The following is a 72,089-nucleotide window of genomic DNA, read 5'->3' as shown; positions in this document are numbered from 1 at the left end:
TGGGGTAGTCGAACAGCAAAGTCTTTCATCTTCTGTTTGCTTCAGAAGTATCTGATTTCATCCTCACATACAAATGAGAGCTTTGCTGGGGCAGTTATTCGTGGCTGACAGTTTTTGTTTCTTTGTTTTGTTTTAGGCCCTGAAATATGTGACTCCATTCTAGTATGACTTGAAGGTTGCCTTCTGAGAAGTCAGCAGTGAGTGTGATCGGTGTTCCCCTACATGTGATCGGTGTTCTGATCCTTCTTGTTTGCCTGTTTTGGTGTCTTTGTGTTCTACTGAAGATACTTTGATAATGATTTGCCCAGATGAGGATCGTTTTTATCAAATCTGTTTGGGATTTTCTTTCCTTCACATATTTGGCTTTCCCTTATATCCCCAAAGAGGAAATTTTTCTTTTATCATTTCATTGAATACATCCTGCAATCCTGCTTCTCTTTCTTCACCTTCAGGAACTCTAATCACAATTATATTTGATCTTTTGATGGTGTCATTCAGTTCTTATATAGGTTGTTTTAACTTTATTCACTTTCTCTTCCACATTTCTGATTATTTATATGTCCTCAAATCTATGGATTACACTAATAATAGTAATTTTAAAGCAACAAAAGTGAACCTACATTTCAATACACAACTTATTTTTAAAAGGGCAATTCAAATTAACTCAAGGAGAAAGGGTAGTCTCTTCAATAAATGGTATTAGGATAACTGAATATTTGATTTCAGAAGTAAGAAACAAGAATTCCAGTTTTCACTTCATATAATAATGAGCTCCAAATGGATTGAGGTCCTAGATTTACACAAACAGCATCAAATTACTAGAGAAAAACCTAGAAAACACTCTACAAGGCCTAAGCAACAATTTTTTTATTAAAAAAAAAAAACACCAAAAGCACAGGCAATTAAAGAAAATTTAAAAAAAAGGACTAAATCAGACTAAGAAGCTTCTGTATATCAAGGGAAATAGTCAATAAAGTAAGCGGACAACCAACAGGATGGGATATAATCTTTGCCATTACACAACAAAGAGGGGACAGATAGCCAAGATCTACAGAGATTCAGAAAGTCTCCAACAGAAAGATTAACAGCACTGTAAAAAAATGGGTGATGAAAATGAGCAGATTTTTTTTTAAGAATTAACTGATAGCCATATGAAGAAGCATTCAGGTTCTCTAACTAATAGGTAAATGCACTAACTTCATAAAAACACTATGCATAGAAATATTCACTAAGAACACCTGTTGTGGTGGATGTGGGGAGTAAGCTACACTACTTCACTGTAGGTAGGAGTGTCCACTAGTACCACCATTGTGGAAGACAACATGGAGATTATTCTGATCTACTGTAAGATTTAGCAGTGATCTGTAAGAAATAGCTATCCACCTCCTGGGAATATATCCAAAGAAAATAAAATCTATGTATGAGAAAGTGATGTGCAACTCTGTATTTATAGAATGAAAATTCATAATAGCAAAGATATGTAAAAATCCATGTGTCCAACAATAGATGAATGGATAAAGAAATGATGGTACAGATACTCTTTAGAATATTACTCAGCCATATAAAAAACATGAAATCCTACTGTTTGAAACATACTGCTCCCAAGTGGAGACTCCTATCCTTAGTGAACTGCGCCAATCGTAAAAGTACATATATCATATGTTTTCTCTGATATAAGAAAGCCTCTATACAAAGCACAAACTACTAGAAACATAGGTAATCAAGTATTAAATATGCTCTCATAGATGAACTGTATATTTAGCATCCTTGGAAGTAAAACTGCACTACAGTATGCATCTCTACTCCTGAAGGGTAAACATACCTATAAAGTGTGTCACTAGATCTTCTTCCAATCCTTATGCCCACCAATATCATGATGCATTTAATTAGCTGAAGGTTAACTTTGTAACTGTTACTAAGAGACAACACTACTATGCTTATTTTTGGGGAAAGAAAGGGAGGGAAAGATGTGGAGGTTGGGGTGGGAGGGGAAACAAAGAACCCCAATGCCTACAAACTTTTATCATGATAAATAATAAATATATTTGAATTAAGAAACTTGTTTTAAAATCCTGATTTGTTGCTAATGTGCAATGTTGTTTGAATCAGATGGTTTCTCTGAGCCTTGATTTCATTAAAAATAAAATGGGATTTATAAACCCTTAGCTCCAACATATATAAAAAGGAGATAATAGAAACATTTTAACTCCTACACGTCATATGTGTTGAAAAGATTTTTTCTATATACTCTTCAGTGTTGGCGTGATTTTTACATACTATACAGAATTATTGATTATTCCATTTTTAACTTACTGATAGGCATAATATTAAAAATGTCGCCACAGTGGCTAAGCAGTGAAATCAATTTCTGTCTTCCTGCTTCAGAAAATAAATGAGATTCCTATGAGAAGAGAGAAGTCAAATGAATGCTGGGGAAAGACTTGAAAACTCACAGATTGGAGTAACCAAAGGAGAATGTATAATGCTATATCTTGAGTTGGATCCTTGAACAAAAACTGAAAATAATGTGAGTTCTTTAGTTGTTCTTTGAGAGTACATTTGGGGAAAAATAATGATATCCAAATATATTTTATATCTAATTAATAGTTTGAACATATAATAGTTTAATGCATTTGATATATACGCTCTAATAACACATGTAAATGTCAGTAGAAGAAGCATACAGTCTGTGAATGAAAATGTCTTTTCTTTTTTTTTTTCAGTTTTTGTCCTAAGCCCAAGGGTAATTCAATATAAGATATTCTAAAGTACATATAAGAAACAAGAACGAACCTTGGAAAGCAATTCATTTTAAAATTTAAACCATGTGTTCTAGACATTGGTTTGAGTCTGAGACATTTTCAGTCTACATTTTGAAATGTTTTACGAATAGATTCAATAATGTGTGAAAAGATAACTAGTATGTGATGTATAATTAACTGAATAATACAGGAATACACAATTTAAGGGGATATTAATGCCTAAGCTTAGTGTTCATACCTATTATGTGATATAATTTATAAATAAATACCAGTATTTCTGAAAATCAACATACCCTATGAAAAATTATGGGTGAGGTAGAAATTTTTATACTGGAAGCCATTAAGATTTCTGTTTTAATATGTGCAGTATTGTATCTTACTAAATCCATTTAGACACCAATGTGAATGAGATATTTTAGATTTCACTCTAAGTAGAATTGCTACTTTCAATGTCTTAGTACCTGTTTTCAAATTATCTTTATGTTTGCATGGCTGCTGGCCTCTCTTTGTGTGTATCTCTGTGTGCAGTTACCTTAGGAACGGGAGTGAGAAAATACTGCAGCGACTGTTTGGGCTGTGTCTCCCCCCAGAGGTTCAGAGGCAGGAATCTGTGTGAACATTTTCAATGATTTAAAGAAGTACACTTAACATAGTGTGTATATGCTTGGATAGACTTATAATATTAAAAGCAGTTGAGATGGGGTGCATTAAACTCTTTTGACATGAAGACAAGTGATAGAACAAGACAACAAAAACAATGTTAGCTTTGAATATCACATATAACTTTCTCTAAATTTCAGAATATATTCATCCATTAGTTTTTGATGTTGTATTTTTGTTGTTGTTGTTGTTATTGTTCTGTTTTTCTGTTAACTTTAAACCAAGGGTTACCATAAAACCTAAAATAAGCCATGTGGAACCTGTTCCTAAATATTTTGAGATAAAGTATTCTGCGAGCAAACATGTCTGGGATCCTGGTATTCTGTCTCAAATGTTTTAAGTAAGCCACCCTTTACATAATTCCAGATCATCTAATAGATGCATCCAAGAAAGTAATTATTCTCAACTAAGTCATCCCACCAATCACTAACATTATCTAATGGCTATTTGAACAGACATTTGTCAAATTTTACCTGTGGTCATAATACATCTTTGCATTTAACAACGATGGTACGAGGATATTAGTCCAAGAGTCCTTATTACATTTAATCTTGATTCAGTACTAGAAAGAATATAGCCTGGCTTTTCTTTTTATAAGTTCTATTATCACTGCTCCCTTAAACCTTCTGAACAAAGAACCTGCCCTTAAGATCTGCCACTTTAGAAACTTTAGGCATTTTTGAAAGCAGCACTGGGAAAACAGCAAATCAGGTAATACTTTCAATTTTGCACCAAGCAAATTACTTTTTAGAAGGGGACCAGATAGCTCCTGGGATAGGTAATTGGATGCAGAGCCTCTAACCTCCAGGTCAACCTCTGCACCTAGTCAGGGTTGGTGGTGACAGAAAGCCATTAGCCTTTGATTGTTGCTCGATGACCTGTGTGAAATGAGTTGATGACTCCCATTCAGTTTCTAGTGGACAAGTGCATGGATCACATTTGGCATCCTTGTTGGTAGCTCCAGAAAAATAGAGATGGATTGAATAGGCTGTAAGGTTAAAGTACTCACCCTCCAGATTAGCACTGACTTTCCCTGGAGAGGAACTTTGCTCTTTCCTGGCCCACTCTCCCTATCTACTTGGTAGACAGACTAACAAAGCACTTAAGGTACTAAGATTTTCACCCTGCCACTTCTAATCTGGTCTCACTTTTCTTAAGAGCATGAGGTGAAAACTTTATCTTATTTTTGAGAGCCACTGCTTGTGTTGAATGTTTTTGGAGTCAGCCAAGATGTTACACCAATTTCCCAGTAATTTAATGCTCAATGGATTCTTAATAAAATGAGAAAGGTAAACTTTATTGGTTACATTATTATTAAGCCAATAATCGTTATATTTTCACACACTATAATCTGGACTGTCCTGGTAAATCAGAAAAAACAGTTCTGATTTATTTCCGTGTGATGTGGTGGATATTGTTTCTACCCCTAAGGTTTCACAGTATTGCAAGATGGTGGGACGTTTGAGAGCAAGATCCTTGTGGGAAAAAAATTGGGTTAGATCTCGCATTACTGAATTCGTTCATTCAAAAGTGAGCTGTTACATGAGCAAGATCACATAATGCAGGCTTGGGTTCTGCTGCAAGAAACTGGTTCCCTTTAATCTCCACCAACTGGTGATATAACCTCCCAAAGATACCAGTGCCCTGCTGTTGGGACCTTCCAGTCATAGAATCATGAGTCAAATAAACATCTTAACTTTAAAAACTGTCTAGCCTCAGTCATTTTGCTATAACAGACTATGAAACACAAAAGAGACTAAAACACTTTTGTACCTGTTTGCTTCATTATCAAATACTCATTAACTCTTACGACTCTAATCTCTATGGTATACTGATTCCTAAATAATTAAAATTTAGTTTTCCCACAATTGGTTTTCATTCAGTATCTGACTCACATAAATAAGTGTTCCATTACATTTTCTTTGATATTATTTTCTCATTCACTATTTTATAATTTATTGGCTAACTGCTGTCAAAGATCACAACAATATTACAGATGCAGATTTTTTTTAAATTTGCTATATATATAAGAAGTTAAAATTCAAATAAAATTCATAGAAATAAACAGTAGTCATGTGCCATTACAATGGAGCATTTATTTTGTTTTCAAATTTAGAGAACTATACTAAGCTTTGTAAGTATTAACAAGAAAACACAAAATGGGAGATGATACTTCTGTGATTTTGTTACATATAAATGTAATCCATGGTGGCAAGTTGGTAGTTTCCCTGGATGCCAAACAAAAGCACAGCTCACATACTAGTTACTTATGAGAAAAGTAAATAAGACAATGTATACAAAGTAACTTCAGTTACATAAATGTCAGGATTTCACCAAGTAGCACATAAGAACATATATTTTTTATGAACTCTAGACTCTATTTACCTCAGAAAGTGTTCATTGTTTGAATCAGGGGTTACAATGTAAGTATGGACAAGTTTATACAGGAGTCATGCTAACTCCTGGTCCTTAAAGGAAGAGGGCATTTGGACATGGACACTCCCAGGAATGTTGCCATTTGAAGGGACTGAGATAATGCTTCTACAAGCCAATGGACAACAATTATTTCCTGTAATAAACCTTGAATCTACATAAAAAGCATGGCAGATGGCCCGACACAATAGCCTAGTGGCTAAATCCTCACCTTGCATGCTCCAGAATTCCATATGGGCTCTGGTTCATATCCTGGTTGCTTCACTTTCAGTCAAGTTGCCTGACTGTGGCCTGGAAAATCAGTAGAGAATGGTTCAAAGCGTTGGAACCCTGCCCTCATTTGGGAGATCTGGGATAAGCTCCTGGCTTTGGATTAGTTCAGCTCCCCCAAATTTTGCCACATGAGGAGTGAACCAGCAGATGGAAGAGCTGTCTCTCTGTTTCTCCTTCTCTGTAAATTTGACTTTTCAGTAAAAATAAATAAATTCAAAAACAAGGCATACGTTTTACCTTATTCACATGAAAAGTAATCCACACCTAGATTTTGGAATTTTGAATTTCTAGTCTCCAGAGCTACATAATAATATATTTCATTGTTTAGGCCACCCTGTTTATGCCTTTTGCTTCAAGGCCAAAGTCAGGCCACAGGTGGTGAACTTCGCGTCATCCATCTGATACCAGTGGCCATTGCCAGCTTTGACATAGCACAAGTAATGTCCTCTGTGGACGACTCAAGCCCACGTTGCACGAGGACAGCATAGAGGCTGTACTCCAGTGACCTGGCTTTACCTGTGCAAGGATCTTATACGAGAGCTGATTCGTTTCGGGGTTGCCACCTACCTCCCTGCTTGTGGCCAGAGAGAGCAGCAGAGGATGGGCAAAAGCCCTGGGTCCCTGCACTCACATGAGAGACCTGCAGGAAGCACCTGGTTCCAAGGTTCACATCAGTTCAGTTCTAGGTGTTATGGTCACTTGCCAAGTGAACCAGTGGACGGAAGATCCTTCTCTCTGACTCTTCTAATTTGTAAAGCTGATTTTCAAATATATAAATAAATAGATAAATATTATTTTTAAAAAGAAATGCAAATAGCAGTTAATATTTATAGAACATAGTATTTCTAAGTACTATACATATTCTAAATCGCTAAATATTGATAATTGTACTTGATGGCAGGAGGCGTTACAGTTAACTATGTTTGCAGCAAGGGAAACTCAAGTCCATTAACTGCCTGTTTGATAGAATTCATCAAGTAAATGTAGAAATCTGAACTTGAATCTAAACAATTGATAATAACTATTGTAGGGAGTCCTTTCACCTTCAATTTGATAAAATAAATAACTTTCCTACTAATAATCAGTTTTCAGGAATTAATCATCAATATTAATCCATGGTGGAAAATATAATGAAAAGCAATTCACATCCTTAATAACAAATTAAACTTCAGAGATTCTACAAATACACCTAGAAAAGCAAAGAAATAGAAGAAAAAGAAAGCAAGTGATATTAAGTATTTCATGAAGCAAATATGTAATTATATATGATTGTGATAAGAAAAAATCAATATTGTATTGATATAATTTTTTCTTTTTTTTTTAAAGATTTATTTTTATTTTTATTACAAAGTCAGATATACAGAGAGGAGGAGAGACAGAGAGGAAGATCTTCCGTCCAATGTTTCACTCCCCAAGTGAGCCGCAACGGCCAGTGCGCGCCGATCCGAAGCCGGGAACTAGGAACCTCCTCCGGGTCTCCCACGTGGGGGTCCCAATGCATTGGGCCGTCCTTGACTGCTTTCCTAGGCCACAAGCAGGGAGCTGGATGGGAAGTGGAGCTGCCAGGATTAGAACTGGCGCCCATATGGGATCCCGGGGCTTTCAAGTGGAGGACTTTAGCCGCTAGGCCATGCCGCCGGGCCCAATAGAACTTTTTTCAAATCACTTATTATTTCGGGTTGATCACATGAATTGACATTTTTTTGTGAGTCTTATGGAGGAGATTAGTGAGTTAACACTGTTCAGTATAAATTACATATTTTTAATACTAAAATCTATTTTAAATTGAATGAACATTATTCTTTTTATTCAGCACAAGAGAAACTATACATAAAGGAATAAAAGAATAGAGAACAATTCAATAAAATTAATCAACATTTAACTAGCAAATGTGTGAGACACAAAGTTATAGAATGAGAACTCTTGTGTATTAGGTATAAAAACAGTTCATTGCTAGAAAAATTTAAAAATTTGGAAAAAAGCTATTTACATAGACGATTCTGCAAGCAGATGTTATATTGTTTACATTTTACATTGAAATTGGCTAGTAAAAGTTATATTTTTATGAATGCAAAGAGAAATTGGCTACAAAATGTTTTCAATAAGAAACATAATGAATCTGGCCCGGCGCCGTGGCCTAGCGGCTAAAGTCCTCGCCTTGAACGTCCTGGGATCCCATATGAACGCTGGTTCTAATCCCGGCAGCCCTGCTTCCCATCCAGCTCCCTGCTTGTGGCCTGGGAATGCAGTCGAGGAAGACCCAATGCATTGGGACCCTGCACCAGTGTGGGAGACCTGGAAGAGGATCTGGGCTCCTGGCTTAGGATCAGCGCAGCACCTGCCGCCATAGTCACTTGGGAGTCAATCATCAGAAGGACGATATTTCTGTCTCTCCATCCCTGTACATAAATCTGACTTTGTAAATAAATAAATAAATACCTAATTGACATGAGTACGGATTTGATACAAATGTGCAGTTCCAAAGCAGAATTGGATGGCTTCTCAAGCTGTTTCTGGCTCCTGACTTTGAATCGGCACAGCACCGACCTTTAATACAGTCACTTGGGGAGTGAATCATCGGACACAAGATATTTCTCTCTGTCTCTCTTCCTGTCTGTATATATCTGACTTTGCAAGAAAAAATAAATAAATCTTAAAAAAATACAATGAATCCTAGTAGCAACAATGATGTAAATTTAAAAATCAGTCCTGCAAAGAAAATACAAAACAATGTCTATTATTAGAACGATGACTTCAGCAAATCGCACAACTCAGTTTGTAATGGAACAGATTATTGGAGTGCATGGATTAATATATAATTATATTATGTATTAATATATACTTATATATGTATTATACATATATGTATATTATAATATGCATTATATGTATATATAACAAAAATAAGCACTTGTTCGGAAGAAAACATTCACAAGATTGTCATAGATATGATGATCTGCTTATAATTTTTTTTCTTCCATAGTTCATAACGATCATTTTCATGACTTTGTGCTTAGATGAGAAACTAATGCATATGCTTTCGAAACAGAGAAATTAAACATTTTTACTAAGTCACGATTATTCCTTTGAATTTATACCAGAAATTAAAAAAAAAAACCTCACAAAGCTGATACCTTCTTGATGGAATCATGAGAAGGATCTTAAAAATTGATTCATAGGAGAAGAAATGCCACACACTTAGATAGAACATAATTTGGAAGTTTAATTCTGTTTCTTCTAAACTTCTGCTTTTTGTAAATTTGAAAAGATAAGCAGTTATCTTTGTAAATTCAAAAATCGGTTTCTTGTTTCAGGCCCTATTAAAGATGACATACATAAACTGAAACAAAAAAAGTAGAATTTAAAAAAAAACAAAACAAAAAAAGTAGAATTAAAAGTTTAGTACTGCAAATTTGCAAACCTAAGTAAGCTCAAATGAAATTAAATGTTCAGATAGCGTGTTGCAAATTTGTGGCATTTATACTTCGAGAGCTGTCACTGAGATTTGTGGAATCCCTTGTCATTCCCGTGAAAGCACCTGCTTCTTAAAGTGGTTCTTTATGGGGCTGCACTTCCTCTGTTTGGATGACCCTTCTCTCCTCATATCTGGTAAAGGAAGATTATCAAGAGCAGTGTTCACACACATGTGGTCAACATAAGAAATCGGACCCCGAACAATAGCTGGTGACACAGGATGGTTGTGGAATCCCGCAGGTTCATGGGGCCAGAAGTGTCCTCTTTCTAGTCCTGCTGTTTAAGTGGGAACTTAACAGGAATTGGAGGACCTCTTGAGGCTTCAGAGGGTAGGGAGTAGACCATGTCAAGGGATTGGTCACAGTACCATTTATATTGGAAATACTGGGGGGGGGGGGGGAAACAAATGTTCTCAATTACATGAAATCTGTTTGTATAATCACAGGAATCCTACTGTAAAAAAAAAAGTGTTTCTGGGCCAGAAATATTTTCTCTAAACACAGAAACACTTAGCTACAGGTTCCGTCATTTTTAAAGGACAGATAGATGTAAATGATGAATAATGAGCTATAAAACATTGCAATTTACCACCTTAAAAATGGTTTATGGAGTTCAGAGCTTAGAGATTCAAGTATCGATTGCAATTTTATTTTGAAAACAATGCTACAACTTCCATGGTTTTTCTTTCTTGTGTTTATATTAAAAGAAAAGCTAATAAACTCTATTTTAAATTGATTTATAATACTTACTTGGCAGGGAAGATGCTATGGTTGTAACAATTGATTTAGAGACTAACGATGAACACCGTAATGACAAGACAAATTTGTTGAAATCCAGGTAATTCACAACATATACTCAGTGAAAACCGATTGAAGGTTACCATGTAACAATATAATCAAGGGCTTATTTATTTATAAAGAATCAAAACAACTAAAACTCCCCCATTACTGCATATGCATGGTATTCATAAACCATATAAATAAACAAAAACTGCTAGAAATTAATAAGAAAAATGAATCAATCCTGGCAAAACACAAGAAAAATGATAATTTCCCTTTCTAAATATGTGCTCAAATAACTTATGTTTATCAAGTTTCATAAAAACTAGATTATGCAAATTGTAGAAATTGCATATCATAAAAATGTGGGAATATTCAATTATATGAGTTTATGAGCCAATTACCTCATGCAAGTAAACCATCAAATACACATATCATTTAACCTAGAAATCTACCGCTACAGACCTGTTGTTCAGAAATATATGCATATGACTCACATATGATGCATATACATGCATATATGATGGTAAAGCAACCATGGAACATTTCAAAGTTCCTGGAAAATGAAGTGGATAATCCCTGTTGTCCTACCATTAACAGCATCTGAACATGATTGTGTCCTCCAGACACATGATTAGATGCCACATCCCAAATCTCATCAAGTCAACGGCAATAGAGTCACTTAGTGGAACAAAATGTTATTAACAGTATGCTCCCATTTCTAAAATGAAATCTGAGAGCCAATGTTCACCTCCCCAGGCTAAACTCGTCCTCTTACATGATGGTCTAAGACAATGCAGACAGCTGTTTGCTGTGAGAAACACGACAGCTGCTTTAGACACAGCAGCTTTTCCCAAGGCTGTAGCCACTGAGCTTACTTTGAACAATGGTGCAGCTTGAGCAATAGCTTTCTGGAAGTTACTACTGCCCTATTCTAGAAAAAATATCTATGCATTGAACACCTTTAGCTTGCTAATGCTTCTCTGTATTCTATGACAGGTTAGAAAAGCTTTTCCTGTTATTTCAATTGAGTTTGTGAGTATGTCATTTGCTCAAATTAGAAAACTGTCAATTCAGGTCCCTATACCACCAAAAACTAAAGTATTCTTTCTTGGAATTAGATATAAACAAAGTTGTACTGGAACTAGAAAATCACTAAGATTATCATAAGCATTTTATTTTACTGCTAGAATAATTTTTTTGGTTGAGACTCATTCCTGTATATAAACTGTTTCCATTCTTACCAGTTTGTCAATCACTTCCTTATGACTCTGAAACACAATGTTTATAGGAGATACCTCATTCCCTACGTAAATAAGTTTTAACTGTCTATTCACTAGATAACTACAAAAATTACTAACAAGTCAAAACACATGTATTTATATTGAGTTACATGCATGCAACTGCTCCTGAGGTTCTCTAGGTCTTTGTTATCATCAGTGTGTTCAGTTTCACTAAATGTATATCCTATTTCCTGCTTCTAGGTTTTTTCCATTTTTTAATCATTCATGGAGTAAAACCCAGCAAGAATAATCAATCTGTGGTTTTGAATTTCACTTTCTACTGTAACTCAAACTAAAATCCTGGCTTTGCCTAAATCACATCCTAATTGCATGATTTCATGATTCAATACATATACTAATTTAATCTAAGTACGAATTGATTGCTTTGTGTGTCATTTTCTTACATGGCCTCCAGTCTCCATTTTCAGATATATCTTTCTCTGTGAAAACACTGAAGAGACCCCAGGTGGATTATATCGCTTCACTTTGTAGTTCATTATATCCAACAATGTGATTTTGTTATCTGTTTGAAAGTTTATGTTTATAAATAAATACATCTGACTATTTACTTGACATGAACCAAACTTCTTTTTATTATTTGCTGTCTCCTATTTTACTGAGTAGGTGCCCTAATTATATAATACAATTCTATTTAAATAGTGTCAAAGATTACTAATTGAGATTATATTGTTTTCTGCTGCTCACTTCCAGGATATGCTATTGACAAAACAAACAGAAAAAAAAAACAGATTTTGCTATCATGTACTGTCCTGCACAATGCTTTATCTTTAAAAATGATGTTTCCTCTCCATCCTGTATCTGAGCTTTCATGTACATTCTTCTCCGCCTAACATAGAAAACATTCTCCTTGGAAGTAGGATAAACATAGGCGGGGATTGGTTAAGAAAAGTAATAAAACTCATTGTTTCTTCTTCATGAATTTTCCTCTTTCACAAATATTTCTCTCCCTCTGTCACCCTGTGTTTCTAACACAGAAATAAATCTTGAAATGAAAACAAAAAGCAAAGGATGTGTTCAGTAACAGGCGGAAGCAAAGCAGCTGACATACAGGATGTGAATGAGCTTTTGCTGTTCTGAGGAAGGAAAGGTGAGAAGCCCATCCTCCAGAGCAGGATCTGTTCCTTCACTTTGTTTGCATCCAGTTCCCTCCACAGCATATGAACAACTCTTTTTGTATCACTTTTACTGCTTGTTTTAAATACTTACAGGCTTTGATATAAATCAAATTTCATTCTGTACTTCTACGTTAAATATAAAGTTGACATCAAAAGCAAAATATAATGAGAAGACGCAGAGATCATTTTTTGTGATTAGTTAATTGGGAAAATCCCTGGAGATATTCATCAACAGACATCACCACAGTTTGACTGCATTAATAAATATTCTCTTATGTTCAGTTTACTTATCCACAATGGTTTATATTTCTAAGGGACACAGAGAAAAGTAAGGATGTTAGAGAATATTTTGAGTTGGGATTTAAGCTCTGATACAGGGAAGTTTGAGTAAATTTGTGAATGTAATATTATCTTAAGGAAAGTATAGATTCTTGTTTCTCTGCTTTGCTCGTGTGTGTGTGTGTGTGTGTGTATTTTCTTCAAAATCACGCCTTTAACTGTGTCCAGCTTCAACATTCTGCTTCCCAACCAGGTTTCACTTTTACAAGCAATAGTATGAAAGGCTTCCAGAGCAGCCGGATGGTGCCCTCTATTGATGTTTTCAATTGTTCAGACCGTTTCAGCCAAAGAAAACAGCAAGGTTTTTAATGTTTCTAAAAGAATTTTCTTCAAAGGACGTGGCAATAATTTTTCCTGTTTTCATTATGCACATTTTCATGCTTTAAGAAGTCAGCACGTGCAAATGCATTATTATCAACCCCATGTTCTTTTCATCAGCTGTCGTTGTTCTTGGCTGGATGCACTTTTAAAAAAGACACAGGAAGTTAACGTGATTGAAAAATGCAAACGCATTATGAAATTTCATAGATTAGTGCACAAACAATAGATTGTCTGAATAAATAGGGAAGAAAATTCTAGTCAGAGCTTGCAGGCTGCAGTGCAATTAAACAGTAAATCTTTTACACAGATGCTTCGAAATTACTTTCTCATATGCGAAATAAAGTTATGCCTTCTATACTTTATTCTTGCATCACACTGATCATTTTTCATTCTTGGATTTTTTTTTTCCCCTCTAAGGTTGCATCTTTGAAAACTTGTGTTTGAAATGTTTGTTGCAATTATTCAAGGTTGTTTCATGGATTCTTTTAAATATTTATGCCTCACTAAAAAAATCAAAACACACAATTTTAAAATAATTTTTAAAGATTTATTTACATTTATTTTTATTAGAAAGGCAAATATACAGTGAGAAGAAGACACAAGAAAACGGTCTTCTGTCTGTTCATCACTCCCTGAGCTAGACGGAAGCAGAGCAGCAGGAGATGAACCAGCGCCCATATGGGATCCCAATGCATGCAAGGTGAGATTTTTAGTCACTAAGCTATTGTGCCAAGCCCAAAATAAAAGTTTGTTAATGATAAACTTTCCAGACTGTAACTAGATTTTCATAAAATGAAGTAACACAGACTGCACAAAATCGCTTGCTTGATTCACTCCCGCTTCCACGCCTGTCTTGTTATTAGTTTCTCTCCTGCTTTATTGTAGTTGGAAGCTCTTGACCTTGTTCTCAATGGCTGAGAGTGAAGACAATTTAGTTTTAGTGTGAAACACACGTTCTTTCTCATAATAAGAAACAGGAATTTGAGATGTTGAACAGGTGTGCAGAGAAGAGAGAGTATGTATTTAATGCATACCAAGTCTTACTGTTCTTAGGGTATGTCTGTTACACTAGATCAGTCAGATCATAGGAATAAGCAGTTTTGAATATAACAAAATCAAAAGCATAAACATGATACATACAAATTATTTAAATATTTTATATCGATTTGTAAGAGTGCAAAGCACTACTCTGGAAATATTTACTGGTATAATGCTCTAATATATTCACATTAATTCTTCTGGTCTATGCACTACTATGGATTCAGTCATTCATAAGTAAATTCCCACAGGTTATTCTCTGCAGTTTGTATAGAGTTCTAAACATTTATATGCTCTAAATAGTTATTTTTTAAAATCTAGTTTGTTGTTCCCGGCGGTGTGGCCTAGCGGCTAAAGTCCTCGCTTTGAACTCGCCGGGATTCCATATGGGCGCCAGTTCTAATCCCGGCAGCTCCACTTCCCATCCAGCTCCCTGCTTGTGGCCTGGGAAAGCAGTTGAAGACGGCCCAAAGCTTTGGGACCCTGCACCCGTGTGGGAGACCCGGAAGAGGTTCCTGGTTCCTGGCATCGAATTGGCGCGCACCGGCCCGTTGTAGCTCACTTGGGGAGTGAAACATCGGACGGAAGATCTTCCTCTCTGTCTCTCCTCCTCTCTGTATATCCGGCTTTCCAATAATAATAAAAATCTTTAACAAAAAATCTAGTTTGCTACCAATTTTTTTTAAAATTGTAAATACGTGACATTAGATACGCATTAGCCAAAGAACAACTTTTTGTTTCAGCAGCTCAACATTTACAATGAATATGTGTTTCTTCTGTATGTCTGAAAGACCTGTTGCTGAAAAAGAGGTATAAAATTCATAAAGTTTTATTCTCCTCCTTAAGACCTATTTTCTTTTAATATTATCAAAAATTCAATAGTATCAAGAAATGCCCCATCAGGCTTAGGTAAAGACACCAAGTTTGAAAGGAAGCATGTTTGTCTTCTTCAAGGTTTAGTCTGTTTCATCTTTGATTAGCTAATGTGATTCAAGTAATTTTTAAAATATGTCTTTTGTTTTGCTGATATTTTAAAAATGTATGTTTTTATTTTTTGCTCTGGAAAAACACGTTTCTTTTTCAATCAAATGTTGATTGAATCTTCTTTGCTTTAGTTTTCCAGTTGTTGCGACCTTTATTTTGTATGGTAATTCATTTTACATCTCTTCACAAGAAACATGTTTCTGAACTGGGAAAAGAGTTTTAAAATGTTTATTTGATTTTCTTACTTGATCTTTACTAAGGCACACTAAATTTAAATGTACCAAAAACTTTAAAAAGCAATTTTTAGATTATGAAACAAGCTTTTTGCAGGATTGGTAGACATAGCTTATATTTACTCATTAATTTCTGATGAATAAGTTCTGCTCGATTACATGAATTTCCCCTCTTTACATTTGCAAAGAAATAACAAACTATTTATGAATTAGAAAATCTGTTTCTAATACATTCTAATACATATGATATGGAAGTAGATTTTATAATATGATATATAATGACAATGTATTTTAAACGACTATAAGAAAAAGACAATGTGATGAATAAGTTATTGATGTAAAGTTATTTGATCAAAAATCCTTTCAAAAGTATTATTTTAATTTATATTGAAAAAAATCTTATTTTGAACTACTAGCATACATTTTGATAATTCTCTTAATTGATGAACAACAATATTTTAGGACATATTTGGTTATCTATCAAGGACTAGCAGCAAATATAATATGCCCTAGTGACAACTGTTATGTGAGGCACACTATTGTAGATTTCAAGGGCACGCCACAGAACATGAAAGAGAAAGAATTATAAAGAAGTGCGATATTTTCTTTGCATTAACGTGTGAGGAGCAACAGGGGAGATAAAGATTAATGGCAAATGGTCCCAGCTAAACTTGGTGAGGCAGAAGCAGTAAATTTAGATATAGTGGGGTGAATCAGACGATGTACCTCGCCAACAAAACAAAGAGGTTAAGATTGCTAAATTGTTGGCAAGATGAATTAGGTTTGACTTTGAGAATCTTTCAAAGTCATTTCAGGAAGGTGGGTTTTATTTCACAATCCAAAGAGCAACAGTGATTTTTGTTAGGTAAGAAAACAATACCTTCGCAGATGTATTTCCAAAATACTGATGAAAGGGCCGCCATTGTGGCAGAACAAGGAAATTCTTGCTGTGGTGCAGGACACGCCTATCAGAGCGACTTTCCAGTCCCAGCTCCCCACTTTTGCATCAGGAAAGACAGAAGAAAATGGACAAGACTGTTGTCCCCTTGCCACCCAAATGGTTTTTCAGTTTCACCCAGATGGATTTTCAGTTTCTTGACTGTCCTGACTCATTCGCAGCTGCTGTGGCCATTTGGAGAGCAGAAAGTAAGCAAGTAAATGATTCTGTCTCTTCCTCTTTGTGTTTGAAATAAATAAATACATCTTTCAAAACTGACTACTAAGTATGCTGTTTATGGAAGGATGAGTTTTAAAATATATTGCAATGAACTAATGACAAACAGTAATCACAGGGATGATAAAGATGAATTGTATCAATTGTCAGAAATTAGTAATATAGAGATGTGGTAATCAATAGAGAAAAAGTCAAAAGGACCAGAATTTCAAGCCTGATAACAAAGAAGAACCTAGGTCTATTGATATACACAGATATGGTGATGTTTGCGATGGGTGTATGTATGTAAAACCAGCAAAAATGCGAGAGATCAAATGGAGGTAAGCGATTTGGTTTTTTAAAGTATTAATTCTAGATATTTCAATGTAGCAAAATTGATGCAATTGATACCATTATCATTAGTGAAATTAGGCAGTCTTCAAAAGACAGTCATGTGATTTCTCTGATATGTGGTAGATAACATAAAATAAAATAAATGTAAAAGAAAAAACTGACATCTTGTTACTTGTTTATGATTCGTCCCCATTTTATGTATTCCTGCAAAAGAATAGTCTTTCTATGTTTTACTCGTTGAATGTTATGGCTAGTAGTGTATTAAGGATGTGATTATAAAATAAATTGTAAGCATGACCTTGCAAAAATAAAAGGGAAAAATAAAGAAAGAATGAAGAAGTGGGTAATTGAGTCAATAGCATGATTATCTACTTAGAATTGTAACTGAAATATGTAAAATCTATTATCAATATGTTAAATAAAGTAAAAGCAACGAACACAAAGAAGGATAAGCAGACAAACAATAATAATTTATAGAAATAACTTAGTAGAATTTAAGATGCTGGTTCATATTTCCCAAACTTACAGAAGAAGATGAGAAAATGGAATTTTTGGAAGATTTTGTGACATCAATGTGAACATTATGATGTATGTGAAACTGATATAAGAGTTGGTGGAGATAAGAAATGACAAGAATCCACAGATAAACTGAAATAACAGAAGACAACGGGCAAGCACTTTTACCTTATTACAGCCTGAGAGCTAGTTGTGGGGCCATAGACAAGCCATTTATTTTATTTCTTTCACCTTTTCTGCTGTGATAATTTCGTGCAGATTTGTTCTTTAAGATGAAGCAACAGAGTGGGCATTTGTGACAGCAGTTAAGACTTCCTTTAGAAACCAGAGTGCATATTAGAGTACCATGTTCTTGTCCCAGCTTGACTTCCATGGATCCTCCTGACTGATACACACACGGAAGCAGTGGTTGATGGCTCAAGTAGAGTATCCCTGTCACACATATGGGAGACCTATGCTGAACTTCTGACTCCTGGCTTCAGGCTGATAAAGCCCTGGCTATTTTGAGAATTTTACACTGAATCAGCAGATGAAAGATCTGTTTTCCTCTGTTTGCCAATCCTCTGTCTCTCATCTGTTGTGTGTCTTTCAAACTTTCAAATCAGATGAAAATAAATAATGAATTAAAATTTGAAAAAAGGATTTAGGTTATTACAATCTTTTTTTAACATGAAAACTTCCAAACATAATGTACTTATATCTTAACAAAATGAAATTCAAACATTTGATCAGGTTTAAAATCTCCTAGGTATTCAAGATCAATGAAATGAGAGTGTTTCTTCCTATAAAATATACAAAATGACAGACTAGCCAGTGAAGCGTTCCATAAAGCAAAATTTGAATTTCTGAAGTATCATAATATAATCCACATCTTAAATCCTTGCTGTATCCATCCCAGGGGGTCTTATAAAATGACAACGTCTTCCTACTGGAATGTAACAATGTGTCCACTTCAATGTTCCTAGCTTTGTTCAGAAACCAATCAGCTCTCCCCATACTTCCCTTTTCTTGTTTTTAATCCATGAAAGAAGATCACTACTTACTTCTACCAACATAGACTTCCCATGTATCTTGGTTTGCCTCAGATATATGGGCACAAGGAACAGCAAGTATTGGTTACCAACTCAATCATTAAGAAGTATCTGTTTTACTTGTTGGTATATTTCAATCTCTGTGAGAAAAGATGTCTAGGAAATTCCATCCCTTAAATTTGAATCCAAAAAGAGACATATGGAGCAGATATTGAGCCTGAAAAAAACCGTGGTTGAACCATGGTCTGGGACAGAAAGGCATGTACATGTAGCAAGCAGTCCATATGGAAGAGGGATTGAGACGCAGTGCAAGGACAGGATGTAGCCTAACTTCTAACACCTGTTTGCTGTCCAACAGCAAGGAAACTTGGTGCATGGAGCTAATAGTTATACACACAGTCTGCTGACTGATGGTCAATAGTCAAAGTTTATTAACAGCAAAAGACCTTTAAAGCCAGGGAGTCACATAGGCATTCATAAAGAGTGAGGGTATCAACAGGATGTGGTTTATATGTGAGTTCAGTCACCCAACCATGCACTTGTCTAGCAGGCCACTAATAATTAAACAGTACACACATTAAAAAAAAAAAAAATCTCTCTTTTATCTATTGTCAAAGTTTGAGGATCAGTGAGCTTCATGTGTTTTCACATTCCAACTGCATTAGGACCTTATATCCTAAATTCCTGGAGCATTCTCCAGGGATTACAGCTGCTAATGGTTCCACATCAGTGAGACTCCCATTGTCCTCCTGGGTTAGTTGTCTTCCCGCAAGGGAATTCCTACACTAATGTTATCCCATTCCAACTGCTTCGGGGCCTTTGCCCTGGATTCTTGCAGCTTTTTGACAAGATTAAAGTTGCTTAGAGTTTTACACTGGTCAGTTTTCCCATCTTCCTACAAGTTCCAGTTTTCCTACAAGCTCCATTAATCTTTCCTAAAGCTGCTTCCCCCTGGAATATAATTACCTAGACCTAGTTGTCCCTCAGAAAAGGAGCCACCAACTGTGCACCACCACACTAGAGGATGAGCCTCGGGTACATGAACCTTTAAAGACCATTGCAAGCCATAAACCATTCATAGCACCTATTTCATCCCCCATCAAGGTTTTGCCTCATCTCTGACTAAGCTTCTACCTAAAAATAATTTTGTATTCCACAAATCCGTTCAAGTCTATTTTCACCTTTGAGATTTTGTTGTCATTGTTGTTGTATTTTCTGGCTTTGTCTTTCTCAGATATTATCCATTGTCATCATTTGGACCCAACTCGAGTAACATGTGGTCAGAAATGGCCTCCTTGCTCACATTGCGTGTCTAAAATTGCCCTGCGTTTATATTGTCCCTTCCTTCCTAAAGCATTAAAATATTTGATTGACTGTATATATTTCTGTAAAATTAAATTCAGCCTTTATTATTATTATTATTATTTGGATTACACAGATTCAGATACATTAAAGGTTAAATTGTTTCTTGGATGCATTGGGACTGCAGGGTGAATTGGCATCCACACTTGTTTAACTCATAACGGAGTGATTCTGGGTTTTCCTCAACATTCAAAATATGAAGATGCTACACTACATTTTTCTGTGTGTTTAATGCATTGCCAAACTGACAACAAAATAAACTGTAGGAGATAACATTTACTTTGTGTTTGTTTGAGACTAAGCGCTTTCTGATAGCTTGTGAATCTCAGTTCACAGATTAAAAGTATAGCAACTTCAAATAGCTATGAGGCATATGCAAAGCATCATGACAATTCATAGTAACCTCAGCAGGAGAGACTACAGATGAGTTAAAGCTCATTGTCAAGAACATATTCTGGAATTCCTTGAACTGATAGTATCCACATAACTAGAAATTTTCTTTAAAAGCTCTTTACATCTCTTTAATATATACTCTAAAGATTATATAGTAAGTGTGTGTGTAAGGGGGTGCGAGGTTTCTGGAATACAGAAGCAGGAAGCAAGGACAGTTATTTAGCAGGCTGCTATACATGTTGTTGACTTATAATATATAACTTTGTGTATTTCAGTCTATGTTATTTCCTACCGTCATTGCTTGTGCTCACTTTTCACTTGGCCAATTTTCTGGGAGTATTACCTATAGAGCACAAGAAACTTGCCTGCTTGAATTTTTTCTGTGATGGTCTTGACAGAAAACACCTTTTGTCTTTCAAAGGAAAGTAAACAATTGCTGAGGGATTGAACCTTTTTCCAGGCTCATTAGTATGCAAATGATAGACCAAGAGAATGACCTAAGAGGTCTTTCAAATGCTCCTGTTTTAAGACAAGGTTCCTTCATTATTAATACATAAATAAATAAATAAATAAATAAATAAATATTTAAATCTTGTAAATGTTGTAAAAAATCCTTTAATGATCTGGGATTTCATTTACACCAAATAATGAAAGCCTGTGCAAGACTGCAAAATGTGTCTTGGGTGTTGCCATGCACTGCTGCACTTGATAGATAATTTATTTAGAGTCCTGGAAGAGAGCTTTTTAAAAATAACTGACATTGAGGATGCCAATAAACATTGATGCCATGCGTGTGCCAGCTGTGAAATCATTAGTAGGTGCAACACCCCGCAGTGCAAACTGCTTCAGACTGATTTGAACAGGGATGTATTTTAGCCAAAAGCATAAATGAGCTCACGAATTTGCCCTACTTACAGTTTTTTATCTCACTTGCCTTTTTAAAACGTTTTCTGCGTGCATTTCTCATATTGGTTTATTTTGATAGCTATAGCATCTGAAAAAGATAAGTGTTCTAGTCTCAATTTTCCTAAAAGATGATTGTTATTGCAATGCTGCATTGGAAGATTGTCATTCTAAATTTGCCCTTTTAGTTAGTTAGTGAGTGACGGGATGAGTTGACATTTGCTTGGAGCTTTATTATGAAAACTAGATGACTTTTATCCACTTATAAATGGATGCAGTACTAATTTTCATTATGGAAGCAGATATTTTATTTCACTAATGCTACAAATAATTAGGGGAAAGAATGTGTTTAATATGTATGCAGGAAATGGATGTAGGCTATATGGAAACAGTGAAGTAACTGATTTTGAACAAAAAAATTTAAAAAATATTTAATTTTATTTGAAAGGCAGAGAGTCAAGGATCTGCCATTCACTCATTTACCACTCATGATGCAGTAGCCTAACCTAGGCCTGACCATAGCCGTGAGGATTGAACTCAATCCAGGCAAGATTTGAGGTTTGCAGGAAAGTAAGTACTTGGACAATCACAACAGCAAACTGGAGTCTGAAGTGAATCCAAGATTGAATCCTGAGATTCAGATATGGTATGTAGGCTTCCAATCCCTGACTTAACTGCAGCACCAGATGCCCAGTTCATGCAACTTTTTAAAAGAACAATGTAGCTGACAAAGAAGAAAGTTTGTACAGTACGTTTCCTGTCCTGGAAACAAAGCCTGTATGGATGCATCTTAGCAAGGCTGTGTTGAAGGAACAGGTCTCTAAGTGCAGCAGTACTTTGCTAGACAGCTTCAGTTTTCAACATTTTGATTTGTGTTATTTTTCTGTATGGAAAAAGTATCCAGGCTGGGTAGAAAGGAAGGAGGAGGAAATATCATTATATACTTAGAATTATATATATGAACTACAAAGAATTGTTCTCTTTGCAATGAAACCATATAAAATATTAAAACAAAGTGGCAGGAAAAAAATGCAAGACACAATTCCCTGCATTGTAATTAGGAATATGTAGATTCTATTGCTTATTTAGAGGAATTTCTATATTTAAAATTATTGGTATTTCAGCAAGAAAAATAGTCACGAATTTGTGTCTTTCACATTATAATTACATACAGTACAAGACTCACTCAACATTCTCTTTGTTTTTACTTAATTATGATTACCTTCTCATTTTGCCTTTCTTTTCAAAAGTATCCAGATAAGCAAAAACAGTTTTAAAATGCATGCTTGTAGAACTGCAATATTACCAGCTAAATGCAACCAATTTCACAGTTACCAGTATACTAATTAGCATTTCATTATATTAAATGCTGTCTTAAACATTTCTTAATAGCATAAGATGTTACTTTGACTACACTAATTGGGTGTAACATGTGAAATTGTTGCATTTAATTATTTTTAATTATGAATATTCTAACTTACTATATATTTCACAGTAAGAAATACACACATATCTAATACAGATATATATATATAATATAGACATAATCAGTCTAAGGTAATTTAAAAGAAATGTTCTTATACATAAACTAACAATGACCACCGAAGTGCCGGTTCTATTCCATAGGCTCTGCTTCCCATCCAGCTCCCTGCTTATGTCCTGGGAAAGCAGTTGAGGATGGCCCAAAGCCTTGGGACCCTGCACCCGCGTGGGAGACCCAGAAGAAGCTCCTGTCTCCTGGCTTTGGGTTGGCTGATCTCTGGCCATTGTGGCCACTCAGTGAGTGAGTAAAGGGATGGGGGATTTTCCTCTCTGTCCCACCTCCTTTCTGTATATCTGACTTCTTAATAATAAATAAATAAATCTTTTAAAAAAGGAAATATCAGTGTGGACAAATTTTACGCTACCTATTTTTATTCTTCTCTGAATGTAATTTATCTTCAACAAATTTGCTTCTTGGAAGTTAATTTTAGTCACCAACAAATCTTGTTTATCCTCACAACCACCCCTTTATTACAACAACATTTTTGACAAACTTCCTATGTAGTAGACACAGATATTCTGTGGATATATCAATTATAAATGGCTTATGATATTTTTAGCAGGGATTACATGACAATAATATCACGCATGTAAATGGAAAAATTTCAAAACTTGTAAATAAAGAATGACACAAACATTGTTTAGTTATATATAGACTATTTGATTGCATTATATTACTTATAGAGTATTTATTACACATAGAATACTGTATAATTTTTGCTAATGGGTTCAAAGCTTCATTAACATTAAAAACCAAAATGTGTCTTTGATTCTTTGTGCTAAATATTCAGAAGTCAAAGACACAATGCATAATTCAAAATAAAACCCAATATTAAGTTTATATTTATTAATATTATCATCAACATTTGGTATCCAAAAATGAAAGTTTTTACCCTGTTTATTCCTTTTAATCATTCATCAGACATGTTTTATGGTCTCAAGCCTTTGTGAAGAAAGGAAAGATTACTTCTAAGGATGGAATTAGATCAAAGAAATTTGATAGTAAAATGCATATTAAAAAGGAAATACAATTGAATATAAATGAACCCTATCAGTAACAAGAAAAAGAAAACCTTCCAACTTAATTTACTTTGGCAAACAGTTGCATGTATGCAATGGGAATATAATCTAAACAGCTTATTCAAATATGTATCTCTTGTCTGCAGCTTGCTTTATCATACACATAGATACACAGTGCTTTCAGGAACAGCATGGGCTAAACTGTGCTCTGTTAGCTCTTACTAAGAAAACTAAACTTGAAATGTCAATGAAGTAGTCACAGGACAAGGTTAAGAACTTGCATTTTCTAACATATTAGTCATTCAATACCATACCAATTAACTCCATAAATTTGTAAATTGTTGTTGATGTTGTGTTGTGAGTTTTCATTGGAGGGGATGATATTCTGCCAGCTCTATATTTAGACCAAGGATGGTCTCCCAATGAAACTGTTGAACTTATCTGGAAAAGAAGATGCTGGACTCTATCCATGGTACATGCTCGCAATGAGGGAATCATGTTGGATATGAACTGTAATACTGCAACAATGTGTAGGAACCCAACATGGGGGGAGGGCATAGGGTAGGGAGGGGATAGGGGAATCCCAGAGCCTATGAAACTGTGTCACAAAATGAAATAATAAAAAAAAAGAAAACCGAAGAAACAAACTTATTTTCCAAAGTACTTTTTATAGCATTTTCTTTAAAAAACAAATAGTGATTATATTTAGAAAACCTACCTTGACACTTTATATTACAATTTTCTATTGGCATCATATGTTATCAAAGTATATGTAAGAGAAATATTAAAACCTTTAGTCAAATTCTCTTTCTTGTATCATGACACACCGAAAGCAGTTAATATGCTGTCTATAACTCATTAAATTTAAATTGAGAAATTGTTTAATTTTGGCCGCTAGTCATATTTTTAATATAATTACAATAATACAATGCCTTTAGAAAAATTTGATGACAACAATCGACATTTCTTACTCATCAGCAAAAATGCAACCTATTTAAAATGCAGGGTATTTTCTGTTATCAGCAGTTAAGAGTGCAATGCCCATTTAATGTGTGAAGTTCAAATACACAGAGATATGGATTCACTTTCCGTGATAGACAAGAGCTTGAAGCTTTTCTCACATGGTGTTGATGTGTGTTATTTTATTGTTCCTAAGCCATTCATCCTCATCCTTTTCTTGTTAAAGTGACCAGATGCCTTTTGATCTGTAGCCACTTTCACATTTCAATATAGTCACATCATCATGAATACTACTCTAAAACTGTTTTTTTTTACAAATTATATTCATTTTAATTGTTATTAAATATCCTCTTTCAGCAATTACAGTTACCTCGTTAGTGATAGGAGAGAAACAGCAGAGGTATTTTAATAGGGTATTTTGTCATGCACAAGTCACAGCTTGGAAACATTTCTGTTTTCATGTTGATTTAGAGTCAACTTTGTAAAAATTTCAATTATGCTTACTGAAAACGTAATAATAACTATAATTTTACAAATTGAATAAGTTAATCAAAATAGTTTCTCATGATGGAGGTCACAAAAATGTAGGAACTACAGCATTATCCTAGCATGGAACTATAAAAATGTAAGAGATTTGTGTTTGAAAATCAGAGAGAGAGGAGGGGTATATATAGACAGAAATTTCTACACACAGAGGGTGCTCCCGTTTCCTGGTTCATTTCCAGAATTCCCACATTGGAGGCTGCATCGGTCATGCCGGGAGACAGATACCCCAAGTCTTTGGCAAAGATGAGAACACATTCCTTTCAGCTACGGCCACTTCCTTCCAGGATCTGCGTTAGCAGGCAGGAGCTGGGGACCAACGTCAAATCCAGTCACTCCAAAATAGAACAGTGACCTAACCTCTAAGCTAAATGCCTTATCCTATGTATATGATGATGATTTATAATCTGTTTGGCTTAATAGTGGTAGTTACAGAAACACAAACATCCTATTGCTAAGATATATGTAACAGTGTCGTTAGGAGTCTGTTTTTTTGTTCAGGACTAGCGTACTGCACACTGCAAATGTTCACTTCTTGGTAAATTAGTTTCCAGTACAGAGTGCCTCTAGATGAATATGTGTATATACATGTTTACCTGGATATCTGCTGATCTTGTAATTTGCATAAAGATTGCCTTATATCAGGGAGAATATATGATGCTTTACCTTTTGAGATTGGTTTATTTCAGTGAGCATAATGGTCTATCTAAATCTGTACATACAATGCCATTATACACGTACATAGCAGAATGATGGACTTGTGACTGTTGTTGATGGACTATATTATTGTAATACAGGGAGAATAGCTGGGGGGAGGGCATAGGGAAGATCCCTGAGCCTACTGAACTGTATCATGAAAAATTAAGACAAAAAAGTTATAGTAGTTATATCAAAATACACTAGCTATATCTAGTTTTATAATATGAATATAGCTTATGTATATATACATGTGTATTTAAAATATGAATATATACAGGCATAAAGTATATGAGTATATATCTATGAGTGTATACATAAGATATATACTCATACAGTACATGAGTGTATATATATACTATATATGTATACATATGTGTGTATACACATGCCCACTCATATACTATATACATGTATATAGTATATATACACCACACAACAAATTCTTCTGGTGTTTTTAATAACCTTTACATTATTCTTTTAAATTTAAGAATTTCCATGACTGTAATGCCCAACTTATTATAAAACCCCTTCTGTCCATTTCTCTTTGCTTCTCAATAGGATAGCATTTCTTTCGTGTCCTCTAATGACACTATCCACTATCTTGGACTGCTCAATAATTCGGCCTGGTAGATTTGATTCCTCCAGAACAGAGGCAAAGAAGTTCTAGATGGCTATGCAAATGAAAGCTCAGATGGAAATAGTTTCTAGTAGCTGACACTGCAGCTCCCTCCAGAGGCCACCTTATACTGGAACCCTGTCTTGACCTGAAGTCCCTGCTTTGCCCCATGTCAGCTTGCTAATCACTGACAGAAGCTAGGCTTTCCATAAGCAGAGGGATCAAAAGTGGCAGCCTGCGACTAAGAAGCACCCAGGATAACTGCATCCCACAGCTCCTTGCCAATACATACACACTAAGCAAAACAGATTTTTTTTTCTCTGAAGATAAAAAGGTACACATTGTCTGCTCATTAACTCACAGATACGTGTACCCCTTTTTCCCTATTTTAGTGCTTGTTCAAACCCAAGAAATCTGTTCTATTCGCAACACAAAATCTGTGCAGTAAACAATTAGGGAAGTGATTTTAACATAGTTCATTGGCAAAAGTGAATATACAAAAATTCCACTCACCTGATAAGCCAGGTAGGCATCTCGGTAAAGGAATGAGAGTCGAGGTTACATTCAGACTGGAGTTGTTAGGGACATGAATATGGGTCCCCCATTTCTTCTCAATAGCAATTGTGGTGTTTAATGACTGAACCTAAATTGGAGGTCTTCAGGAATTTGGAGTGATAAGATTTGTAGGTATTTCTCACCAGAGGGCTGGTTATAAAAGCTGGAGAAAGTTCTCACTTAAACTGACCCTTGACAATGGCTTCAGCAATGACAGAAAAGCTCCAGCATTTCTGTCTCTTGCACTCAGCAGTGACCGCCTGATACAGAACTGTGAATTTCCACTATCATGAAGCAGAAAAGCTGTTTTGTTTACAAATAGTTGCTCCTGATTCTGTAGTATAATGCTGAAAATATGACAAATGCCTTTTCAAATCATCATTTCATTTTCTCATAGTTTTGGGGGTCAGAAATTTAGAGAAAACTTGGCTGGCTGTTTTGTCATAATTTGCTGAAGTGTCATTTCCATGATATTTCTCTCATAGCTAGTCTTTAGTGGCCTTAAGCGGAGGACTACATACACTCACGTTTTATAGCTATTTCTATGAGCCTCCATTTTGTCTCTTACAATCAACTGGGGCTTGCAGTTGCCAATCATTCCAAGGGCTGTGACAGTCGACATGTTTTCGGTTTCACTACGTCGGAGAAGAAAGAAATAGTCTAAACTCAAAACAGAATAAAAGACCATTAGTATCAGTGGATAAAATTACAAACAGAAGCTTAAATGTGAGGAACAGCAAATCTTCACTTCACTGGTAAAAGGTGCCTTATGGGGCCCGGTGTAACACCTAGAGGCTAAAGTTTTCGCCTTGCGCATGCCGGGATTCCATACGGGGGCCAGTTTGCGTCCCAGCTGCTCTGCTTCCCATCCAGCTTCCTGCCTGTGGCCTGAGACAAGTAGTCTAGGATGGCCCAAAGCCTTGAGACCCTGCACCCACATGGAAGACCCAGAAGAAACTCTAGGCTTCTGGCTTTCGGATTGGCTCAGTTCTGGCCATTGCAGCCACTTTGGGAGTGAATCATTGGATGGAAGATCTTCTACTCTATCATTCTCCTCTTCTTGTATCTGAATTTCCAATACAAATAAAAAAATCTTTTTTTTTTAATGCCTTATGGGCCAGTGCAATAGCCTAGCAACTGAAGGCCTTGCCTTGAATGTGCCGGGATACCTATAGGCACTGGTTCTAATCCCGGCAGCTCCACTTCCCATCCAGCTTCTTGCTTGTGGCCTGGGAAAGCAGTCAAGGGTGGCCCAAAGCCTTGGACCCTGCACCTGTATGGGAGACCCATATGGGAGGAAGTTCCTGGCTCCTGGCATTGGATCGTTGCAGCACCGGCCATTGCGGCTACTTTGGGGAGTGAATCATCGGACGGAAGATCTTCCTCTTTGTCTCTCCTCCTCTCTGTATATCTGTCTTTCCAATAAAAATAAATAAATCTTTTAAAACTGAAGAATGTGCTTCAGAAGTAGAAAGGTAAGAGATATGAATAGCAATATTTTTTTGAAAGAAGTGTAACAGAAGATTCTCTTAAGAGAAGAGAAAACCACATCTTGGGAAAGTTATTGACCATCCTTTAAAATAAAAATGTGAAAATGATGTTACCTTCAAAGTTATTCTCTGATTTACAAAATGGAGTTCTGTAAGAATTTTTTACTAACTTTGTCTCTGAATTTGGTCCCAGAACTAAACACCAGGACAAGTAATACTAGCAAATATTCTTGCTTTAAACCATCTTCTTAAGTGAAGAAAATTTCCGTTTTCTTTCCACATGTGTTATTTTTTTAAAAAATAGCGACATCGGAAAAGATTTACCACACAGCAGCTGATGCTGTGGCAGGAGCGGCTCTTTCTTAACCCTAACGCTCGTCTGATAGGAAGAGCCCACAGGAGCCATTGGGTAGGACTCCCTCCTAGGCCATCTGTGTTCTAATGAAGGCGTGAGAGCAGGGCCAGATTCAGGCAATCATAAGGCCGCATGTAACAACACTTTAGGGTAGAGTCATTTGCAGAAAATGCAAATCCCAAATCCTTGTTTAGCATCCTCAAATTCGCCTCTTTTCCTCTCTCTGTAACTTTCCAGCATCTTTGCTCCTCCTTGAGCATTCACATTAGACTCATGCAACTTTGTTTTCTCCAAAGTGACTCTTTGAAGTAAATGATATTTAGGATTCTTAATATCACAGAGGCTTTTTTTTTTTTTTTTCTTTCTGTGATTTTAAGGATGACACCAACAGGGCAAACATTGAAAAGCAACTGCTTTCAAACAGCATGCCACAGCACATGGGGTGAATACGTTCGATAATGAAAGATTTTGTAATTTACAACTCATTTGGTAAATTGACTATCTCTAGGAGGGTCTCTATTATCACTCTTCATTGCCTTTTCCTGTTTAGTTAGTTTAGTGATTAACCTTAGTTTGCTATATTTAAAAGAAAGAGGATTGAATTTGCCAGCTTTTCATGCTTCTAATATTCTGGGATAACAATTTTGAAATATTTGGCTGATATTCAGTCACAACAGAGACTTATTCTGGCTATGTATCTTAAAGGTATATTCCAAAACATAAAAATTAGAAAAAAAGTGATGACTGCACTAGGATACATTTATAGCAATTGTTCAATTTCAGTTAAGTAAAAAACAAGGAAATGAAATATACTAGTAACAGGATATATATATATATATATATATATATATATATATATATATATACACACACAAAGCCTTTAAATATATGGTATGTAACCTTATCATACTTACAATTATTTTATTGAGAAATTATTAAAATTTTAAATATGTATTTTAAAGATCAAGTAATTTTTTTTAAAAAGATTTTTATTGTTATTGGAAAGCCGGATATACAGAGAGGAGGAGAGACAGAGAGGAAGATCTTCCATCCGATGTTTCACTCCCCAAGTGAGCTGCAATGGGCCGGTACGCGCCGATCCGAAGCCGGGAACCAGGGACCTCTTCCGGTCTCCCAATTGGGTGCAGGGTCCCAAAGCTTTGGGTCATCCTCGACTGCCTTCCCAGGCCACAAGCAGGGAGCTGGATGGGAAGTGGAGCTTCCGGGATTAGAACCGGCGCCCATATGGGATCCCGGGGCGTTCAAGGTGAGGACTTTAGCCGCTAGGCCACGCCGCCGGGCCCAAGATCAAGTAATTTTTTAACTAGAATGAATAGAGTTTCATATTATGATCAGACAATAGCTGCAGCATAAAGTCGGTTTTTTGAAGTCATTCAATAGAATTTCTTCTTTGGATTATGAAAATTCTGTCTAGCAAAGAGTATCTAACGAACTAAATATAGAAAGTAACCTATTTTGGAAGCAAACTAGTTTGCGAGTAAAATTATTTATAAATTAATTGATAAACAAGTCAGATAGTCAATGTGATTCACCCATATATACAGCTGGGACCCAAACATTTGTCCCTCATCGATGTCCTCCCCGTGTAGATAGTGTTAGTAGGAAGCTCGAAAGAGAGAGAAGTACCTGCCTTCCAATTCAGGCACTCCATTGTGGGACGTGACATTCCCAGGCAGACCCTTAACTACTACATATAATACCTCAATCTTTGGGCAGCAACTTTGGGGCTTCATTTTGAGCTGTTTTTGGTTACTTCTCTGTATCAAACTGACTGTGCTTCAATTTATTTCATTCTATCACAATGCAACAAAATTATCCTTCTATTTTATACTCTTGTTTTATGAAAATAAGTTGCATAACAATCCTTATTTTCTGTCTGGGGGGGATAGTAATGTCATTGTAGAGATTGATTTTACAATTTGGTCTTAAAATTTATGAAGCATATGGTCAAGCGCTGACGAGTAAACTCATATGTAAAAAAATGCACAGCCAATAAGAATCTTTTTATGAGAATTTTCATAAAGGTCTAAAAACATGAATTTATCTAAATTCGATTGAAGGGAATTAACAATATTACGCTTTTCTAACATAGAGATATTCCAGAAAATTACATAAATCATTTAAGTTCCAAATGTTATTGACATGATTAAAAAAGTACTTGCTGGATTTGTATAAATCAAAAATCAAGACATATACAGACATGTCACTCTTATTCTGTTTCAAGAATTTTGATTCATTTTTAGAAATTACTGTGTGTGATACATTAGTGATTCTTTGCTTATTTCTTCCGTAAAGCTTTATTTGTTTGTTTCCAAGATTAATTTCTTTTTAATTTTCTTGTCAGAGAGCAAAAGGAGTGAAAGAGATGTCTTCCAGGCACTGGTTCAAGTTCAATAGGCTGCAACTGGCAGGGCTGTGTTGATCTAAAGCTGGGAGCCCAGATTTTCTTTCAGGTACCCTGAATAAGTTCAGATGCCATCCTCAGATGTTTTTCCAGATCATTAGATAGGAGTTGGATTGGAAGTTGGAACAGCTGGGAAGCAACCAGTAGCCATAGAGGATGCTGGCATTTGCTAGTGTAAGATTAACCTGCTATACCACCTTGCCGGCTCTGTAAAGATTTGTGTATTTGAAAGGCAGAGTTACAGAAAGAGATAGTAAGAGATAAAGACAGAGAGAATTATCTAATTGTAAAGTTAAGCAATAGTGCCTTTAGAATCATTACCATGGCTAATCCTCCACCTGCAAGAGCCGCCATAATTAGATTTACAAGACATTGGTCTTCTTCTATTCTTTGTATTCTGCAAATTATGTCTATTAATTAAGTGCACAAAAATGTATGATGAATGGACAAAGACAAATAGATAAATTATAATCATATACTGAAAACACTAAAATGTTTGAATCTGTTGTATTCATTTTAACATGGATAAAAGGCTACAATTCCTCTCAATATAATGCGTTTTCTAAAACTAAATTTCATATAGCTTCAATGATTTGAAGCACTTGTAATTTTGATGATCTAAGTATCTTTCAACTCTGAAATATTCTGCCTAAAATTCAGTCTCTCAAAAATATTATTATTATTAAAGAACTTCTTAATATGCATGGGGAGGTAGAAGGGCAGTGTTGATTACCGTGTGTAAATTGTAGAGATGATGATCACCAAAGAAACACTTTGTAGTTTTCAGTCTGTCAGAAAACTTGAATTTCTTCAATTAGATGACAAGTGGAATTTGCAATGAATATTCCCAACTACAGAAAAACAAGGTTAACAGCAAACTGAAAATAATGAAAATAGTGACCATAGACATGATGGGAATCTATCCTCACAGGTCAGTAAGGGAAGCTGTATTTATGAGTGAGTGATATGTCTCAATGGCATCATCTCAATCTTTTTTTCAGATTTGCTCTTCAATTTCCTCCTAAATCATTCATCCTTATCCTACTATTCATTGATCTCATAAAAATGCTTAAAAGAAGGAAGCTGACAATTATTTATTATATGCAGGTGGCTGACAAAATCAGAGAAAGCTCATTGAAACTATCCCCTCTTTGCGGCTTTCCTCTAAATGTCATGATATTTTGCTTGACATACTCATAGAAAAGTGTTTTATTCGTGTTTTTGCTTATAATGTTAGTTTGAAAATCATTGCCCTAGATTATCCTTGTGTTTTTTCATATTACTTCAGGTTTTCAAAAAAATATTTCTGGCAAAGTAATGAGAAGGTTTTGATTTACATAAAAGCAATTTAAATCACTATTGTGTTCATTAATCAGAAATAATTAGAAAAATTGGAGTGCATTAGATGTCTAACAGAGCACTAAATCTCTGCATGTGCTATCTTAAATACTTCTAGAAAACATAAAGACTTTAAAGGCAGTAACTAACAGAGCCAAGGGAACAAGGAGAGATAGACCCAGGGTGAGACAAGATCTATGGGAATTCAAAGCCTTTGGGTTTTCAACTGATTTGAATTACCTAATAACACTGATTTCGATTGTGGAGATTTTGCTAATGTCTTGTCTTCACTGTCCCAGGTTTAACCATGGATTAGGCACTCTGTCTAGGACTTTGGCACGGGTGGTAGGTACCCAGTACTTCAGCCTCATCAGAGGCCTCCTGGGTATATTACAGGAAGCTGGATTGGCAGCAGAGGCTGAGGTGGGACTTTACCCGTACCAACGCCAAAATGGTTTACAAGATTTCCAAGTGGCAGTTTAATCAGCTGTGCTGTATTTGTCTTTCCACACATTTTAGATCATTTTCCAACGTGGTGTCATCTTAGGAAGGTTAGCAGCAAGGCACTGCAGGCAGCTTTCTGCTTGAAACAGACTGAGGGGAGCCGGTAGGAAACAACAGGTGGACAGTGGAGTGGGCTGTTTGCACTGAGTCTGCTCCTGCTCTGCCACTCTTCGTATGCTCCTTTCCGGGGCATCAGCCCCTCGCCCAGGCTCCATCTCGTATATGTATCCTCCTGTTGACCACATCATAGCCTTGCCACATCTTTTCTAAGGGAAGAAATGACTTCCTGGTATTGGTTCTAAATTTTTCTTCTTCATTTCTCTAAATACTGCTCAAACATTTTCGACACTCTTTTTAAAAACCTCTGTTCAGTTGGCATATGCAGTTTATTTCCTACAAAGTCCCTGGAAAAACATTCCTTCAGAGTTAATGCATATTTTTTAAATAAGCTGTAAGTTTTAGAGTCTCTAGTTTAATTTTCAATTTGAGAATAACTTTAAAAAGCTTCTTAGGACTTATCCAGAGACAAGGTTTCTCTTAAAAATGATGTATTGAAGCTGGGACTCATTTTGAATCAAACAGATTTCTACAAGTAAATCCGATTTATAACAAACAGAAAACTACACTTTTATTTTCACCCCATGCCAAAATTTCTTAGTGAATCGTTCATTTGTTTAACTGTCTCTGAGTATTTGTTGACATTAGGTAATCCTCATTTTAATCAATAGTTACTTGAGTTGATAAGGCTTATGCAATCAGAGCAATCGTAGATGTACATGAACCTCATACACATTAAAAATCTCAACCTCTATTACACAATTTGAAAGAACAATGAAGCATTCTTGCAGATTGTCCTTGCAGAAGCCAGCTACAGTTCTCCGCAGATTAGGAAGTGTGTTGGTATGGATTTCAGCATAGTAACTTGAATGTGCTGACTTGTATTGTAGTTCAACATGCTGTAATATCAATTTTCTTTGGAAAGGCAGATGTACAGAGAGGAAGATCTTCCATCCAATGATTCACTCCCAAAGTGGCCACAATGGCTGGTGCTGTGCCAATCTGATGATAGGAGCCAGGAAATTCTTTCCAGGTCTCCCATGCGGGTGCAGGGTCCCAAGGCTTTGGATCATCCTCAACTGCCTTCCCAGGCCACAAGCAGGGAGCTGGATGGGAAATGGAGCTGCTGGGATTAGAACTGGTGCCCATATGGGATCCCGGTGCTTTCACAGTAAGGACTTTAACTACTACGCTATTGCGCCGGGCCCATTTTTCTATTTTAAGCTTATGACTTTCCTGTTTCAGTTGTGCAAATTATAAAGTTAAACACAGCTTCAATTGTTTATATCATTTCATAAGAGATTGTTAGTTGAAATCGGACATGAACATTTATTGGTGAATCACATTGGAAAAATAAAGGAAAGAAGAAAAATAAGTATTCATGGAGCAACCTTTAGTAAGTAAAGGAAGCAGAAAGGTCCCAGACTCAAATACATAGTCATAGGCAGGAATGGCCTACAGGAGAAATGAGATTAGCAGGTATTAAAAGGCGTAATAGTCAGAGATTATTTCCTACTGGTTACCAGATAGTAGATTCTGTAAATGGGAGAAAAGAGTGATGCATAGTTGGGCTGCGGTGGATGTCCAATTTGCTCTGTTCTCCTTCCTCTGCCATGGCAACAGATGTCCTCTGCAGACTCCAGTGGAAGAGATGGACTGACATCTTCTCCATGTGTACCTGGGCCTGTCATCCACTGCTCTGTCTTCTCCACTGAGGAAGTCAAGCATTTGCAGGCATGCCCAAGGACCCAGACCAAGCAATATGGGTTTTGCCAGACCCCTAATCCCCAAGGCTCATGGAACTAGAACCCACCAAGCAGGTAGGACTAAGGAGCTGGACCACAGCAGAAACCCACCACTGGGGTTCGTAAAACCAGCACTCACTCTTCAGCCAGTTCCAAAGAACTGGGTCAGGCTACTTGGGCTCTAATGAACTCACCACCAGGACTCAAGGACATAGGAATCCCACCACGCAGTCAGGCCCAAGGACTCAGGCCAGGTAACACAGACAGGAGGGCCCAGGGACCTGAGCAATGTGATCACACTCCACTAGTCCCCACATCACAGGGGCTCATGGACCTGGCATCCACCACACTGGAGGGAGTCAGGACAGCCTGCCCCTGGAGCTTATAGCATCCACCTTGCATGTGGGCCCAAGGACCCAGGTTTGGTGACCTGGGCCCTGCCAGACTGCCCAAACCTGGGACTCACAGACCTGCACTCATTTCTCTCAGACTGACGTGACTTGCCTCACCTTGCCATCCAATAGTGGGTGCTTCAACATGCCTGTGTCCAGACTGCCCTCAGTTCCAGTTCTTGCTGCTAGTTGCTACAGCCTCACCCAATCCAGCCAGGGCAACTCCTAACCATAATGTGGACTGGCTGGGGTTGCAGCTTGACTGGATAGGCCTGTACCCCAGCTAGGTCTCAGCTCTTCCAGTGGATGTTATCAACTGGCATAGCCTGGGCCACACCCAGGCCTGACCCACATACACTCAGGGTGGGTACTGTGACTGGTAGTCTGGCTGCTCATTGCCTTGGTTCTGGTACTTATCTGCAGTGACTGTCTTTAACAAAGGAGTTTCCCAAGCTCCTGCATCAGCTCTCCTCCCAGTGACAGATCTCATTCACACCACTGTGTGCTTGATCCAGTTTGATTTTGTCCACTTCTTGTCTCGGTAGGAACAGTATCCTTGTCCAACTGGCCTACACACGTTTCAGTCTTACTGTTGTGAATTACAGCCCAGGCACACCGCCCAATGCCCAGACACAGCTTTCATGTGGTCCAGCAGGAGCTGGGACCCACCCTCGCTCTCATGATTACCAGTGGGTGCTAGAGCCCAGCCTAATCTGGCACTTCCCAGACCCAGTTCAGACCCATGCCAAGGAAGACAGACAGCAGCATGTCCAGCCTGGCCCACTGCCTCCATTCTGATATGCTTTCACTGGTAGAAGTCTCATCCCAGTTGTGGCATCCCATTACCTCCTCAGCCAGGACTGTTCCCAGCCACAGGTCTTGCAAGTGCCAGCAGAGATTGCAGTTGCACAGCAGTGATCCCACATACCTCTCTCCCCAATATATTCTGCCTATAGACCTGTTTCTCTTGTGTGTTGGTTAGCGTCATGGCCCAGCCTAGGATTAACTTCATCTTGTTATGACACTCACCTCTGTGTACTCTGGTCTAGTCCTACCAGATAGGCCCCAGCTCTAGCTTTAATGTGTACCAGTGAGTGGTAGTCAGTGATGGTTGCTGGTAACTACGCCAGGTCAGGTCTCACACATACACCGGTGCTTTGTCCGACATTTAATGGTCTTCCTGTTCTCCCTTCCAAATTGAAACATCCTTGCTTACCTGCAATTACAGTGGCCTTGTCAATAGTCATTCTTTTCCTTGCCATGAATCCTCAGGTCACCAATTGGGCTCACTTGTGCCATAACCCACACTCCCTGTAAGCCACATGCCCAAATCCCCAAGTGCACTGACAAGGTGGCGTTGAGCTTTGCCTAGCATCATTGAGTTCCAGGCTACTTGAGCTGTACTTGCCTTTGCCCAGCCTGGAGTGTGGAAACAGGAGAACCCTGCCAAGGCGTCATCCATATTCTCTGCTTGAAAAATGGATATTGAACCAGGCTAGATTGCAGGAATATGAAGTTGGTGTTATGAAGCTAAGTACAAAGTCAAGGTTCATAGTACACTGGTAGACAGTATATGAAAAAAAAGGAAGGATCTCCAATGCTGTCATCATAAAGTAATGTCAAGGAAGAATGAATGTTACATATCTGACCTTGATAAGTGTATATTGCATAGATGCATTTGTAAATAAATGTGTCATCATTGTTCAAATTCAGTAAAGAATGCAAAGAATATTACACATTTTAATTCATTCATAGTTACCAAAAATTTCCTGGAAAGTGTGAACATAGAGAAATGAAATGAATTTGATATTTTTGTTGCTTTAAATGTTATCCAGCTGGCACATCTCTATCGGCATTTTTGCGTGGTGTTTGTAGACCTGGTAGAGAACACGACGGAGTAATGGTACTATCAGGACTTTTCCTGCCGGTATCTATGATAATAATTCCCAAAGTTTAGCTATGATGTACGATGATAGTGTATTTGACATCTGTGTAATCACAGTGAACTGGATATACACCCAAATGTTTGCTTCATCTCCCAGACACTAAATGGTATGTTATATACAGTGTAACTCCAGAAGGAAAAATAAGAGCTAAACAAACGAACTACAACAATAACAAAAATGCATGGCTACAGAACAATTCCCTAGAAGTTCTTGAACCCCAGTCATTGTTGCCCACTTTCTAGATTGTAGGTCTTAGGTAAAAGTGTAGAATGTCTAGCAGATGCAGCATTCTGACACAGGGGTGAGCTTGTCTGGAATTGCCCAACCTCTGCTCTTCTCTTTCTCAGTCACAAAGCTTACCCTGTGAGCCAATGATTCCTGGAGCAGAGAAACCTGGGCTAATCTTTCTTTGGGGATCACTCAGCTGGACAAGGTGTGACAGGCACCCACAGTCAGGATTATATCCATCTTGGGAACCTTTCTTGCTTTTTCAGATAACTTATACTGGATGAATTTTTTGTTGTTGTCATTGTTGTTGTTATTACTTGCGAGTCATGATCATGTTTTCGTACTTGCATGTGAGTGTATTCTATCTCAAGAAACTAAAATAAAAATGGCACCATCCCACAGTGTATTTAAATAGTAGACCAAAAAGTATTGGGCATAAGGATGTAGGTTTCTCTTTCTGGTAATTCTCACAGCCATGATCTTTGTTGTTATTCACTCAGTGGGAGGGCTAATAATTAGGGAACTTGCTCCAGAGTGATACTTTGTCAGGGAAGATCCCTTACAAACAGAAATCTAAGAAAAGCAAAATTATATACATATAGAACAAAAGATGGTGTCAGCAAATGAAGTTCCTAAATGTTTCTTTAAAAGGAAGGAATATACAGATAAAAGATTTAAAATGCAGTGTGCATGTCTACTTCCAAGTCAAAGATGGTCTCACAATGAAACTCTTAAATATATCTTGACAATAAGATGCTGGACTCTGCCATTGTACGTAACTTTGATGTCAAGATACACTTAAATAGTAGAATGACAGTCTATGAGTGTTAAGATTTATACTGATGCAATAACATGGGGGAAGTCAGTGTGTGTGTGGGGGGGGCTTGTTGAGGGTGGAACGGAAATCCCAGAGCCTATGGAAGTGAATCATAAAATGAAGAAGAAGGAGAAGAAGAAGAAAAAGAGGAAGAGGAGGAAGAAAGGAGGAAGAAGAAGCAGAGGAAGAGGAAGAAGAAGAAGAGAGAGAAGGAAGAGGAAGAAATTGGATTGCCTAGCACCATGGACTAGTAGGCTAAACCCCTGCCTGCGGCACTGGCATTGCATATGGGTACCAGTTCTACATGCAGCTACTGCACTTTGGATTCAGGTCTCTGTTTATGGCCTGGGAAAAATGCCTAGTTGCGTAAGTCTGTTGATGCCTGCATTCATCTGTACAACCTCTAAGAAGCTCTTAGGTTCTGGCATTGGATCTGCTCACTCTGGCCACTGTGGTAATTTGTGGAATAAACTAAGGAATACAAAAATTCTCGTTCTCTTCCCTCTTTCTCTCTACCCTCTCTCTCTTTTCTCTCTCTCTCTCTCTCTTTCTCTCTCTTTCTCTCTCCTCTCTAAATCCTCTTTTTTTCCCTCTGTCATCCTCCTTCTCTACTTCCCTCTGTAACTCTGCCTTTCAAAAAAAAAAAAAAAAAACTATTTCAAAAACATATTGGGTAAAAGTTTTTTGACTATTTTCACATTTAATTCCTGAGCATGCAACCTATTCATTTTGATGGTAGTAACAAAAACAAAATATATTGTGCTCCAGCCTAGGAAAGCTTATTCTACATATGATAAGAGCTCATAGGAGGGAGAAGGACTAATATAAAAACGATTGATTGAAACTGAAAATGTAATGGCTCCACTTCCTGGTTTATATATTCTCTGAATTTCTGCCACAACTACAGTTAAGCTTACAAGGCTTATAGTCCCAAGCATAAGCACAGCCGCCAATTATATAATTTAATTTCTAGAATATTATTATTGTACCTGTGTCTAGATACTAATGCCGGCTGCCTGTGAATTGAATCCCTGGGATTTAATGCTAATGGTTGTGTAATTGTGTTCATGTGATTCAAGCAGAAGACCTAGAATGAGTTGACACTGACACCTTCAGTCATAGCTGAGTGATCATATGCATAATGTGGTATGAACCAACAGATAAGAAATTTTTCTTTTCCCACATTTCTCTCTGTGTGTATCTTTCTTGTATTCCCCTTTTCCATCTGGCCTCAAGAATTATTTTTAAAAATGATACTGCATTTAATCATGAGAGATGATTTGCATGGCAATATTTCATGCAAATACTTATGTAACTGATAAATAAGCTACAGTGGATACTACTTGAAACTATAGAGATGATTCTTTTTCTTCTGTGCATTGATTTATTCTGTTATCACTCTGAACAACAGTTCACTGCCATTTCTTACGTGCAGAAATAAGTGAGTCCTGTGTTTAAACCTGGAACCGAGTTCCTGTTTCGCACTGCAATGAGGGCTCCAGTAGAATTTTGTGTATAAACGTGTGGAGCAGTGATTGAGAGTCTGAATTTAACTGACAAATATATTCTCCATCATCGATTTGGGTATGGAACTGGAAATTTTGTTAAATAATTGAGAAAATTTAGACAGGATGGAAGTTGGAGTGGCTAGATATAACTGGGCAGTTAATTATCACAAAATATAAATCTTTACACATTTCAGCAATTACAATGATTATTTTTTAAGAATCTATATATTTTTGGGGACAGAATTCCAGAAATAAGACATTTAAAATCAAAGAAGTAATCAGAAATCAAGAACAACTGTAAAATAGGGATAGGATGGAGAAGTGATTCTAATTGATTCTGATATACAAGCTACACTCAATGTGCTGGTTCAGGACAGCAAAATATGTGGAAGTGCTTCAATATATTGCATAATGTGTGAGCTCTAGGATAAGAAATATTCACTGTAGAAGTGGAATCCGTGGACCTGAACTCTCTTGAGTATCATGAATTACTATGATATCAAGAGATATTCAATTTATATGTAACTTTTAGAAAGTAAAGCCACACAGCAAAGTAAAAAGCAGTGGTCATTAGGGATTCACAGCATCAATGCCAATGGAGAGAATAGACTTATTCCTCATGAATAAATTGTCCTTATCATTCTCTTCTCTTTGATGATGAACATTTTCTCTACAGAAGTTAGAAAAAATTTCTGTATTCATATTTAACACAAATAGATGTAGCAACTCCAGGACATATACATGTTTTCTAGTCTTTAATATGTTGCTTTTTTCGTAAAATTTCCTGCTTAAAATCATATATATGTATATATGCATGCACATACATATATATACACATATATTTGATCATTTATTGTTGTGTTTTTTTTTACTATCACCTAAGCTAAACGTATGTAGAAAAATTGTGTTACAGTCATACATTTTCGACTCTGCCTAGGAGTTAATCATATGTATAATGAAATGGTGTCGTGTCAGTTGAATGTATTTGGGAAATAAATACATGCTTTCAATTACTACTATTTAACATTGATTTTTCACTTCTAACTTATTAGTGCCACAATGATGGGGAGTACTGTGTTTATATTTTTGCCACTGTTATTTATATTTTAAAGCACATTAAAGCTATGAAACATGATGTATTATATATACCTGATGAATAATTGTGCATTTCTGAAAATCTTATGTTTGCAGGGTTCTTTTTTAGAACATAAGGTTACTTAATCATTTAAAAATATCAGAGTATGAATTGAAGTAGTAATGTCGAGACGTGAGGGGACAAATTTTGAGACTGACTTGGAAAGAAGGTAATTTTCCATTCCTCAACGAGTCAAACTTAGGACATCAATATAATCTTGGAATCTGAGATTTTTAGGGGTGATGGGTTCTGGTAGAATGACTACTTTGAAGGTGGCATGGTTAAAAGAAACATTATTTGGAAATATGTAAAACAAGACTGAGTGTATATTCATTAAAGTAATATCATCACAATGATAGATGAAGCTGTTAGAAACATTCAAATATAATCTTGGAAGATCTTAACCTTGAGTTCTAAAGAGATGTGTCCATTTGAGAAATGTTTAAAATTTTCATGGAAATTACATATTATATGAAAAGACTATATAGAGGAAAAAATGAAATGTGTTCAAAATTATCTTTAAGTTTTTTTCCTTGAATATTTTAAAGTTCTTTTATAATGCTTGTATAGTATTGAGATTACTTGGACTTAAAGGGTAGTTGAGTTCCTTATGAAAAAGGACTTATATTGAACAAGTGTTTGGTAGGAAACTGATTTTTCTTACAAATCACAACATAAAATATACGGACAAATTTGACATGGGAGAAATTCAAGGAGGTACAATTGTCAATACCATAGATGAAAGGAATTCACATACAATGGCAAACATTCTTAAAATAGAGGCCTTCCTTGAGATCCAGGGAAATATTTCCACATTAACCATAGATAGTTACCTCAAAATTCTATGGCGATCTCAAATCCAGAACAGTACTAATCAAACACATTTATTCAACTTTTATGTTAAGACAGAAGATTACTTCAAGTATTTTTTAATCTTATTAAAGACCTCATCAACAACTATGAGTACATTAATACCTGCATCGTCTCCCCATACTTTTTCTAAACAAACATGTGTATTTCTTTGCTTATCATTTATATTTATTTATTTGAAACACAGAATGGCAAAATGAGAAGACAAAGGAGAGAGATAGAGAAGTGAGGAACAATCTTTTATTCGCCATTTTACTCCCCAAATGCCTGAAAAAAGTTGAGCAGTGTGAGCCAGAAACTCCATGACAGGGACCCAAAGAACATGGACCATCATCTACTAGTCTTTTGATTTACTTATTTGTTTAAAGATGCTCTTATTTTTCATTGGAAAGACAGATTTACAGAGAGGAGAGACAAAGATCTTCCATCCACTGGTTCATTCTCCAAGTGGCTGCAAAAGTCAATGGTGAGTTGATCCAGAGCCATGAGCCAGGAACAACTGTTGGATCTCCAAAGCAGGTGCAGGGTCCAAGGTCCTGAGGCATCCTCTCTTGCTTTCCCAGGCCATAAGCAGGAAGTTTATGAATAAGAGATGAAGCATCCAGAACATGAACCGATGTCCATATAGCATCCTGGTACTTGGAGAGTTTAGTCATTGAGCCATTCCACTGGACCCATCATGTGCTACTTTTCCAGAATCATTACCAGGAAGCTGTTATAAGCAGAACAACCAGCACTCAATCTGACATGTAAATTTGTATGCCAGTGTTCCATGTACCTGCTTACCTCACTGTACCTGATGACAGTATAGTCTGTGTCAAGAGGATTGGAGAAACTATATCCTTGAATCGTTTGACTCATTTCAAAAGTTTTCAGATTATGAAGATGGAAACCAACATGCACAGAGGTTACAATATGTTCATGCTAAATCATAAGAATCTAGAATTCTGAAGCTGGAATTTCAACTCTGAACCAGAGGACTCAACACAATCACTATTATCTATTGCTGACAAATATGAGTTTGTCATAGCTTCTAAAATTTGGGATCTGCAGCTGATTTCTGCAATTGCATTAAGATGATAATTTTTATGGCAAGCATTGTGGCATAGAAATACTACTCAGGGATGCTACTCAAAGCATCTGTAAACCATACATGAATGTTGGTTGAAGTCCTGGCTTCCTACTTTTTGATATAGCTTAGTTCTAATATGTTCTAGAGGTATAGATGATGGCTCAAATGTTGGTGCTTCCAATATGCACCCAGGAGACTTAGAGTCAGAATTCCTGGCTTCTAACTTCTCCAGTATTGGCTGTGAAAAGCATTTGGGAGTGAGTCAGTAGTTAATGATGATAAATGATAATGTACCTTGTGGTTAATGTTCCAGGAACAAGTTAGATAAAATAATCATTGGAGAGACTGGATAGCTGTTAAAGAGGAAGCTATTTTTTTCTCATTTTTATATTATAAACTCTGGAAGTGTAGCTACAGGAAATAATATCAAAGAATTAAATAGAAAGTAAGACTATTCCCCCAAAATACATAGATACATAATAAGTATGTTTCTCAGAGCACTTACTAAAAAGCTGCATCATATATAAAAGCGAAATATTAGTTACACACATAACTTAGGAGGTTTTTCAAATGCATATTTTACACCTAACAGGGCAGAGACCTTCCATCTGATAATTCACTATTCAAAATATTCACCATAATCCATGTCTCCCACATGTGTAGCAAAAACCCAAGTATTCATAAAGCATACATTAGCAGAAAAATGGACTACAGAGAGGAGCTGGAAATCAAACCAAAGTACTTTGATATGGATTACAACATTCAACCAGGCTGTTAGCCATATTTAAAAATATATATTTAGTTTATTTTGTAACGCAGCACCATAGGCTCTGGGAATTCCCTTCCCCCCCTCACCAAATTCCACCCCTCCCCACTGATTTTTCTATATTATTATAATAGTATATCCTTGATAAACAATCATGACTCCATAATTCTGCTGTTAATGTATATCCTGACATTGTAGGTATGGGCAATGGAAGAGAGTTCACATCTTACTGTCAAGATATATTGAAGAGTTTCATTGGGAGTCCATCTTTCACTAGGAAGTGGAGGCGCACACTACATTGTATCCTCACTTCTGGATATGAGAGTCTTTTAATAAAATCAACAACAGGAAGAGGAATTGAAAGTTTGCAAAAACATGAAGTTAAATAATGTCCTACATAATGTTTTTTAAAGTATCTTCATTTCAAACCTTATATATTTTTAGTTAAGAAAATTAAAGGAGGCATTTTTTATCACTAATTGGTATTTCTAAACATGCATTTTTTTGCCAAGAGACCATTATAATATCTGCTTTTGCATTCTTCACTGTTAACTAACAAAAATCAATTCACTATTCTGCAATGGAAATTTGTATTCAAACTGAATGTATTTAAAATACTACCATTAAGAGTGGGTAGTTCTAAAATCAGCTGTTCAGTATATGAAATTCATTTTTGAAGCATAGTTAGAAAAGTCTTTGCATAATATTTTAAAAAGATTTAAATAAGTGATGTGCGTTAAATTATTGAAAACCATGACATATCCTTTTCTATCAATATGAAGAGAAAGAAATTCTTCCTAGGCTGTAAGGAAACAATTGAAGATTTCTTTTTAATCTTATGAGATGAAGTTCTGTGCTAATAAATACATTATTTTGCTTCAAACTTCTGAATTTCTGTCAAAAGGTTATATGCAAAAATCATTTCCTGCCAGTAGATGTTTGGTTAAGCCACACTAAAATGCAAGGAATCGGTTTCCAGATTTTGCTCCTGACTGAGGCTTCTTGCTACGGCAGAGCCTGGGAAGCAGGGATAATGGCTGAGATCACTGCTTCCCTCCACCTGTGAGGGAGATGAGGTTGGGATCTGAGGTTGGCTTCAGCCTGACTCAACCTTTGTCATTCCAGTCACTTGGGGAGTCAACCATGAAATGCGACTGCATGTTCTTCTCTTCTCTGTCCATCTATGTCTTTTCATGTCTCTAAAATAAATAAATAAAACCTGAAATGGTACATTTTTCCAAATCTCTCTCTCCTTGTGTCTCTTTTTGTCTCAATCAGGATCTGTCATCTATCTGTATCCTCAGTAGCTACTGGGTTATAGTCAAAGGGCTTCATGCATAGGTTTTATTAGAACAATTGGCTTGCATATAGTTATGCAGTAACTTGAATAAACATATGAGTGCTTGAAAAATAATACTTAATTTGACTATTATTTAAATACAGGTACATAATATTTTATGGTTATTTGTTATTAATTGTGAGATTTTATTTATTCATTATACAGATTGTGTATCACTTCATCTAATACGTATGTGATAAGAAATGTTTGGGGCAATAGATTTCAGAGTATTTTTCTATAGTTTTTATGTCTCAAGAATGGTTTTCTGGCTTAAACACATTTTATTTATATTTTATGTGCGCTTTACTAACATAAATTGAAGGTTATTTCGTACGTTACTCTTAGTGTGCCTGCATTTTTACTGCAACCCAACACATTCAGTCAGATACGGACTTCTCTACTTGTAGCGTCTACTTTGTACTTAGAAAGGCTTGAATTTTCAAGCAGTTCAGATTTTGGGGATTGACATGCTTGTTTTTTTATTAATTTCCTAATTTATAATGCTATTGTAAGCAAACAAAAGGACTAAATTTACCTTTGGAACTCTGAATATTAAACAATAAATATTAGTTTTCATTATGTTCATAAGCCATCGTAGGTTTTTTGCTAGTCCGTTTTTTGCTTTGCATTCTTTGTTTGGGTATAAATAGCAACAAGCCTTTTAGGACTCTCCAGTCCATCTCCTGAACTAAGCCCCCTCTGTGGATCAGAACCAAATGAAGATTTGGTAAATACATGTTGATCCTATAAGTGAAATATTATATATTATTTACATATAACACATTATATCCATTTATTAACATGTGCAATGTGTAAAGATAATATGACAAATCATAGATTCTATAAGTGTACAATTTTTCAAATCTGAATATTTTCAGCTGAAGGAATACTAAGTAATCTACACATGGACAGTAGAGGGCACTCACTTCCTGCTATGAAGAAAACCCACACTGCTAACTTACATTTTTCTATAAATGTGTATTGCTTTGTCAGTTTACTGAGGAATAAACACAGAGGGAAAATGGGATCCTAACACAAAGCAAAGCAATGAAACCAGGTTGAAAAATACATTTGGTAGAATTAAATATGAACGATTGCTAAACTCTCAAATTAAAAAGTGGAGTTTTTGAATCAAAGATACACAATCTATAATCTACCTTCATCACATCTGTAGTTCATCTAGCATTTGTTTTCTTTGTAATCAGCTGTTTATGTTCATTATAATAAATTTTCCCCTTTATTTTATGATAAACTCTAATTTTGGAGAGCTGAACAAAGATGTTTGATTTTAATATTTGAAAATGTGCTTCTATTACACGGAAAAAACAATGTGCACTTGAGATTTTGTACATAACAAAGAAAGAGAACAGAGGTGAGTGCATTTTGGAGTTTAGCAACATTTTTGATATAAATTATGTTATTAATCTTAAAATATGTTTAGAAGATCAAAATAAACCAGTGCAAATAATGAATTTACACTGCCATTAAATTGAAGTGTTAAACCTAATATGCAGTACGATAAGAATTACCACATGTTTTTTAGCTTTAAATACCTTCACCTGGCTCACTTAATTTTTTTGGTTCTTATTTAATTAGAAACAGGAGTGAATATTATTGATTTCACAGTCATAGAAATGACCTCATGTGAATTGGTCCAGTATTTTAGGATTTCAAAATGTGGTCCACTATCTTTGTATAGCTAAACTATGTCAAACTGGTAACTGTTGAGAATATTATTCTAATAAATATTTAAAGAAAACTTACACTATATCTATTCATTCATTAGATGCTAGTGAAATATCAGTTCATCAGGGGATGAGTACAAATATTTTGCAATCCTTGGTTACAACAGAAGATCATTTGATGGAATGTATGAATGTCTTATTCTAAATGCTAATCAATTTCATCCAAAAGAGTGAAATTCATCCTTAGTGAAAGTCATTCTTAATATGTAGTCAGAAACATAAGTATGTTCAGTATGTTTATTTCAAAATCCATAATCATTTTAGCAATAAGATAATTAAAATTGAATTTTGAAAGTAATAGATCCAGACTAAGGTGACTATGTTGATGATACGATGATTTCCACAGATGCACGCTGAGGCTAAACTGGCAATTACGTGAAATTATGTTTTTGTATTTTGAAATAACTCATTGAATTCAGTTTAATGAAAAATAAACAAAATATACTTTCATTTAAGCAAAAAATGAAATTTAACTGTTTTGTTAATGTTATGCAATGAAGATTTTGACAAATTTTTTTGGTACATTAAGCATTTTACCTTGTCATATTAAAATTTAATAAAATATGTAAGAAAAGATGACATGTGTCTTATATTTCTCAGTCACTATTATATCAAAAGTAATCAGTTTTCATTCCCTCGAAATTGAAATATAGATGATCGAATAACTGAACAGCTTTAGGACATATTGATACAATTAATAAGATTTTATAAGGTTTATTCACCCTAAATTAGTTGATTTGTATAAACTAATTATCTATCTATCCAAACTAGATAGATGGATGGATAGATAGATAGACAGATAGATAAAAGACCCTTTAGCCTTAGTTTCAAGTACAGATTTGGAAAAAAAATCCTCTTAATTGTGAACAAGAATTTAATGAGCCTTCATTAAAAACTAGCAATGTTATAATAGTCATATTATTTTGAAAATACCTGATGTATTAATTAAAAGTCCATGTCTACTAATTATATTAACCTCCAGTGATTTTTTTTTTCACAAGCTTAGCCATGGTTTGGAATTCACTTGCCCCTCAATTTCCCATGGGTTAAAGGTTTGATTCCCACAATGGCATTATTAGGAAGTCATGAATGACTAAGAAGATGGGGTCTGGTGTGAAATCCAGAGATCATTACAGGTAAGTGCTAACAAGGTAGTTTTTGCTAGAGTTGTTAAACAAGCCTGCATTTGGCCTCAGTCAGTGTCTCAAGGTTATAGCTATTGGATAATTCTCCCTCCACATAGACTGTGACCTCCGGCATGGGGTCTTAGCCAAAACTTGCATTATCACTAGATTTTAATATTATTCAAAGCAAAACTAAGAACTATAACAACAGCAAACTTTTCTGCTGTTAATAAGATGCCTCAGGTAATGAAAAGACAAATTGTGGTATTAACATTTATAAATAATCTAACATTAGCAAGAACCAAGACATGGATCAATTTTCAAAGAATTTATTCCTGAAATATATATTTCCATATAGAATTATATTAGAACATTGGGATTAAGAAATATGATTATACATTTTATAGAATGTGTCATTTTATTTAAAAGGAAAGAAAATTCATCTCAGATGGTTTGTGAAATTATTTCAAACATTGTGTTTTCTTAATTGATAAATCTCATCTGTGTGTACTTCATTGTATGTGGTTTTACAGAACCCTATATTTCTAGTTACCTGTCATAAAAGTTATTATCTAGTCACATAATTTCAAAACAATATTTTTAAAAAGCATATTCAAATTCTTTGAACAATGTCATTAGCTTACCAGAAAGTGTATTAGTACAAAACGCAGATAAAATGGTACTTTTGTGTCCATAGCTATTATCCTTTTCTCACAATAATTTCTTCTAATTTTTTTCTTTTGTATTTAAAAGTTGAATTTAACCACACAGAGTTTGGCAATGGTTTTACATGCAAAATGATAGTCAATGCAATTTGTCAGCACTTTTACAAATCAATGCAGATGACAATGTTTGATCCAGTTATTGCTGATTTTGAAAGGAGCATCAATTTTGCATAATCCATTGCATCCCAGAAACTGGATTTTTCCCCCTAGTAGTTCCTCTTAGAAAGGAAGGTGTTACACTGCATACAAATTCACAAAAAGTCATTTAATCAATAAAGAAATCAAAAGATGATGAACAATCACTAAATCTTTGTTGACAGAAGCAAGCCAGCTGTTCTTCACAGTACTAAAAGTAGAACAATGAACTTGAAAAAAAAATGCAATTTTGAGTGATGTAGCTTACTTATCAACTATGCTATGCTAAAGCAAAAATAAAGTCAGCATATGATGAGAGTAAGGAAAGCTGATAGAACCAAGATTTTCAGTTCCCTGTTCAGCTCTCTATATTTTATTTTCCTCACTAAAGCTTTTGATTTCCTAAAGTAGCTTAATCACAGATTTTCAACTTCAAGCACTCTCAGTTGGTTCATACTTTTGACTCTTCCAATCAATTACTCCATCACCATATTAGCCCCATACTACCTACATGTTCATTCTCTAGAAGGTATATCTAGATATCTGGAACACTTTCCCAATACAGAGTATCTTGTGACACTCTCATATTTAATGTTAGTTCAGTTACTTGCTTTGATCTCGGAGAACTAAAAATGGAATTGAAATATTTCCAGCACGAGTCCATGGGGAAAAAAAAAAGGTCTTGGCCACAAGTCTGTCTGTCCCTGACACTGCGTTAACTGAGAGGAAACGCTGAAACAGGAGGAGTCCGGAGCAAATTTTCTCTCTCCTCTGTCAGTTCATCTCTACTCCTTTTCTTCACTACTCCAATGTATGTATATATGTGTGTATACATATATATATATGTATTTACATTATTTCTAGGTCTCTGATTTCTGTCACTCTGTAACCTATCCATTTAAATATTGTCACAGCAATCTTTTTGTATCATATTTCTACCCAAAAAAGTTTGACAGTTGCCCCTCTATATATGCAAACTAAGTTGAAACATTTGCCTTATCCCATTTATATCGTCTTTGTTTTGTCAGAGTTCATTTTCATTTTAGTTTGTATGAAACCTTATCATCTAATATAATATTTTTGGGGATTAGGACTTAATGTTGGAGGACATACAGCTCTGGGTAAGACTCTGACCTGTAACAATACTACCACTTAAGAGTATCGAGTTGAATTTGTCTAAAAATAAGAAAAGATCTAGAAAGAAATTAACAAAAAGAAAAAAAATCTTGACAAATTCAATAGTATTTCAAATTAACACCGATACTTTTCTCATTTACTAACGTTTTAAATGAACACGACACTTCGCAAGGACAATTAGTTGCATGAACAAATCTTTTCATGTTCTTCTTGATTTACAGTTCATTGGGAAATTCCCAAATTTTAATTGCAGAAGGTGGACCTTCTTCACACTAGGTAATGGAAGGCTGATTTTTTTTTTAAGAATTTTAGTTTGAGGGCCCGGCGGCGTGGCCTAGCGGCTAAAGTCCTCGCCTTGAAAGCCCCGGGATCCCATATGGGCACCGGTTCTAATCCCGGCAGCTCCACTTCCCATCCAGCTCCCTGCTTGTGGCCTGGGAAAGCAGTTGAGGACGGCCCAATGCATTGGGACACTGCACCCGCGTGGGAGACCCGGAAGAGGTTCCAGGTTCCCGGCTTCAGATCGGCGCGCACCGGCCCGTTGCGGCTCACTTGGGGAGTGAATCATCGGACGGAAGATCTTCCTCTCTGTCTCTCCTCCTCTGTGTATATCTGGCTGTAATAAAAAATGAATAAATCTTTAAAAAAAAAGAATTTTAGTTTGAAATATTCTCACTGGAGAAATGAATAAAGCCTTGATATAAAAATGGCAACCCTTATGTGTGTTCATGTGTATCTGGATATATGTGTGTCTCTGTGCTCATGGACTGGCATTTGCATGCTATACTAAAATAGGTACACATCGAATCTGTTCAGTGGGAAATTGGATTGGATTACCTAATTCACTTAAACATCTTCAACTTTACTTGTCGTAAAGTTTAATGATTGACAATGTACATATGAAACTAGAATGGCTAAATGAACTGTGATTAAAACATGGTAATTGTAGTATGATTATTAAAGTCACTATAACATTACAAAAATTCAAAAAATGTCTGTATTTCTGGCTATTATGTCAAATAAAGGTGAATAAAATCATCCCATTAAAAACTATAAATCTATACTTGTAATAAGTTTTCTCAGACAAATTTATGTTGAGATAAAATCAGGAAAGTTTTTCTAAGGGATAACAATGTATAACTTACTGTTTCTTCCTTGATTATCAAGAATGTCAAGCATATTGTAACAAAAATTTCATTAAAGCATTTTCACAACTGATAGATAGTTCAATAGATTTGAGAAGACTTTTAAAGAGCCTTATTGTCAATGTATAGATGGACTTCAGGGAGATCATGGGAAATAAAATTGAAGTTAAGCTAATCTTTGTTTGAAATAATTAAAATCCATGTATGTCATTTTTAATGAGCATTTCCCATAAAATTTTTGGATAAGCATTGGATTAAAAACAAAAACTAGCTGGCACAGTGGTGTATTAGGGTAAATTTCTGCCTTCAGTGCAGGCATTCCATTATGGCTGCCTGTTCATGTCCCAGCTGTTCCATTGTCCAAATCAGATCTCTGCTTATGGCCTGGGAAGGCAACAGGAGATGACTTAAGTCCTTGGGATCCTGTACCCATGTGGAAAACCTGGAAGAAGCATCTGGTTCTGGTACATTCATGGTTGTTGTTATCATTTGGGGAGTGAACCAGTAGATGGAAATATCTCTATCACTTCTCTCTTTGTAACTATAGTGAAAATCAATCAATCTTACAAAAAAAAAAAAAATAGAGTAAGATTAGCTAACTACTCAGTGGGCAAGAATCTATTGACTTGCAATCCCAAATTGGATATCCCTGCTTTAGATAAGCACTAATACAATAAGTATTTATTTTATGTGAAATTGTTTAATAGACGGGTCTATGAAGACAAAGAAGGCTTGGGAACAAATTTCATTTCTGATAAGTGTTGCACATTAACACAACCATATTTACTTCGTTGGGTTTTATTTCTTAAAGATTTTATGTTTTCATCCATTTATGAGTAAGATAGACTTTATAGAAAAAAGAAAAACACAGAAAAAGATCTGTCTGCTAGTTCACTCCAAAAGTGACCTCAATGGTTGGAGCAGAGCAGTCAAGCTGAACTGAAGCCAGAGTTTCTTCTGATCTCCCACATGGGAACAGGGTCCCAAGGCTTTGTGCCATCCTCTACTGCCGGGAGCTGGGTGGGAGGCGGAACAGCAGGGCATGAACTAGTGCCCATATGGGATCCCAGAGAGTGCAAGGCAAGAATTTAGCCACTGAACCATTGTCCTGGAGACAATTATGTTCTATTTTTTAAGATGGGAGATTATATTTGGATAAATGGACATTAATTTGACACTTACTAAACATTCAATGTATAATTTTTGTTACATGCATACTTAAAAGCTCTAGTATCAATATCATTCCACTCTTCCATGGACAGAACCCTGCATACATAGTCAACAAGAAATATTATGTGCTAAATTAACTATGAGATAGACATTAGCATTAACATAATTTGCCATTCATGTTTCGTTGTATTCTAAAGTTCCTAAACTAAGTTAAACATTACTTAACAGCTTCTAAAAATAAGCAAGCACTCCTGAATTTCAAGAATATATACACAATATGAGATTGCTGGTATGGCATAGTGGGTAAAGCTGCCACTTTCTGGGAGGCCACATCCTAGTGTGTCTGGATTTAAGTTCTAGTTCTTCTCCCGGCTACATCACTGCTGATGTGTATACTCGGAGGTGATAGCTGATGGCAGATCTGGACTTGGATTACTGTCAATCATGTGGAAGACCTATATTAATTTTGAGCTTTTGGTTTCAACCTAGCACAACTCCAGCGACTGCAGCATTTGAGCAGTGAGCTAGAGAATGGAATCTCTCTCTTTCTCTCTTTCTCTCTTTCTCTCTTTCTCTCTCTCTCTCTCTCTCCGTTTTTCAACTATTTATTTTTAAACGCTACAAGACAGTCCCAGACAAAATACCATGAATGTTTTCCTGTGCCACAAACCCACAGAACATACGTTGAGGTCAGGACAGTGGCACACTAATATGAATAGCCTAGGACACGCTGCCTGAGTCATTTCTTAGACTCGGACTGCTAGCATTACCAGCACTTCAGGTGGACACAAATAGCTAAAAACATACTACATAGTTCCTCCAGAACACTAAATATAATGCCTATGGTTTTTTTTTTCTGTGAAAACACATTATTCAATAAGTGAATTAAAGTATTTTCATAAGAAGTTCAATTTGGAAACCAATTCTATTCACAATCTACATAAAGTGGTATTTTAATGAAGTGAGAAGGGCATATCACAGTGCGATCAACTATAATGATCAGAAGAGGCCGTGTGAATTTCTCCTCTCGTAATTTAACAAAATACAGGAAATGACCTCCTCTGTGGGAGGCAAACACTCTTTCCTCCCACATCTGAAAACAGCACCTCTAAAAAGTATAACCAAAATTTTAGAGCAGCCTCACTCTGTGTGGTATTCTGAAATCTATATACATGTGCATGCCTTGGAGGCTCCGCTTGCCAGAGGAAGGCCGAATTATTAGTGGTTTAATTGCTCTAGGGATTGCAAAGGTGATCTTGTATTTTGCCTCTAGTGACAGGTGCTATCCTTTTATTGTAATTTTTACTCCTGGGTTTTAAAACATTCATGGCTTTCCTGTTAGGAAATCTGCATACTCCTTCAGTCATGTTTATTCATAATCCTCTGATGAGTTGCACACAAGCTTACTAGAGAAGTTAAGGTTTTGGCATTTTACTTAGAAATTACTACCTTCATCGCAAAACAAAAACACTAGGCTCATTTGCATTTATATTTAAAAATTCATTAAATAGCTTTATGTTTGAAGTTAAGCATATTGTGAATTGTTGCACTTTCTAATGGAATTTTTCTAACAATTGGTGCTTAGAGAATTTGTAGTGAAATATATATTGCTCTGGTTTTAAAGTGTGTGTACACCAGAGGGCATCACAGCTTCTATTCAACACTTTTTTGAAAACTTCTTTTTAAGTGTTTCTTTTTTTGTACGGTTTTGCTTTTGTTTGTTTTTGTTTTACTTTTTCTTTTCCTCATGCTTATTATTCCTGTTCATATTAATATTTATAAGACACAATTAAACAATATTATCCATTCAAGTATGTTGAGTAGAAAATAATATTTTAATTAAAGAAAATTGAACTAAACAAACCATTTCAATGTCTGTTTTTCCAGTGACTTAGAATCAAAGTTTTGGCCTTTTTTTCTCCTCTCAGGATAATGCCATTGAGTGTGTATTTTGAAAACAATGCATAAACTCTTCCCCACATCCCATTCCAATAAATAGGTTACCTTGGCTTTGGTACTTGGTCTTTCTTCTTTATTATTTCTCCTCCTCCTTTTTCATTTTCTTCAATTTTGTTTTGTATTTGTTTTCTCTTCTCTTAAACTCATTTGTACTCTTACCATGCTATCTCCTCATTTGTGGAGAAAAAGTCCACTGAACTGATCAGTTCAGAAGACATTGTGAGCAGGAGGAAAAAGAAACAGACTCGGCTTTGTCTTAGGATGGTGGCGGGGGCAAGGCAGGGCATTGAAAGGGAATGTGTGCGATGGCCAATCAAGGTGGTGACTACTGTGAGCCAAGTACTGAGGAAACCCAGCGTTGTCTCTCGCTAAGCCTATCAGCTGTCGATGGATGAGTAATAAGAATATATAATTAAAGCTAAACCAAGATTTAAAAGAAAATTTAAAAATTTAGCTGGTTCTACGACGATTCTTCTTATGTTTCAATTATAGTAAAATGAAATCTGGAGATATTCAAGTATAATTCCAGGTATTCAGAGACAACAAAACATTTTCATGATCATGGGATAGAGGTACAAAAATAAACATACACAAACAAATGTTAGAAAAAGGCTTTTGGGATCTGGCACAGTGGCCAAGTGGCTAAAGTCCTCACCTTGAACATGCTGGGATCCCATATGGGTGCCAGTTTGCCAGTTCTAATCGCAGCAGCCCGACTTCCCATCCAGCTCCCTGCTTATGGCATGGGAAAGCAGTCAAGGACAACCCAAAGCCTTGGGACCCTGCACCTGTGTGGGAGACCTGGAGGAAGTTCCTGGCTCCTGGCTTCAGATCGATCCTGCTCTTGTTGTTGAGGTCACTTGGGAAGTGAATCATTGGACATAAGATCTTCCTCTCTGTCTCTCCTCCTTTCTGTATATCTGACTTTTCAATAAAAATAAATAAATCTTTTAAAAAAATAAAAAGTTCTTTTGAAATGAGACGTCTCATGAGCAGATCTGATTGTAATATAATTATAGCTTTAAAATAATGAAACTCTAGATTTGTTATTTAAACAAATAGTTCTTCATTTCTATACTTTGCCAATTAGATGATGAAGTTGGATTTTTTAATTTCCTTGCAGTTGGCATAGTGGCACTCTGGGTAAAGCTGCTGCCTACAACACCTGCCTCCTATAAGGTGCAAATTATGTTTCAGCTTCTCAACTTCTTAATCCAGCTCCTGTATAAAGGACTGGAACAGGCAACAGGGGATGGTCCGAGTTTTCATGTCCAACTGACCCATGCGTGGACAATACTGGCTTCTTGCCAAAGGAGTGGCCAAGTCACAGCCTGGCAACTGTGGCTACTTAGCCACTGAGCTAGCAGATGAAAGAATATTAAACTTCTCTCTGACTCTCTTTGTCTCTCCCTCAGTCTGTATTTGCTGACTTTCAAAAATATTTTAATAAACCTTCGAAATACATGTTTGATAACTTAATGTTTGCTACATCCTGGAATATGACATATATATATATATATATATATATATATATATATATATGTATATATATATATATAGTGCAATTTACTCTTAATAACATTTGATAAAGTATTAATAATGGACAGTGATTCCAGCAGCCCTGAACTTACTTAAGTCACCAATAAATCTGACATTACTGCATACATAGGAACTGATGCCCTCACAACTAAATGCTCAGTTCTTACTTGTAACACACCCTCCACTGCCTTTCCATCTCTGAATTTCTGTCCTGTTCTACCTTAAAAAAAAAAAGTCACTTTCCCATCAAAAGTAGTTCACCTGTGCTTCTGCAGTTATTTCCTTTCCTTGTGATCTAGTGTTTTTTGCTTTTATCAGTTTCTGGAAGATTCATTAATCATTCTCAAAGCAGCAACTACTTGAGATTTAATATGTAGTTAGCCAAGCAGTTTTTTTAAAGGAAAACCTTTTAATCACTCGACATACGGAAACTAAATGTTATAGCCATTTGTAAATAATCCGTGCACTTGATTAAAAAGTGCTTTATCTTAATGGTGCTTTTCTTTTACCTTCAAGTAGAGAACAGGAGTATCTCCTTGCTGATTCATTCTGTGAATAATAAGTCATTGCCCTTCACAAGGCAAGGTGTGTAAGAAAAGCCATGAACACTATTCAAATTCATTGCCTCTTCCTGGTGTGGGTAATTGAGTTGCCTCAAGATCAATATGAGACTGCCTGGGATACGGAAAGTCAATAGCTGCTCCCAAAGTCAGGTCTGTCTAGTGTAGGTGTCTGTGAAAACAAAATGTCCAGCTGCTGCTTCAGAGCAATCAAAACCTCCATAACAAAATTTGAAAGTGAATTTTTAAATGCAAGAAGCTCCCTACATAGTTTACCTAGATACACACACACACGTACACATACACACACACCAATAAGGGCCACTTTTGTAGCTATTAGTAGCCTTTGTTATTTTCTACATTCTGGAATGGCACACACACAAAATCACATATGTATTTATTTTTAATTATTTTTAAAATATATTATTTATTTTATTATTCCAAGATATGGTTTCATAGGTTCTGGGATTTCCTTTCCTCCCTCCTCAACCCCACCCCATACTGACTTCCCCCATATTATAACAATAGTATAGTCTTTCACAATCAGTCATAGGTTCATCATTCTGCTGTTTATGTGCATCATGACATTGTAGGTGTGGATAGTCGCAGAGAGTCCAGCATTGTATTGTCAAGATACATTGAAAAGATTCATTGCAAGTACATTTTTGATTTGTAAGTAGAGATGCATACTGCATTTCACCCTTTTTTACATTTGAAATATTTTATTTTGTTTTATGATACAGTTCCATAGACTCTTGGATTTCCTGTGCCCTTCCCCAAACTTTTCCCCTCTGCCCCCATTGAGTTCCCTCTAATTGCTTTTGTTTGTTTTAATTTTCCTCTAGTTTTACAATGGATGTCCTTTATGAACAGTCATAAGTCCATCATACTGTTATTGAAGTGTTTCTCAACAATGTAGACATGGACATTGTCAGAGAGTCTAGGAGAAAAGTCCGGTCTCTTCAGCAAGGTCTGGGGGGACAATTGGATTGCAGCCTGCAAAGCAAAGAAGCAAGACCCCCCATCTGTCACCTTATACAAAAAGCAGCTCTAAATAGATGAAGGACCTAAATCTGCACCCAGAAACCTTCAGACTATTAGAGAAAACTAGGGAGTACTCTAAGATTTAAGAATTGGTAAAAACCTCATTGAAAAGTCATCAAAAGCACAGGCAGTCAAAGTAAACAATTGTGACTACATCAAACTAAAAAGCTTCAATACAGTGAAGAAAGTTATAAAGTGAAGAAATAATCAGAGAAATGGTAGAACACACTACACAACAGATAGGAGTAATATACAGGATTTACAAAGAGCTTCACTAATTCAACAGCAGCAAAACAATCATGTGAAGAAACAGGCCAAGGAATTGGAACAGACGATTTTCAAAAGAACAAATTAAAATGGCTAATAGACATATGAAACAATGTTCAGCCTCCGTAGCTATTATGGAAATACAAGTGGAAACCACAATGAGGCGCTACCTAACCTCAGAGAGATTAGCCTACATTCAAAACTCAACAACACCTGCTGGAAAGGATGTGAGGAGAAAAGCAACTCTCCTTCACTGTTGGTAGGAGTGTAGGCTAATACAAGCACTACGGAAGTTAGTGGGGAGAGTGCTAAGAGAACTGAAACTTGACCTGCTGTGTGACACAGCTATCCCACTTTCTGGTTTATATCCAAAGGAAATGTAATCTGCATATCACAGAGGGATCTGCAATCCTGTATTACAGCAGCACGATCTGTGTTAACAAAGACATGGAAACAACCAGAATGCTAGGCTAAAGAGGAGTAGATGAAGCAACCGTGGTAAATCACACATTTAATCTCATCTAAAATCTGGTTTTAAAAGAAAACCTTTTCTATGGTTATCAATTTGCTTTAAAAATGCTAACCTCAAAAAATAACAAAATAAAGAAGTAATATTGTGGTATAACAGGTGAAGTTACCACTTGTGAAACTGCCACCCCATATGTTCACTAGAGGATGTGATTTTTATTTTTAGTTTCAAGATTTTTTATTTTCAGATTTTATTTTTATTTTCAAGATTTATTTATTCTTAATAGAAAGAGAAGAGGAGAGACAGAGAGGAAGATCTTACACCGACCGATTCACTCCCCAAGTGGCTGCAATGGCTGTAACTGAGCTGATCCGAAGCCAGAAGCCAGGCGCTTGTTCCAGGTTTCCCACGCAGGTGCACGGTCCCAAGACATTTGACTATCCTCAAATGCTTTCCCAGGCCACAAGCAGGCAGCTGGATGGGAAGTGGGCTGCTGGGCCTTGAACCAATACCCTTATGGGATCCTGGTGCTACCAAGGTAAGGACTTTATCTAGTGGCTACAATGTGAGGCCCAGGATGCTGGACTTTTTACAATTGTTCATATCTATACAATGTCAAGCTACACTGAAAGAATGTGTACTTGTGACTGTGGTTGAAGGACTATACTACTGTATAATATAGGTAAAACTGTTTGGAAGTGGGGGAATGAGAAGAGCAGAAGTAGAAATCTCTGAGCCTAAGAAGCTGTATCATAAAAAAAAAAAAAGAAAACTAAATAAAAATTGAAAGAAAGAAGTGTTTAATTACAGTTTTCTGTTGTTCTTGTTCGATTGCATATTGTTGACAGATATACAGAGACGAAACACAGAAAAATATTATATCTGCTAGTTCACTCCCCATATAGCCTCAATTAATGGAGCCAATCCGAAATCAGGAGCCAGGAGCCTCTTCCAGGTCTCCATGATGGACACAGGGTTCCCAGGCCCTGGGCCTTCCTCCACTGCTTTTCCAGGTCACAAGAAGGAAGCTGGAAGGGAAATGAAAAAGCTGGGTCACAAACTGGTGTGCATATGGGATACCGGGGCATGCAAGGGGAGCACTTAGCTACTAGGTTGCCACACCAGGCCTGACAGCTCTTTTCTGATCAACAGAGTTCATCTTTCTCCCTGCGTTTTTCATTCCATATGAAGAATCTGGATGTCAGCCTGAATGTGGGTCATACAAGACCACAGGCCTTGAGGTATAGGAGCAGTGAAGACTAGCTTCATCGTTAGTTAGACATATGTCAGTAGTTTGATCTCTCAAAACTTGTCTCCCATCTCTTAATCGGTGATTTACTATGTAGCATTCTCTGATTTATCTAAATTTTGCTGAATTAACTCAAGTTTTAAAGCATGGGATGAAATTCTTGTCTTGAAGCCATTGATCGATAGCTAACTGAAACAATGCTTGCATGCGGACAGCTCTTGGGGATTGGTGCAATCCTTCCATTGGTTTCATTGCTACTTCTCTCACGTTGCCAGAATCCTTGCTACATTTTCTCCACCAAATTTATCTTTGAAAATACACCTTGCTTTCTGTCATTTCTCTCTTCTGAAACCTTCAGTCACTTTGCAATGCCTACAGCATCTGCTGCCTAGAATGACACAGAGGATTGTAAATCCATGTAGACATCATTTACTGAAGGTGGATTAAATAAATATCCTAAACAAATACATGCAACTATACTCCAAATATGTGTGATGCTGTTAATTACAAATTAACATACAATACTGCTTACATTTATTGCTTTAAATATACATTTTTTTCAATAAATAGTTCTACAGTTTTTAAAGCTTTATATAGTGCTGGTCATATTCATATAATTTGATCTGTGCTGCTAACACACAACACACATGCACAGGTAAATTTACAAATACATCCACTTTATACATACAACTACATGTAATATACGTACCTGGATAGACACGTATGATCACACTCCTCAGTTTATATCTGGGGAAATACAGAAAAAAAAGATTAGAAAATTTACACAAAGTTTTTTTTTAAGATTTGTTTATTTTTATTGGAAAGGCAGATATACAGAAAGGAGGGAAGACAGAGAGGAAGATCTTCCATCGATGTTTTACTCCCCAAGCAGCAGCAATGGCTGGAGCTGAGCCAATCCGAAACCAGGACTCAGGAGCTCTTCCGGATCTCCCACGCAGGTGCAGGGTCCCAAGGTTTTGGGCTGTCTTCGACTGCCTTCCCAGGCCACAAGCAGGGAGCTGGATGGGAAGCGGGGCTGCTGGGATTAGAACCATATGGGATCCTGGCGCATGCAAGGCAAGGACTTTAACAACTACGCTATCGCACCTGGCCCTAAAATTGTTTATTTTGTAAGTAACACATTGAGACTTTTAAGCTAGCTATTTCGGCTCAGCTGTGAATACTTAAAACACCTGTACAACTACTCTCTTATGGAGTTCATAAACCTTCTTACAATTATGAAAAGCCATACATTTGGAAAGTTTAAAAGCCAATATTTTAGTAAGTTTAGCCAATAACTCTTAGTATGTTGTTAGTATTGCACAACACTAAATTCCTGGATTGGATTAGAAATACTATTATCTTGGGAAACATTAACATATATATATATACAGAGAGAGAGAGAGAGAGAAGAACTATATATGCTATATTTTATAGCATAGTGTATATATGTTAATTACATATAAAAATATATATAACATAATTTTTATGGCCATTTAATTTTAGGGAAAACTGAACCTTCTAGATATGTAGTGGAAATTCACAATACATTACATTAATGTTCTGAGATTCTTGTTATAGTCTTATTTCAGGAAATAAATGAAGTAGACACATTTTGGAGTACATTTATTGAATAGCATTATTTATCAAAACAACTGGGGAAGGAAGAATCCAGAGACAGGTCATCCTGTCTCACATTCAGTCATCGTCCCTTCGACTCCCTGGCTTTTTCTTTCTTGCTTTTGTACCTTGTTTGACTGTTAGTGATGCAGTGAATTTTTCACTCTGCATCTAAAACTCACCATCCTTTGCATTCTCATAACTGCCCACAGTATTCAGTAATAATTGTATTAGCAATTATCAAAATCAAGGAGGCTTCCTTTTATTCAAAGTAATATGTCAAGAGACACAAGTGGCCTTGTGATATTTCCTTTAATTCATAATCTTGTCTCATCACCCAAATCACAGTGCTATGCTCAAAATAAAAGTGTTGTTGCATTTGCTTTTCACATAACTTAAAAATTTTAGTCCAGTTCTTCATAAATAGTTAGGACCAAAATATGCATTGCTGTGTTTGATTAATGGAATCAAATGTCATTTTGTTACTAAGACAGTATAAATTTGGGTTCATTACTAAGACAAAATAAATTTTGAATGCTTAGAAGAAATAAAGACTTTTAACAAAGTTTTTTTTTTTTTTTATCCATAAGGGGCGAGTGATGTATCACTTAGTAGACATCATGGTCATAGAAAGACTGAAAATTCCCCCAATTCAAATGTTTCTAGCCAAAACTTTTTTTTCCTGCCTATGAAGATCAGTCTATAACTCTATAACAATTCCTCTCACTTTGAAGGCTGCGGAGCAAGAAGAGCTACTTAGAGTAATGTATGTATCATCACCCAGAGGAAGGATAAATTATTGTAACTAATCAAAGGAGTTGAAAGCTTTGCTGCTGGGCAACACCTCAAACTGGTTGTAAATATTGTTCTAGAACCCCAAACTGGGCTTGCTCACTCAGTACATCAAATGTCAGTCACGGACCATCAGGGTTGTGGAAGAAAGTAGGTATTTGTTGAAAAGCAAAGACCAAGAAGCTAGGCAGCTATTGCTTAATTCCTAGCCACACCAACAAGTTAGAGGTGACCATTCTTGTTCATTAAAACTGGAAAAGGAATAGGTGCTTGATTAGTTTGTACCCAAGCTCCTAATAGGTCATTAGGATTTGTGATCTTTGACTGCTCAGTGATGCTGTGTTTTTAAGGAAGCTCTCATGGCCTGGTGGGCTCCTGGTTGCTCTGGGGGATCCATAGCTCAGCAGTTAAATTCTGTTCATACTTGTAATTGCCCCATTCAAATTACTCCTTGCCAATACCTGCCAAAGAAGTGCATATCTATTGGAGAAGCAAATGACACAGAGTTCAGTGATTAGGAGGTTGGGAGGAAAGATGGAGATCTCCCTTAACTCAGTGAATTTCTTTGGATAAAAGGTAAGCAAGGGAGACTGGAGGCTTGGTTCTGCTTTTACATTATGAGAGTTTAGTTTTAGATTCTGTTCAGCAGTGTCATATTGCTGATCACATTTTACTACCAAGTCCAAAATAAATGAGATGGTGAATTAAAATACTCTTAAGAAAGCATACATTTTAAAACAATGCAATCAACTACACCCAATTTTAAAATTTGAGTGACTCATGTAAGTAGAATGGCTGTTGTATTTTTGAGAACAAAATGGAAGAAAGCCATTTTCCTTTATAATAAATGGCATATGTAAAAATGATTAAAATATGATTACTAAAGGTATTTTATTCTAAGCAGGTATAGATACGCATAGAATGTGAAAATATTTTCCCTATAAGCTTTTTTTCATTATCTATTTGTATGAAAACCAAAGTTAGAGAGAAAAAGAGTGTGTGAGAGAGAGATAGAAAGAGAAGGAAGAGAGAAAGAGAAAGAGACCTTTTATATATGTTAATGGACATTGAAGCCTAGTTCAACCCAATCAACCCTATTTTCCAGCCCACCTACTGGCAGGAGCCTTTCTGTCTAGCCACCCTGCCCAGTCCTCATCCTGGTTTTCATACTCTCCAGTGAGAGTGGTAAACCAAGAGGGGGTGCCCACTATTTCCCTACTAGGCCACTCCCACTCCCAGATAATGCACTCTGTATGTGGTTCTGCAGTTTAACTTGACAGATTTAGCTCCCAATGAGAGCCTCTGCCAACTGATGCTGCGGCCAAGCCCAGCCAACCCTCACCCACTCTAATTATTGCTTGCACCGGTCAGTACAGTCTGCCCAACCTAGCTTTTCCCTGTCTAGCTCACATGGGGCCCACAGGTGTAGCCCTGCTTGGTCTGGTCTGCCCCCATGCAAACGCACACTCTCCAGTGGGAGTGGCTGTCTAGCAGGGAGTCTACATTCCCCCTGCGGCTTTGTCCCCTCCCTCCCTGGTTTTCCCGTGTGCTGATTGGGCGCTGCAGCCACATCTGGTAAGGCTCACCTCACCTTGGCATTTCGTAATGTACACTTGTTTGTGTCGCGAGCGAACCTGGCCCGACCAACACTCTGTTCTGGTGCTCAGTTTCGCCAGCAGATGAACTGTATGAGAGTTAAATGAGATGTGGGGCAGACTGAAGAAGTCTGGGGTACATACTGGCATGCATCGGAACCAGGGGAGGGAGCAGGCCAGGTGGGGGTTATGGGTAGTCTCCCCAACCAAGCTGCAACTCCCACTGGTTTGTGAGAGGGCTGAATATGAAGTGGGCAGAATTGGGCTGGACTACAACACCCATCGATTCACGTGGAAGACAGGGCTTGAAACAGAACTGACCCAGCAATTGCAACAACAACATGTGCATAAGCTGATTGGGGCGATGGACTGTGCCTCACCCTGTACTGGGAAGCACACACAAGAATCAGGTCTGGGATCACCTCAGACGTTTCTTTGGAGATCCCTCCAACTGAACTCCTGATCTCAGAACCCCAACCATGAAGAGAAGAGACTATGTCAGCCAGTGGATTCTGAATAGATTTCATTGCGATTGGAACGGTGAGATTGGCAGCAATTCAGAGCTGTTGAACTATCCAAACTGCTTGAGCAGGACCCTTAGAGTGTGCCTCACATTAGGGACCTGGGACAGGTGGGAGGTTGGGTGGGGCTTCTCCATTTTTTTCTCCCCTGACCCCAGATACAGGGGGGAAAATGATGATATTAATGTAGAAACAATGATTTTACCCACTATCCTATAGCCCTTGACCCTTTGTACCCAAATCAGCTAAATAAAATTATGAAAAATAAATAAAAGAAAAAAGAAAAAGAAAAGAAAAGAAAGAGACCTGTTGGGAACGCCCGCGTCGCCACGTACCCCGAGCCGAGCGGAGGGACTAGGGTTGCAACGCAGATAACGCAGAGAGACAAGACAAGGCAACACGCAGTACACCGAATGCCGATCGATGACAGATTGATCTTTATTGCAACTCCAGACTTTCTTTTATACTCTGCTTAGCTCCTCCCAGTAGTGGCCACCCTAAATCCCTTCAGTTCCTCCCAGTAGTGGCAACCCTAAATCCCTTCAGTTCCTCCCAGTGTTTATCCAATCCTCTCGTGGCCACCCTAAATCCCTTGAGTTTTATCCAATCCCCTGGCAGATAACTTGACAAATAGGAAGCAGGAACTTGCGGTTAAGCCAGTGGCTATATGTATCAGGCCAAAATTACCAATCCTGTTATGCTCTGAGAAACAAGCTAAGCTGTGGAGTTAATCCTTGGGAGACCGGGGCCTGCAGAGACCTTTCCTCCAGTGGTTGCTGTCCCTAAACAAGGGCTGGGCCAGGCCTAATTTGGTAGTCAGGAGCTTCTTCCAGTTCTCCCACCTGTAGGATAGGACGCATAGGATTTTGCCCATATTCTGGTTTCCCTGGCACGTTAAAAGCGAATTGGATTGCAAGTGCAGCAACTGGGATTGGAACCAGCTCTCATATGGTTAGTTCCCTTGCAGGTAGCAGCTTAAACCATTGAGCTACAGCACCCATTTCTACCAGCTTATTTTTAACATTTGCTAGTATTTAAATACTGCCAATATTTGGTCTCTGGTGTTTATTAAGAAGGGTTCTACAAGGTGGGACTAAAATTTTCACAATACAGTGTTTAAATATATGGTATACTGCATGAGCTTGTTGAAAAACATGGTAAATACGCTTTATCAAGAATAGACGATCAATTGAACTTTTCAATATATTATTGAAATAAAATTATATAAAAAGTGCTAAGGAGGTAATTTTCTGTGATGAAAATGTACCAATGTTGTAAGTACACAAATAGACACACTTACACTTTAAACTAGTCAAAATTCAATTATGTTCCAGGCATACAAAGTCCACAAGTTTATATAAATTATACACCGTAATATTTACACTGGGAAAACAAAACAAAATTAAGAAAAATACAAACATAATGGCATGGAAGAAATTTGAATGAATTGGATTTAAAAAAATGTTCACTCTATTCTTTAACAAAAGTTGAAATAGCAAAAAAGGCTACATAGGCTTGTGGAGCATGAATCTGGTTGGTTTCCCATTGGCGATGGTGAAGATCAGTTTTTTGTTGTTTTAGTTTTTCTCTTATTTTTGAAAGTTTTTTTTTTTTTATTTGAAATGAGAAAGAAGATTTACAGTGAGAAAGAAAAAGAGAGAGAAGGAATCTTCCACGCACTAAACCAGTCCTCAAATGATTGCAATGGTCCAGAGCAGAGTCAATCCAAAGCCAGGAACCAGGAGCTTCTTCTGTGTCTCCTATATGAGTGTAGGATACCAAGATTTTTGGCCACCCTTCACTGATTTGGCAGGCCACAGGCAGGGAGCTGGATGGAAGGTAGGGAAGGTATGACATGAACTGGTGCCTATATGGGATGCTGGTGCGTTCAGGTGGAGGATTAACCAATTGAGTCATCACACCAGAACCTGCTTTTCTGTTTAAAGGAAATAAATAGTTGAGTATTTGGCAGAACAGTTAGTTTGAAGTTCAAGATGCCTCTATTCCATACATGAAATGTCTGTTTTGAGTTTTACTTCCAATTCACTTAGTTTCCTGCTATTAATATACTTTAGACAGTGGCAGACAATGGCTTATACGGGGTTCCTTGCAGGCCATTGGACGCTGTAGATGGAGTCCTTGGCTCTTAACATCAGCCTAGACTGGTCTTCATTGTTGCTGGCATTTGGGCAGTTAAGCTGAAAATGTAGTCTCTTTCATCTACCCAACTCCTCCCCTCCCCCGCAGTCTCTAATAAAATGTAAAAAGAAAGCTTTTTTGTTGAGAAATGTTTTAAGGATAGAGCCAAGATGCCTGAAAGGGAAAAAGACAAGCTTGTTTTTTTTGTTTGTTTGTTTTGTTTTTTTCTGTTTTTTCCTAGGGAAAGCTAATGAAAAACAGAGGAAGCACATTCCCAGCGGCGATTTTGAAAGACGTTTTCAGTGTAAATTGAAAAGAAAACAGAGACAACGTAGGGAATTGTGGAGGGTAAGCAGCAGGAAGAGAGACGGCATGCCAGGGACTGCAAAAGATGGAAAATCCAGAGACGTCGGGGCAGAGTTTGCCTGCCAGAGTCACAGGTGGCATTGTATGGCACAGAATCATATTGAATGTTAAATATTATGTAGAAACTTTTAGTCTATTTCGTAAAAAAAAAAAGCAACAACATCTCAATTGATTTTTCACATTTATTCACATGTATCCCTCCCCAGCTCAAATTTCTAAAGATATAACTACAAATATTTCAGATGTTAAACAAGAACATGTGAATAATTTAGAAAATTAGTCCTATCAGCAATAAGCTATATGAGTCTAAAATGGCTACCTAAAAATCTTTCAGCTGCAATGTCTAATCTATACAATGGGAATAATGATCTAACAGCCTTGCTGCTACGGAGGCTTAGCAACCTCTAGTTGGTTTTATTCACCCAATTAAATATCAGAAACAAAATTTTCTGCCATAGAACTATTTGAGTTTTTTTATATACATGAAGAAAAATTGAAATATTGAAATGTATTTAAATACCTGAGAAAATCAATGCCTTTCCAATATTATTATCAATATAATTGACATTATAGATTTAATTTTCCAAAATCAAAGATTCTTTGTGAATTCAGTGTTGCTAGAATTTTGTGAATTTGATTGTCATGGTGTTGGCAACTTTTTGAATTAGTGATAGAAATTGAGATCAACAGGATAATCAGCTTATAAAAAATGGCCGGAAACCATGAAAATACCTACTTCGTTGGTTAATTGAATGTGGAGGTTCATTTTGTTTATTTTTGTTTTGTTTTACTGCAAAGCAATTGCTAATCATCTATGTCTTTTGAATGCCGTCAAGCTCCTGTTTTCTTTCTAAAACAAACAGATTTAAAATTCATGAAAGCCTTTTCTTTGTTATTTCAATGTTATAGAATATAGACCACTTATATTGAAATCGTTTAATATTTAAATAAAAGTAGATGCAAGAAATGTTCACTCCCATTTCCTGATGAATAACAGGACTTGAAATGAAGGGGGAAAACGCCACCCACACACCATTGTCTTTTTCCAACAGCCTAATCACTCATGTGCATTGTCTTTCTTGATTGATTTGTCATTTGGTGGCAGCTGAACTGCATGTTTAAAGCTCTTTTGTAAAGATTTAATCAGGAGATGGAAATCACGTCTTTGATTGACACTAATAATTTATAATCATTTGCTCTAACTGAGCAGCTGCATCTCTTTAAATTTTTGAATAAGAAAAGCTATTTAAAATTCTTTTACCTTTTCACTTCAAACCAATTTAGATAGCTAGTCATGGGGTAAGAGTTGTGGAATTTAAATAATGTACATTGCATTATAATTTTCAAATAATAGAGCAAATAATGTGTTCCTCTTTGTGCGTAAATATAACTTAAGGTTGCTAAGATAAAATTAGAGAAGAAAGCATTGAGATTTAAGTTACTAAAAAAGCTTGATTTGATGGTGTAACATAATTTTAAGCTCCTCTAAAAATAAAACCATTATATTGTAGAGTTTTGTTAATTGAAGCTAACATTTTATACAACTTGCTGCATCTGAATAAGACAAAGAGAATTCCAACATTTTTCTTCATATTAAAGGCTAATATGTAATTGGTATAGATTTTCATACCACTTTCAATGAAACTTTATGCTTTATGCTTTGCTAGCTTTAAGAATTCACTTTGTTCAGGTTGTTAGCAAAAAAAAAAAATCTTTATTTTCTACATAATTAAGCCTGTGTGGTTATAAACCCATGATTACAAGTTGCACAATAATATATGTTTTGGATGTACATTTTGAGCTGAATTAGATTGTTATATGGGCATATACCAATGTAAAGAAGCACATAGTTTTATGTGTCACACGTTTGACGTTATTTGTCTTGAAATGTCCCTCTCAGAGGTACATTCAGAAGGAATTCTAGGTGAATATTCTTCTCAAGATTATTTCTCAGACAGTTATTGCTTAAGAAAAATGTTAGCTGGTGGTTGGTATTTTTATTTCATATTCTCATCAAATGCTATTTTTAAAATGAATTAATCCTTCCCTCTTTAAATTATCCCTCAACTCTTCCATCATAAATAACTCTTGCCTCCTTTATATTCTAGCATGATTTTGTTGTTTGAATCTATTGTGTGCAAATGTGTGGATATTTGAAAGCGTTTCTATTGTTTTGGTCTTTAGGGATCTAGTCCACGTCTGATTTTCTTTTGTCTTTTGCCAAACACAGTGTTCTGAGTCCTTAGGTTGGGTAATACACGTTTCTTTAACAAATAATGGCATCAATAAATCAGTAACTACGGGAACACAGTAGTTTTTCAAATTCCTCCAAATTGTAACGTAATAAAATGGCTGAAATTACTACAAAGACCATTGTGATTAAAAAAAAAATCTGAGTGGATTATCAAGTGGATTACTTATCAGGCCTTTTTAATTATTTCCACTTACATAATTTAGGTAGGCAGATATTTTCAAAAATTTTGCTCTTTTTGTGGATTTTTTTTTTACTGTTTTAATATATTACTAGACATATGAAGCATATAGGAAAGTGAAAGTATACCTTCTTTCTTCAGTGTTCTCCTACTTGGTAGATCAATGAACGTAACAATTGCTGCACATTGTATTTAATTAATGTTAAAGCAGATTTTTAAATTATACTTTTTATATTAAACCTAATGAAATGTTTTGCAATTCAATGATCTTATTTTCTTAATTTTATAATAAAATATAGTTAAACGCAGGCTAGAAGAAATTTCAGTACTTTTTTATCTGTGTTTCTAGGCCTTCATATCTATATTTCTTAATTGAATGTCATTTTTCCTTCAATAATATTTTCACTTGGAGCCAAGCAAAGTTGGGGTTCATGTTTAATTCACAGAATCCCCTTGGTTCAACAAAGCTTTGGATTTATGAAGATAATGCTTATGTCTGCAAGCATAAAAAGAAAAAAAGGAAATAATACAGTGTTGACTAGATACCCTTTATTCAGTTCCTCAATTGGTAGCAATCACATGATGAAAACATAAAAAAAAGCAGTAGTCCAATATGACAAGAATTCTGGCATTGATAAACTTCAAACACAACACCCACCATCATTGTGAGGATCTATTCTATGGCAGCTTTCAAAGACTCGTCCACCTGCCTCTGTTTGTTTTCATACTTGATAATCATTAATCTGTTAAATGGTAAAAAATGAAATCTTAATAATTTGGATTTGGTGGGGGGTTTTTATATGCACCATAATCAAATGTATTAGATAGATGATGAAAGAAAGAAAGAAAGAAAGAAAGAAAGAAAGAAAGAAAGAAAGGAAGGAAGGAAGAAAGAAAGAAAGAAAAGAAAAAAGAAATTGCTGAACTATTTGAGGAATTCAGGCTTTTTTTTTGAGGTGGGGACTTGTTCTCGTAGCAATATATTTCACATTCCTCTGTAAGAGTCTGATGGTATAAATGTTGGAAATGTGCTTATTGCCCCTGTCAGAGGCTGTGTTCTATTTAGTGCCCATCCTCCCTTTTAAAGATTTAATTATTTTTATTGGAAAAGCAAATATGCACAGAGAGAGGGAAAGAAAGAAGGATCTTTCATATGAATCAATCTCAAGTCAGCCAACAGGAGACTCTTCTGTGTCTCCCACACCAGTTTAGGGTCCCAAGGCTTTAAGTCATCTTCTACTGCTTTCCCAGTCAGGAAGCAAGGAGCTGGAAAGGCAGTGGAGAAGCTGGGATATGAACCAACACCCATGTGGGATGCTGGTGCATGCAAGGCAAAAACCCTAACCCTGTTTTGCTTTTTTTTTTTCAGTCTTTACTGCAATGCTGCTCTGATTAGATGAATTACATTACTATTACATTACTATTAAAAAATCATTGATTTGACACTGGTGTTGTGGCACAGTTTTACTTTACCACCTGTGACATACTTGTTCCACTGGCAACCCGGTATGCTGCTAATGCACCTGGGAAAACATCTGAAGATGGCTAAGGGTCTGGGGTCTCTGCCACTTACAAGGTTGACCAAGATGGAATTCTTGGCTCTTGACTTCAGCCGGATCCAGTCCAAGGTATTTTGGCAATTGGTTGTTGGAGTCTTTCATGGCTGCTTTACAAAACAAATATTTCTATTTTCTAACTCATTGTGGTGATGGGTTCAGTTAATTACCCTTTCCTTCTAAAGTTGAGATTTTCTAGGGTCTACATATGATCATCATTTTCAACTTTATCCTGTAAATTTCACAAATATATGCAGACAGTCATCATGCGTCTCCTTGCCAATCCTGGCCTGTTTTCGTGGACTGTGTCCCTTTGACAGTCAGAAATATCTAGACATGTTTTGATGTCTGTGTCCCACATCAGCATCTGCTATTCCCACTGTTGATGCACTTGAGGAATCAGGAGTTTCAAGGCCAAGCCAGTCCTAACGATGATGTCACAGTGAGTGTTGGTGACTACACAGGCATCTCCTTTGCCCACAGGGGCCTGACCATCTTCATCCCCAACAAGAGAATAAGGCTGTATTCATCTAGATGAAAAATCCCTTCTGCAATCTAGAGAGAGTAATAGGTGTTATTCTTCATTTGAATCTCTACAATTTAACCTTTTACACATCATATACCAATGTCAATAATACATATTTCTTATATCCCTTTCTCTCTTCCTGTATATTTGGCAACTTCAAATTGTTAAATTGTTTAATTCAGCCTATCATTTTGTACCCAAGAGAAATGTGGAGCCAATTCTTACGGGAAAAAAAAAATGCTCTTAACAAATAAAAGAAAGGACAGCAAGCTGAGTTTCTAATGTCAAAACCTCAGAGTTTCTGGTGTCAAAAACTCTCTGAGGGAGAGATTTTTTTCCCCACAAGTAATCAACTGACTCAGATTTGTTAGCTTACTCTTGACAGGTGGGAGGCAAGAACCTTTGTAGTTTCTCTAGCAGCAAGGGACAGAAATGAAAGAGAATTTGGACGTGACGCTGAAAAGCAGTTGGATGACAGGAGTAGGCACTAAAGTTACAGGTCTCTGGGGTTCATTACAGCAACAGAGGATCCTGAGAATACTTAGTAAAAACTTTAACGTTGTTATACTTACATCCTGACGATTTTAGGCTGTTCATGGTGTTGGATCACAGAGCAGCAAATTAATGTGGCAAGTGCAGCCTCCTGGGACTTTGAATTACAAGAGAGTTTTTGTAATGTATTTGCTATGCTAGTTATGAAAAAATGGAAATTTTAATAATTTTTCTTTGAAAACAAGTCTTGTCTATTGATCTCTAAGTTTTACAATTCATCTTCATTCCATTCATTTCAAAGATATCCATAGGCAAGCATTCAAACATCATCTGTCCCTTGGTAAATGTAAGTTACATCAATCACATCAGAGTCACCTATCCCAGAAAGTCTTTGTTTTTCCTGTTTCAAGCCTTTTGCATAACACTTTATGTT

The sequence above is a fragment of the Ochotona princeps genome, chromosome 3 (genome assembly GCF_030435755.1).
Source record: "Ochotona princeps isolate mOchPri1 chromosome 3, mOchPri1.hap1, whole genome shotgun sequence".
Lineage (NCBI taxonomy): Eukaryota > Metazoa > Chordata > Mammalia > Lagomorpha > Ochotonidae > Ochotona > Ochotona princeps.
The sequence above is the reverse complement of the archived record's forward strand: the minus strand, read 5'-3'. Positions refer to the sequence as shown.